Source organism: Triticum urartu, chromosome 5A, assembly GCF_056163025.1.
Source record: "Triticum urartu cultivar PI428250 chromosome 5A, HENAU_Tu73, whole genome shotgun sequence".
Lineage (NCBI taxonomy): Eukaryota > Viridiplantae > Streptophyta > Magnoliopsida > Poales > Poaceae > Triticum > Triticum urartu.
In genome coordinates this window covers 622923817-622995905 of record NC_141877.1, presented here as the reverse complement: position 1 = coordinate 622995905, position 72089 = coordinate 622923817, and the positions used below count along the sequence as shown (strand labels likewise).

Sequence of the window (72089 nt, the reverse complement as noted above, 5' to 3'; positions counted from 1 at the left end):
TGCTTCGATGATTGTTACATGATGATAGATGATGACGGCGATGTTCTTAAATTTGTCACGGTGCAGGTTCTGTGGTGTTCCATCTCGGTGGAGTGATCGTCGTAGGAGCTGTTGGACCCCGATTGTCCCTCCACTATTCAACTACTTCCTCTACAGGCGAGGGTGAGCTATGAATAATGTCACTAGATTTCATTCTCAAGTCAAGTGGCGTAACCTAGGCGTCTCCCGTCCGAAAGGGTTGCATCGATAAATATGCATTCAATTGCATATTTATCACCGCAGCTTTTTCAGATTGTCCAGCGTTTTCCATGGACAGCCCGAGGATGTGTAGATTGGGTATGTTCTCCATGTTCTACCCCGTTCTGAGACAGGATTTCGGCAGCGCCTCCCCATTGTTCTCCGGAGCACATTCTCCCGGCTATTTGCCGAGACGTGTATTTGGAGAACAGCGGGGAGGTGCTGCCGAAATTTTGTCTCAGAACGGGGTAGAATGGAGAACGTACTCAATCTACACATCCTCGGGTGGGATTAGGACCCATCTTTACCTATTAGAGATGTAGGTGGATTAAACGCGGTAGAAACTGAAATTTTGATGTGATTAATTTAAGTGAATCCTTAATTATGTTGTGTGGGTTGCAAAAAAGCATAGGATGGCAGATAATCAGTGGATGTACAGTGGTTTTATCCGTCGGAATCGAGTAACATCAGAGTGGATCGCGAAAACCGATGTGTATTTGAAGGAGATATTCCGTCGGTCAATGAGAATTATCCCACCATGCCCCTATGCGAGATGTGCCAGACGTCACCGTAGAAATCAGACGGACATGAGTGAGCACCTTCGCACGCACGGATATATGCCAAACTTTGACATGCCGCCGATAAACATAGCCGAGCAGGACCGTGGTAGAGAGGAGGTGATGCGACAACGCATCGATGGATATGAGGACGACGGGGTCAGGGACATGCTAGATGATGTCATTGTTGCAGAAACGGCAAATGCGACACCTTCAGAGAATGAACCGGAGGAGCCGGAGGCAACCGCAAAGGCCTTCTTGGAGGTCTTGGCCTTGTCGAAGAAACCTCTTTATGCAGGTGCGAAAATATCTCAGCTGGATGCCATCTCGCAACTGATTGCAGTCAAGGCTGAGTACGGCTGTAGCCAGAAATGCTTCGAAGCATTCCTGGGAGTATGAGCTAACAGCCTCCCTGAGGGTCATGAACTGCCGAAAAGCATGTACGATACAAAGAAAATCATGAAGGCACTCTCTATGGATTATGAGAAAATAGATGTTTGCCCAAAGAATTGCCTTTTGTTTAGGCACGAGTATGCGGATGACAAGTACTGTAGGAAGTGCGGTTCGTCTCGGTACATTGAGGTGGTCGGTGAGGATGGTGAGAAAAAGCAGCTAACCATCCCCCTTAAGGTTCTTCGGTATCTTGATTTTATAAAAAGACTACAGCACCTTTTCATCATGAAGGAGTCTGCCAAAATGATGAAGTGGCACAAGGAAGGTATAAGGTACAATCCAAAAAAATCATACATCCATCGGGAGGGGAAGCATGGAAGTCATTGGATGAAGAATACCCCGAGGAAGCAGCCGAGGCTGGGAATGTCAGAATAGCCATATCAGGTGATGGGTTGAATCCATATGGTGTGTCGTCCAATCCATACAGCTGCTGGCATGTGTTTGTAATTCCGCTCAATCTTCCTCCCGGTGCCCTAATGCAACGGAAGACCATGTTCTTGTCGCTCATCAATCCGGGGCCTGACTACCCGGGGAAGCAATTGGGTGTGTTTATGCAGCCGCTTGTGGATGCTTTGCACCATTCTTGGTACTTTCCGAGGTTGACATACGACCGGGATCTGCAGAGAAATTTCTTGATGAAAGTTTGGTTGCACTATTGCATGCATGACTTTCCTGGTTATGCTCTATTCTGCGGATGGTGTACAAGTGGTAAGATGCCATGCCCAGTGTGCATGCAGGCTCTGCGAATGATTTGGCTGAGTAAGGGTGGCAAGTATGTAGCCTTTGACCTACATCGACAGTTCCTCCCTCCAGACCATCCAGACAGGGAAGACAAGAAGAACTTCACGAAAGGCCGGGTTGTTCATGAAGTAATCGAGATTCCAACATTTTCGGGGGTAGATGTTCTTGCTCAGCTAAAAGCTCTCAAGCCTAAAGTCAAAGGCAAAGCCAAAGCCAAAGGCTTCGAGGGATATGGTGAGATGCACAACTGGACGCACATTACCCCCTTCTCGCAGCTTCCCTATTTCAAGGACCTCAAACTTCCTTACAATATTGATGTGATGCACACCGAAAAGAATGTGGCAGAGTCCCTTTTCCACACGATCCTCAACATTCCTGATAAGACGAAGGATAACGTAAAACCTAGAGCCGATCAACAGAGAATTTGTGATGGACCACGCCTGAACATGAAGCCTCCCACAGGCGGTCGAAAAAACTGTTTCAAGCCAGATGCTGACTTTGTCCTTAAACCGCCAGAAAAAAAAGAAGTACTTATCTGGCTGAAACAAATTTTGAAGTTCACCGATGGTTATGCATCGAATATAAGTAAGGGAGTCAATCTTTCAACGGGCAAACTGACTAGCCTGAAGAGTCATGACTACCATGTATGGATTGAGCGGATAATGCCGATGATGGTTCGAGGTTATGTCCCCGAGCATGTCTGGCGAGTGCTTGCCGAGCTTAGCCATTTCTTCCGCACGCTCTGTGCTAAAGAAGTAAGTAAAGAGGTGATTGAAAAATTGCATAAGAAGGCACCGGAGTTGATAGTCAAGCTAGAGAAGATCTTTCCGCCAGGCTTCTTTACTCCGATGACACATCTCATTCTGCACCTCGCGAACGAGGTATTGTTGGGGGGGCCTGTGCAAAATCGCTGGCAGTACGGCCCTGAGAGGCAGAACAAGCATCTCCGACGGAAATGTGGAAACAAAGCTAAGATTGAAGCTTCCATAGCTGAGGCAGTTATCCTAGAGGAGGTGTCAGACCTCAGTACATCATACTATCCAGACCATCTGCATAACAAGGTGCCTCGATACAATATAGAAGAGCCCAAGTATCAACCCAGGCTCGATCTATTCAACACGCAAGGTGGGAGGGCTGGGGCCTCGAAATCTTATAACATGCCACGACAAGAGTGGGAGGACCTCAGGTTCTATATCTTGCACAACATCAAGGAAGTTGAGGAAGTGTGGATGAGGTAATACCACTACACCATTCCTTTATGTCTTCCACATCATCATGTTTCATGTTCACTTAGTCCCGGCCTAACACCGCTTATCTTCTTTAGTGATTTCATTCAAGAGGAATGGACGGGAGTGAATCCTCCTACTGAGGCGGAGGCACTTACTCTTCTCCGTCATGGAAACCCTGGACGTAAAAATTTTGTTGCTTGGTTCATGGAGAAAGTAATTTTCCACACTCCCCTATTAAATACCTACTTCAACATTTATTAGTTAACCGAACTAATGCACGCAACAATTTCCATTATACTTGTAGGGAAAAGATCCGAACATATCTATGGATGATGAATTGAGATGGGTTTCCATGGCTTTTGACCCTGCCGTCATGACATGTAAAAAGTATGATGTGAATGGGTATCGCTTCCATACAGAGGAGCACCAAAACAGCCGCCCTGATCCCAAAACTATAAATACTGGAGTGTACACCCCCGGTCAAAATTCAGTAGACTACTACGGAAGGGTACAAAATATATACGAGGTTAAATTCCGCCAGGGGCGTGAGACCCTAAGTCTGCTTGTGTTAAAATGCCGATGGTTCGATCCGCGGGAGGGGGTAAAACATACGCCTTCCATTGGTTTGGTCGAAGTTAAACCATCAACCGTCTATGCCGGAGCCGATCTCTTCATTGCGGCTACCCAAGCTACACAAGTATATTATCTGCCTTACCCATGCCAGAAAGTGTATCTAAAGGGTTGGGAAGTTGTGTTCAAGGTGTCGCCACATGGTAAGCTACCAGACCCGAATGAAGACGATTACTACAACATTAACCCCATGACATACGAGGGAGTGTTCTATCAAGAGCAACCTGATGATGATGATGATGATGTGGTTAGAAACAATGACGCTAGACCATTGGATGATGATGATGATGTGGTTAGAAATGATGACGCTAGACCATTGGGTGATGATGATGTGGACCCAAACGTCGACGATGCACGGAATGATGGTGAGACCATTGTCAATGAAAATGACATACTTATGCTAGAAAAGTTAAACGAAGACCCTGACGACGAGGAAGAGCCTCCACCTCCGTCGGACAACGAAGATGATATGATTGATAGTGATGATGAGACGGACCGAGAAAGAGGTTACAACAGTGATGATTCATATGGGTTCTAGCAGATGTGCGTTTCAAGTATTTTTTTCTATAGTTTAGGAATATGCCTTTTTATGCATTTTTATTAATGTGTTTATTATCATGCCTTTTCCTTCATTTCATTAATTTACTAATTGCTTTTTCTCTTTTCAATGCAGGTTCATGGAACATGGGCAAGGGGAAGGCCGACGGCGTGGGTTTCCTACGCAAGGTCGTCGGCCTGCCTAGTCGGATTGGTCGAGCACGTAATCCTCCCCCTCGGCTACTTGACGATGACTCCTCATAGGGAGGTCGAGGGAGAGGTGCCCCTAGAGGAGGAGGGGGCGGGGGGAGAGCCTCTAGAGGACGAGGTGCTGGGGGGAGAGCCACTACAGGGGGTCGCGGCCAGAAAGAGCGCACCCTCACCGACTTAGGGGTGTTGTCTTCGAGGCCCTCCTCTAGTGAGGTACACTCTAGGGAGGAGGAGGAGGAGGCAGGCGAGGAGGAGGAGGAGGAGGAGGAGAAGGAGAAGGAGGAGAAGGAGGAGGTTGGGGAGGAGGTTGGGGAGGGGGAGGCAGGCGAGGAGGAGGGTGGTGGCGGGGATGATGGGGGTGATGGGAAGGGGGTTGACAAGAAGGGGTGGCTGCGTGGTAACGCAAAGCTACCAAAGCAGGTTCCGGCTACTGAGGAGCAGAAGTGGCTCATTGAGCCCACGGGAAAAGAGTAAGTGGTTCCGTCTTGCTGAAGTTATACTGGCCGGGGTTGTACTGTCCGGATCCAGTCAGGAAGCCGGCTCATCGGGTTTTGGCCATGAGCTGGGGCCACAGGGAAGCGGCCCGCCACGCGGACCATGAGACCCATGCCAAGGCCGTGATCACTACTTTCTGGGTGAGTTCTCTTCAGAAGAACAATTCCATTCTAGTTTCATGAAAATGATTTAACTCATGGCTTCTTCCATTCTTGTTTCATGCATGATTGTAGAAATTCTATCGAGTTCTTCCGGAGCACAGGGCTAGAGCGGACCAGATCGTGCTGCGCCAATGCAAGAAGAAGGCCCGCGAGATGCAGTATGAGGTGCGCTATGTGGCCATCTCCACATACTACCACGACTATCTTGGTGTGAAGATGACCAAGGAAGAAGCGCGGAGGATGGGCATTACCTTGGAGAGGCCCGAGTTCTTGGCGGTAAGTATAAAAGATTTTTCATTATGCTTTCATATATTATGCTTTCATTACCTTGTGGTACATTATGCTTTATGCTTTATGCTTCCATAACACCAATTTGGACACACCTACATGCCATTATGCTTTTATTATGTAGGTGTGTCCAAATTGGTGTTATGGAAAAGACGAGTCCTGGGCGGCATTGGTGGATCTTTGGAGTGATGAGGCTGGAGCCTGGGCGGCTATGAGAACCAAAAATAAGGCTAACCGAGGGACGGAGGGAGTACATGCTCAGGGAAACCGAAACCACTATCTCCACAAGGCAGTTAATGTATGACTAACCCCATTAAACATTCTTCTTCTTCTATTTACCATCACTTTCTTATGTATGACTAACCTCTGTTTGGTGGTGCAGGAGGAGAAACTGAAGCGGCCGCTCTCACACATGCAGGCGTGGGAGATCGCCCATACGCGGAAGGACCCCAAGCCTGGCGAGCCCAAGTATTACGGCAAGAAGACCGCGGGGAGGAAGCAGGCCTACTCCGAAGCGTATCTGAAGTTACATCCTGACACACCTGAACCCATTGCGGCGCCTCTGGACGACATGGCGGTGGTGAGGATGGGGCCCAAGGAGCACGGTCGGGAGGCGGTTCTCGATGCTGTGATCACTCCTAGTATCTCCTACACACAGCTTCGTCGGATAGACCCGAGCCTGAGCCAGCGCATGAGCCAGCCAGTGACCAGTACACAGTCCCTCTTTCAGGAGCAACAATCTGTAAGTATTTTCCCTCTTATCTTCATTGCTCACTTCATTTTCCGCATTTAGTAGTTTTATGAGTTCCATCATGTCATACCGTAGGCCTACCTGGAGTACACACGCCAGGAGACCATGGCGTGGCATCAGAGGCTTTATGAACACCAAGTGTAGAGGGATAGCCAGATGCAGCAGGCTTTTCAGGATATGGCGGCCGGCAGGTGTCCTCAGTTCCCTCCAGCACAATGCCCTCCAGCACAACCAGTGCTGATGAGCTTTGAGGAGTTTGTGGCACAGAACGTTGGCCCCTCGCCGGTTAGTTCATCCCCAATCTATTCACCCAAAGCATGTCATGCCTTTCAACACAGTCATATATCCCGTTAATATGTCTTTTCAACATCCAGGGAACAGGTGGATCTACCGTTGGCGGTGGTCTTCACAGCACTCCCGAGTCACGGAGCCCGACCACTCCGATCCACGGAGGCGGAGGCGGAGGTGGAGGCGGTCTTGGCGGTAGCGCTGCCGCGAGCAGTGACGACCTGGGCTTCAGCGGTCTCGGCGGTGACGACCTCCGTGGTGCTCGACGTCCTGGCGCTTAAGCCTTTGGGTCACATTGTGGCGGTCTTGGTGGTGATGATACTTATATGCCTGTGATGTTTCTTATTGTTGTTTGTGAGATTCTTATATGCTTGGTGGTGATGATACTTATATGTTTATGCTTTGCGATGCTTCTTATGATGTGTGATGATGAATTTGTTGTGTGATGCTGCTGGGCCAGCTGTTATGTGATGCATATATTTGTTGTGTGATGCTGTATATATTCAAATGAATTAAGCTGAAACAAAACAGAAAAAAGAAAAAAAATAGACAGAAACTATGCCGACGGCTAGGCCGTCGGCATAGAGCTGCCGTGAGCTCCCAGTGGCTGCCACGTGGCAGGTCTATGCCGACGGCCTAGCCGTCGGCATAGTTTCAAACTAAGCCGACGGCTAGGCCGTCGTCATAGGCCTGCTCCAGGAGCTCCCAGTGGCTGCCACGTGGCAGGTCTATGCCGACGGTCTAGCCGTCGGCTTAGTTTGAAACTATGCCGACAGCTAGGCCGTCGGCATAGACCCGCCCCAAGGGTGACGCCTGCTCGCCACGTGGCACGTCTATGCCGACGGCCTAGCCGTCGGCTTAGTTTGAAACTATGCCGACGGCTAGACCGTCGGGATAGACCTGCCACGTGGCGAGCACGCGTTGGTCAGCACTTGACGGCGGCCGCCGTTAAGCGATAACGTTGCCGACGGCCCCGGCCAGGGCCGTCGGCATAGATGTACGGACACCGTCGGGATAGGTCCTATGCCGACGGCCTTTCTATGCCGACAGCCTTCCTGGCTACGCCGACGGATATGTTGCCGACGGCCCTATGCCGACGGGGGCCATCGGCATAGGCCTGTCCCGACGGCCATTCAGGGCTATGCCGACGGCCCTGGCCGTCGGCATAGGGTGCGATTCCGGTAGTGCCAGGCGTTCGTCCTCGCACTCACCGTAATTCTCGACCAGATGTATAATTACGATCGTGTTTTACGTTACCGTTAGGTTTGTGATCGTTCGTGGTGTCGTTATTAGTCATGTTTTTTTACAAAGGTTAGCTATGTTACAGTCGGAGTTTGTGAGCATGTGATTATGTTATCGCCATGGTTTAGGGTTTTGTGAGTCTGAGTCTAATCGGGAGTTTGTATCGGGTCGCGTGGTGTCAGGCATGTATCTTTTATTTTATATAAATATAAAGCATAGAAAAGGAACCAAGAAAAGCAGCGAGCCAAATTGTTTCCAACGCGCTCGTATTCAATGTCTATGGGCTTTTGCAGATTAGTTCCATCACCATGCTTAAAGCTCGTAAATGTTTGCCGTTCGGTGACATCACCATGCTTCGAAAAGCTTGATTATATTACTTCGTGCTGCCCCCCTTTGAAACTACAAAATTTAAACGACTTTCAGACAAATCAAAGTAAGTAGGGAAATTTGGAAGTTAAAGGTCTAAATTTTACTGTCAGCACCAAGTTTACCATGTTACCCAGAAAAAAAAACTTACCATGTTCCATTTTTTTTACACAATACAATTATAGTTGCTCATATACATGCACATACACTCATTCTTATAAACCCACACCTTACCCCCCGCACTTTTGAGATTTTTAGCCGGCACAACATCTTGAGATTAACGAAGTTACCTCACATCGTGTAGTTGACGGAAACTTCTCCTCCAACTGAATGAACATCGCCGGAAATTTTGAAATAAATTCAAAAAAGTGCGTACTCCAACATAAGAAATCTAACCATCTGAGCTGATTGATCTCTCAACTTGGCAGTTAAATTGTATGAACTGTCGTCAAACAATGTCCTCCGCACAGGCACAGACCCAAACATACGTTTTCTATGGCACGGTGTATTCTGCACATGGCACGGTGTTTTCAGCGCCAGCGACAACGATGCTGCGGTGATCTAGAAGGTGACCAGATCGAGCGAGCACATGTTCCTGGAGAGAACGTGTACGATGTCAGCGTCAACACGGGCGTCGACCAGGCCTTCGTCCTCGCACTCACCGTGATTCTAGAGATCAGATGTATAATTATGATTCCAATTTACGTTGCTATAGCCATCAATGTCAGAAAAGAAAACCCTAGAACCACATCGTAGATATATAAGTAGCTTATAATAAGTTTAGGTTTGTGATCGTTCTTGGTGTTGTTTAGTCATTTCTTTTTTGGAAAGGTTAGCCATGTCAGAGTCGAGTTTGTGAGCATGCGATGATGTAGTCGCAGTGTTTGTATTTTTTTTGTCTGTCGAGTCTAAACCGGAGTTTTATCCGGCCGCTTGGTCTAGTTTGAAATTTCTATGAGTTTTTGCATATTAGATCCAACAAGATAATTTTTTTTGCGAGAAGATCCAACAAGACAATGCTCGTAAGAATTAGCAGTTGTGACCATCGTCGAAAAGCTTGACTATATTCGTGCTTTCATATATGTGATAAACAATATAGTTTGCTCCCCTCATTCTAAATTAAATAAATTTCAAAGTTTGTGCCAAGTCAAACTTCCCTATATTTGATGAAATCTATAGGAAAAAACATGCTAATATTTACGACAGGGAAGAAGATTTTTTTATTTGGTTGATCCTATATGGAGAAACAAATCCAGCGCCTTCCCTTTCCCTTGCCGGTGCTGGTGGTGCTGGTATGCGACCGGTGTCTCCTCCCCGCCGATCTACGGATCGGACAGTTGCTCGGCGTCCTGGTCTCTCGGTGGCAGAGGGCAGACTAAAGGGCAATTTTGGTTCTCGTGGATCCACGAGTTGTTGGCTCCTCTCGCCGGCGGGATCTCTCCTTCCTCTTCATCAACACGCCGGCGAGATCCCCATCAACGGTGGAGAGGTTGGGTCTTGTTGTGTTGCTAGGGATGGACTTCTTGTTCTTTGCTGAAGATTCGGTGGTGTGGTCTATTGATCCCGCGTGCTAGTCCTTCGTGGCCTAAGATCGAAGATTTCCCGGTGCCATGGTCATTTTGACGAGGGCGCTTTCTCCGGCAGAGGAGCAGTGGCGGCGACGGCACGCCTTCATCTCGCGTCAGTGGTTGTAGTATGTGTTGTGTGGTCCGAGGACCTAGTAATAATTTTATTACTTTTAGGGTTCTTTGTTCTGCTTTTGAATTATCAATAATATAGCAATGTGGTCTATTTCGCCAAAAAAAAAGAAATAGTCAGACCAAATTGGGAAGTTAGAGGTCTAAATATGACTGTCACAACAAAGCTTAATGACCGGCCATGCATTTTTTACTCTCATGTAAATACCGTAATGGTCATGTCCGATTGAATAGCCCTGTACTTTTCGTCACTAACCAAATTACCGCTTGACATGAGCGGTTTGCTATCTCAAAAAACAGATGCGGCAGCGCCGGCGCTCGAATTTGGGTGACTGAAACTCTGCTCCTTTATATTGTTCTTCGTTGGAATCTGCAACTTACGAGCTCGCTTCGCTCGCCGGTACTGGGGGGGGGGGGGGGGGGGGGGGGGGGGGGAGGGGGGGGGGGCACGGCCGGTGGCGGAGAGGGCTTTGTCTAATGCTCCGGCGGGTCATGCACCACGTTCAGCTCTGGCGGCGGTGATGTGCCGTCCGGACGAGCCCATGGCGCAGCGCCGCCCATCGTCTCGCGCGGCAGTCCTTACCCCACTGTGCCCAAGCATCCGCAAACACCACCATCCGAGTTGGCTGGAAGAGCAGGTATGTGGCGTCGGCAGGCCCCGGCGACACGGCGCCCGCCTTCGTCTCGCTCAGCGCCGTTCAGTCCTTCTGCCTCTCGCTCAGCGCCAGGTTTCGATCTGTCCCGGACACAAACCACTTAGTCCTGGTCCCGGAGCACCTTGGGCACAAGATGTCAAGATCAATGGCAACGGTGGTGGAGTTGCCTGGAGACGACGAGCACACGAGAAGCTCTGGGGCAGCGAGATGCACAAGCGTACTAGTAGTTGCCAGCGATCAATACTGTCCTCGGTTGCATGGTCTTTAATTACATCCATGATGTAAAGAGTTTACGACAGTGCTCCATGCAACAGTCGTCCTCTCGCCTGCGCGCATGCAGTGTTCCATGCAGCGGCGCGTCAGCTCCTGTGTCAGGTGTGGTCCTTCGAATACAGATATACACTACATATATCACTCTCCAACCCTCCTCTATACTCCAACTAGCACGGGAGGCTACTTCGAATCGCGACGCACGGCGGGCCGTCGATGCGCTGCGTGCAGCGATCACTTCTCGCCAAACATACGTCTTTTTCTTTCTATGTTGCGATGAGGCAAATAAACTGGTAGCAGTTTTCACAGCATCTCCAGCCGTTCGCCCCCAAAGCATCGAAAAAGAGCGGCCTGGGGGCGAACCGGTGCTAGATTGGTCTCTGGGGTGACCTAGCTCCCAGCCACACCCCCCGGCGCCGTCCCTCAAGTCCGGGAAAATTCAAACGTAGTCATTCCCGCTCACAAAATAACGTCACAAGTCCGGCGATCACAGCGGCCCAGTTCGGCATGAAAAAGTTCGGCGTACAAAAAAGAAAGGACGCGCGTCCAACGCATCACATGCAGGGTCGGCCTCCGGCGTTGGTGGAGTCGGCGTGCGCGGGCTTGACGGTGTCAGAGCTTCTTTTGTGCTCGGCAGCGTCGGCGCGGCTTCTGTGCTGCTAGGCGTCGTGGAGGCATCATCGCTCGGGTTTGGCGGCGTCGTCGGCGTGGGCGTGGGAGTTGGCGGCGCCGTCGACGGCAGGTGGTTCAAGATGAGGCCGCGCTCTGCCATGTACCACGCCTTGACCTGCTCGTCGTTGCTCTGGAGCATGTCTGCCCCGCCCAGCAGGAAAGCCATGTCGACGTTCCTCTTCTTCGCGGCAACGTTGGTCCGGAGTAGGTCGAGCTTGACAGCACTGCTCGCTATCAACGCCGACCACCGCGCCTCGGTCTTCTCTTCACGCAAGGCGGCCTCGGCCTGCGCGTCGGCGAGGCAATGCTCGATGGACTCCTGCATGCGCGCGGTAGCCGAGTCAGCGTGTTCCCCTTCTTGGCCCCTTTGTTGCCTACGGAGCGCCCGGCGTCGGCGCGTCCGGCTTGTAGGTCTCCTTAGCCTTGGCGAGGGTGCGCCGGACATCCGCCCACTTCTAGCACTTCTCAATTCGCTTGAAGACGTGGAGGTACTTGAATTCTTGGTTGCTGTTGTCCTGATGGTACATGGCAAACATTCGCAGCAGCTGCGCCGAGGAACAAATAGTTGGCGAGTGCGCATGGCGAAAAGGAGAGGAAGACCGGCGTGCCATACCTGATCCTCAATGCCGGCTCCACTCTCTGGGCGAGCCGCGATCTCCTCGACGATCCCATGCCATTTGTTGCATGCCGTCTGGATGAGCCCGCAATGGTTCGCCATTGCCTTCAACCCGTGCTGCATGTGGACGCCCTTGAAGTAGGGGTGCTTGCACTCGTCGAACTTGACCTTGATGCGCTCCCAATACGTATCGATGCTCTGGTTTGTGCTGGTGATCGGGTCGAGGCAGACGACTTTCCATGCTTCGGCGAGACATTCCTGCTCCTTGGACGCCCACTTGATGCGCGGCTCGCCGGTCCTGGCCTCCCCCTTCTCATTCTTGCGTCTCCTTGCCGGAACCGGCGCCGCCTCCTCCTCCTCCTCCCCGTCCTACTCCTCATGCTTGTACGGCTCCTCCTCGCCGTACTCGAGCTCGCCGTCCATGTCGTCATCGAGGTCCACCGTCTCGTCCTGGGTAGCGAACTCGGGGGACGTGGTGGCGGCCGAGCCTACCGTGATGATGTCGTCCATGTCGGCTTCGGTCGCGTCGGTGTCGCCGAGGTGCGACGTGGACGCGTGTGAGAAGGGCAGCGCGCCACGGCGGAGAGGGGGCGTCGGGGAGGATGCGTAGGCCGGCGGTGAGTAGTTGTATGGAGGGTACTGCACGTCGGCGAAGGCGGGCAAGGGTGTGTGCTGGGCTGGGTGACCATGGAGGAAGGTGATGTTGGGGTTGAACCCACCGTGCGCGTCCCCGTAGGCGTAGCCCGGCGAAGGCGTGCATCCCCAGGGTTGCAGGGACGACGAGAAGCCGGCCGGTGAGCCGACACTTTACTGGCTCCAGGGCGTGTACTGGGCGTGGCCGCCGGGTGGATTCATCATCCCCACTGGGCCGCCACGGCTTGTTCGGCCGAGCGCTCCGCTTGATCCACCGCAGCCGCAGCCGCGAGCGCCGCGCTGTCCCGGGCCTTTTTGGCGTTCGCCCTATTCCGCCGGTCGGTGGTGACAGCCTCCCGATGCTGAACTTCCGCCCTCCAGTCGGCGTTGGACATGCCCGGACGCTCGGTGGCTTGGACGGTGGCGCCCTATGCTTCCTCTGCTTCGGCTGGGCGACGGCGACGGTCGAAGCAGCAGCGGCGCGGGGGATCACGTATTTCTTCGGCGGCATGGCGGCCGGCTGAGAGGGGAGAAGGAGGAAGATTGGCGGGAGGAATGAAGCGAATGAGAGGGAAGCCGTGGGGAAAGCGGAAAGAAACAATGGAAAAAGGCTCTCAACTCGCCGACAGAACAGTGCGTCGGGTTCGGCCTGGAACTGCCGGCCGTTATTTCGATCCAACCTGGCGAAAAATGGACTCATGAGACGCGACTGAGCCGATTTTCGCCTGCCGGCATTAAAAAAACGCCTGAGATGCTTTAATAATCAGATTACCTACGCACGAATTTGACAAGAACCAAACACCTCAATTCTTGACGACAACCTCCCAAAAAGTTTCTTGTACAACAAGTATTCTTGACGACGGTGTATATACAATTATGCATACCATAGCTCATCCGGTTCTGCACCCAAACTACCATCTTCCTCGATCCGTCTAGTTACCATCTCCGTCCTGAGTGCATCGTTCCATCCTCTGTACAGTCACGAGCAGCTAGCGGGAGATGCCGTGGCCGTCGGAGACGTCGGCGATGGTGGGCGGGAAGTTCCACGCGTAGCACCCGACGTCGTTCACGGCTACCAAATCGTACACATGGAGGTGGAGACCGTCGAGCTGGGGTACCGCAACCTACGCGCCCTCGCCCTGCTCAGACGCCGACTCGCGCCGCCCCATCCTCACGGTCGAGGAGGCCTCACGGTCGAGGAGGTCGGCACAAGCCGGCGCCGGTGGCAGGCGATCAGGGGCGGGGGCGTGAGCCGGAGCAAGCGGCTCTTCGTCGCGGTCGACAAGGCGCAGGTTTGGGAGATGGGGATCCTTGTCCACGTGTTCGTCGAGGGCAACTCCTGCGTCGACCCAGACTGCGGGTCAGTTCTTTTTGCCCTATAATTCTGAAGAATTACGATTCTGGAAACTGCCCACAGAATCGTCTACCTATAGAATTATCTGTTCAGTTTTTTTCTGTAATTCTAACCTATAATTGTTGTATGAGGTCGCTCGGTCGGGCTGGCCTAGTGACATATTGGTTGTAATTTAAGTCTCCAATAAAAGTAGTAGTTCAAATCGAACAGTTTTTTTTTAGGGCCCGGCTAGAATTGCCAGGATTGCCGAGTTCCCACGATTCTCTAATACACTAGCGATTCTTATAATTCTCGGATGATTCCTAGAGAAGAAACAAGTTCTTTTGCGATTGTGATTCTTCGGGCAGTAATCCTTCAGAATTGAGCTAAAAAAAACTGGGCCTACATCGTCCACGGCAGCTACCACAAAGGAACGATGACCATCTCCCGGGGCGGCGGCCGGAAAGATGTTGCGCGGATCGGCAAGGAGGCGAGCAGCATCTCGAGCGTCATGAAAGGAGAGTACACGTACCATGTCAATATCATCCCGGACGTCGACCAGGCGTTCGTCCTCGCGCTCACCATGATTCTCGACCAGAGGCACAATTATGAGTTTGAAAGTTCAAGCTGTTCCTGTAACCATTCATCTCACCATGGAAGTAGATCGACAGAGAACCGCAGTCATCATTAGATTATAATACTCCCTCTATTTTAAAATATAGTGCGCTCGTGCTTTCCGAAGTTCAACTTTGATCATAAATTTAATCAATGAGACCAACTGCGGCGAAAGAAAAAATGAAGAGAGTATCATAGTACGTGGAGGTACATCACATCACCGATTCGTTTCCGTTTTGCAAAGCCATCAATCGTGGAGTAGCTTGATTTAAATAGTTTGTACTAGTATTTCATTTATGTTTGTGTTTTCATATATACTTCCTCCATCTCAAAATAAGTATCTTAACTTTAATACAAGTTTGTACTAAAGCTAGTACAAAGTTGAGACATTTATTTTGAGACGGAGAGAGTACAAAGCGGCAGCAAATTTTAGTTATAATCTTCCGATTGATTCTCGCGCTCGCGGCGAATGCTCATGTGACAGTGCCCCATGGGACCGCTCTTCCCCTTCGTCCTTCTCTCCGGCCGAATAGTCACTAGCTACCACATGATTTCTTCCCTAAGCACCCTTTCTTTCCTATTCGCAAAAAAAAAAAGCACCCTTCCTTTCCTACCTATCCTCTTCATGTATATCCCGCATCTTGCATGGTTGGTGGGCTCCCTCCAACTTTTGCAACACAAACCAGGGATGTGCCTTCATCTAGCGACACGCCCAACTCGGTGGCCTTCAAGCGACTCCCAAAAGAACCTGACGATGTGAAGTGTTGCCCATGGTCACATGGCCACTGTTGCGAAGTCCCAATGGCCACTGCTGCAAGTGGGGGAGTTGTGAGCATAGACGTCACCAGCAATGGCAGAGCTATCAAAAAAAATGTTGGACGGGCTGGATAGTAAAAACAGTACTACAAAACTAAAAATCGATACATTATTGTGGGAAAAACTTCATGTAAAACTTTATTTTGCTCCAGCCTTGGATGGGCCACGACCCTTTGAGTCTTGCCATAGCTCTGCCAGTGGTCACTAGGCGGCAGATGCTATGAAGACTGATGGCAATTGCTACAAGCCGGAGTGGCGAGCTATGGGTGTGGAGGTGTTGGACGATATGTGTTATGGGCTTGCAGGGACCGCTGTCAGGGCAACCACGGCTGCAAGGCCAAGGGATTGTCTATGTTTGTTGCGGAGTGGGTGTTGTAAGGTAGCGGATCCGCTACCAACGGTGACAGATTGCTGCTGCAACCGCGGATCACATCAGTGTTGCAACATGCATGATAAAACATCGATGATGTTGGGTTGCCGCATGATGTGACTGATACAAAGACCAGGGCGACTCTATAAAGGTGGTGCGAGGGTCTGCGTCAGAGGTGTAGTGGGTTTGGTGCTGGTGCTGCAAGGGGTGTCACACCAACGCTTCACCCATGTTGCAAAGGGAAGTCATTGCGTGCAATGCTGCAGCACAACATGCAGTGGTTGTTGTGTGCTATAAGAGAAGCCGTGTGTGAGAGATGATGACTAGGGATCCAACGGTCGTGTACCTCGCTGGATCAAACGGTTGTGTATCTTGCACCATACGAGCCTACGTGGAATCAGTCGGCTGACACTAACTCAACACTATTTTTTAAGGGATAACACAGCCCTATTTTGTAGTTGTCTGGGTGGCAAAAGCTTCCCATCTAAACTTTTTACTTAAACCACCACTACTGTAGGAATGCCTGCCGGTGACGGGTGGAAAAAGGTCATCGGTGTCGGGCGAGACTCTTAGGAGCGTCCGCCAGTGACCTCTTGCCACTGCTAACATAACATCAATGGCGGGCGTGTGCTTGCCACTCGTAACTAGTTAGCCAGTGGCGGGCCGAGAGTAGTGCCCGGCACTGATATAATCGTCATCGCAAGAACATATTTTTGTTCCCGTGAATTTACTGTGCCATAGTTTGTACACATGATTTATAAAAAGTAAATATAATTATAAAATTCATAGCAATAACTAAACAAGGCTTTATCCATTTAGGAATAAACGGCAAAGCTCCATATTTATTTCCACTTAACAAACTGATATCAATGCATCATGTCCATCTTAACAAACTCAATAACACATCGTCAGGTTACATAATGTTCATATCTTCGACCTTATTTCTAAATAAGATTGACGACAACCATCATCTGCCAGTTGTTGTGGCGGCCCTTCCTTAATGTGATTACCACTGGTGTGTCAACCCTTAATCTCTTTCGCTTGCAGGCTTGGCTTTGGAAATAATTTTAATATGGTCATGCTTAGGCTAAGCCTAGCCTCGAAGAAGGCATGATGTCCTTGATTGACAATGTATGAATAATTTGTTAGCTAGTATTTGTTAACCCATGTAACACCACATTATAATCTATCATTGTACATTCCCATTGCTGATTATAATCTACCCACGTAATACCCCTATTATGCACTCATATGATTAGTTTTTGTACGAGATTAATATTTTTTGCGAATTAGTATGAGATTAGTAGTGTTAGCATTGTTGGCATTATATTAATCTGAATTAAATTAATAGAAAAATTGCTAATTATATCAATGCGAGTTTGCATATAAAAATGATGTCATATTTTTAAACTACAAATCTAATGTCAGATTATAAACATTACCAAAAAATTGGTAGCCCGATCTCAGTGGTAACCCGGCAACAAAGCTAGCTTTCGGTCTGTAAAATACATGCCCCGGAGTATTATGTTTGTTGAAGTTTATGTTTCTACGTCGTCAGTCCGGATTTATTAGTCTACTCATTTTTTGAATCAAATTTTGACATTTTATTTAAGTAGCAAACTATAAGTTATATACTACTCCCTCGGTTCATAAATATAAGATGTTCTAACTTTTTTAGGAATAGGGTGTATTCACTCATTTCAGTCTCTATGTAACACATTTTGAAATATGAAAAACATCTTATATTTGTGAACGGAGGGAGTACAAAAGTAATAACATTAAACCTTTTTCCGAATACGAATTCAACACTACAGTTTTTGTAACTAAAAAATACTTGTATTTTTCTAGTAATCAAATTTGTAGTCAAAATTACATAAAGCGTAGAGTAATCTAGACGGCGGAAGTACTCCACATCGGTAAATTGTTCGAAGACGAGCATCTTTTGGTTTCACCATAAGCTAACGCTTTGGAAACCATCCACGTGACTGTACTGCAGAGAATTGGCAAGTCACGAGCCAGGACGAAGCTGACTGCCCAATGGGTATTTCATTTCTTTTCATTTCATGAAAAAAGCAGATGCTTTGGGAACCATCCACGACGATTCGACGAAGCCACCCTGACCGCCCAATGGGATATATACGGTCTCAAAAAAAGAGAAATCAATTTAATTAATTATTAAGGAGACCTAGCCCCAGTCAAGAGAAGAGAAGATTCCTCACTGCAGCAGCGGTCAGTCGCCCACTCCACTCCGCTCGGACAGAAGGAATCTTGTTCTCGGGAAAAGGAGGGAAGGTTGCGTGAGAGCAAGCAATGGCCTTCGCTGACGCAGGAGCACGGAGGCTCCTGCGCGGCGCAGGCGGCGGTGTTGCTCGAGGAATCGCCGCCGACGCCGTCGGCATGAGCTTCGGCCTCGACGGCTTGTGGCAGCTCATCGCCGGCCTGTTCGCGAGCGTGGCTCACCTGCTCGTCCTGCCGTTCGAGGTGCTCGGGCACTGGCTGCAGGCGGCCGTCGCCGCCGTGGCCCACCTGGTCGTCCTGCCGTTTGAGGCGCTATGGCACTTGCTGCAGTCCGCCGCCGCCGGCGTGAGCTTCTGCTTCGACAGCCTCGTCGCCGCGCTTGGGAGCGCGGCCCACGCTCTGGTGGTGCCGTTCGAGGCGCTCTGGCACCTGCTGCAGTCCGCCGTCGCTGGCGTGAGCTTCTGCTTCGACAACCTCGTCGCCGCGCTCGGGAGCGCGGCCGACGCTCTGGCGGTGCCGTTCGAAACGCTCTGGCAGTGGATCCAGGCCGCACCCGCGAGCATCAGTTTCGGCTTCCACGGTCTGGGGCAGCTCATACACGGCTGCTTCGACAGCCTCGTCGCGGCGCTCGGGAGCGCGGCCCACGCACTGGCGGTGCCGTTTGAAGCGGTCTGGCAGTGGCTGCAGGCCGCCGCCGCGGGCGTCAGTTCCGGCTTCGACGTCTTTTGGGAGCACATGCAGGGCATCTTCGCCGGCGTTCCCGCCGCGCTGGCCAGCGCTGCCCACAGCCTCGTCCTCCCATTAGAGTCTTTCTGGCGGTGGGTGCACAACTCCATCGCCGGCATCAGCCTCGATCTGGACGGCTTCTGGCCGCTCGTCCAGCGCTTCGTCGACACGGCCGCGAGCAAGGCCCACGAGCTCCTCCCGGCCTTGGAGGCGTTATGGCGGTGGCTCAAGGACGCCGCCGTCGTCGCGCTCCCTTACGTGCTGGCCATCGCCGCGGTCGTTTGCGTTGCGGCCGTGGCCTGGTACTGCTGGCAGATCCTGTGCACCGCCGCCGTGCAGGTGGCGAAGGCGCTCGTCCAGGTCCTCTCCTCCTGCTGGGGCTGGTTGTATGGCGTTGCCATGCTGGTCGGGCCGTGCTGCGGCCACGTTACCATGGCCGCCCCGGGCGTTGCCGGCGGGCTGATGTCACGTGTTGCGTTCGAGACGGCCCCGCGCCTGTTCTTCCAGATCTCCCGCTCCGCTGGCGGCCCCGTGGCCACTGCTGTCTTCTCCACGCCCACCATCGCCTCGGCGGTCGCTGCGCCGGTCGCCGCCCTTTTCGGCGGCTGATTAAGCCGACGTTTTCAATGTAACTTGTGCTCTACCAGCGCGCGTACTCTATCTTGCTTGGCTTCCAAAGGCAATGTATGATTTGCAAAGACAATTTGCGCGGATCATCGATCAACTCCATCGTGATGATAATCTTTTGTTATATTCCAGATTTTCTTCTCGCAATGGATCATCACAAACGACAACAACATTGGGTAAAGCTAACAATGTAGTGCGATCCACATCTGATCTAAACAAGTCATCCTTCTTTTAGAAAAGCATGAATCGTACTACTACTTTTTTGGAACTATGTACGAGACCTGCTTGGCCGAATCATATCGACGACCTATTACTATTAGCACGATGGAATAGCTTTGCTTATTTTTAGGATGATGACTTACTCACTCTGAAGGTGGTTTCTTTCATCTGCAATGAGAAATGATACCCTCAATGTATACTGTTCCTTTTTTCCATTAAAAACTGTCCGTCTTAACGAAAATATTGCTCCTTCTTCGTACGAAATGTTCTGTTTAGTTTCACTCTTTAAATAGTTCCTTTTCAAGAGGAAAACGTTTCTTCTTCATAAAAGATGTTATGTTTTCTCTGGTTATAACTTATTTTTAAAACTCTAATCTACATCTTGTTAATTACTCCCTCTATAAACCAATATAAGACGTCTTATATTAGTTTAGAGAGATGTAACCTCGACTAGCAACCGAACTAAGGGAAAGTAGTCGAGCGGCATTGTTGGGCATGATTTTCCGAATAAGTAATTTTACTAGTGCCGGTATGTACCTGTGGGCAATCCTCCATTCATCAATCTCCTCAAGATCCATGCAGATTTTATACTCTATTTTCAGATATAGATTACATATAGCAATACATGTACTAGTGTCAGATATTGTCAGCTTTTACAGAAGAGAGAGAGAGAGAGAGTTAGAGTGGAGAGCACCGTGCATGCATTCTCTCACGCCATACATATGACATGCATTTTATTTTTATCCTCACATTTTTAATGATTCATATCTTTTAAACCAAATATCCATTATTGAAACTTTTTGTATATTTGAATTCATGGTGACAACACCTTCAGAACAAGATCAATTTTGTATATGTTTGAAATATATTTTATTATATGTTTCAATTATCTTTAAAATCTCTTTCATAAAACATTACATTGTTTTACTATTTCATAAAGTTCTTTCTAGCGTTTCACTTATTTTCACAAAGTGGAATATGGAACTCACAAAGACACGGATATATTCGATATATTAGTAAAATAGAATTTAATATATTTTTATAAACAAATTACGCACAATGAACACAACCAAATTCTCATATTTCAAATAACCAAGTTAACATATTTTTGACGCCGTCGAATAAGCAAATTGACAGACATGCTAAAAAATTGAGTAAAGTACGTGGACAGCAAAGCTATAATTTAAACGTGTTTGAAATAGTCAATTTCCCGTATTTTAAACAACCTATTTCACATATTTTTCACACACCGGAATAAGCAAATTGACAAACAGACTGAAATATGTTTCATATATTTGAAAAATATCAGTTTCACATATTTCAGATAATCAATTTCAATTTTTTTGAAGTAACCATTTCACATATTTTCACAAACTGGAATAAGAAAAGTGTCAAACAGACTGAAACATGTTTCATATATTTGAAAAATACCAGTTTCATATATTAAAAAACTGTTATATTTGAAGTACTTCTAATTTTATATATTTCAGTTGTCTTTGAGATGACTTTCATAAAACATATTTTTTCGCTTTGATAAGATATTTCATATATTTGAAATAATTAGTTTCACACATGAAACAATCCATTCTATATATCCAAAATAACAAGTTTCGCATACTAAAAAAATGGACCTAAATTGTTGCATAAAACTCACTTCGCTCATTTCAGAATATAATTTTACTCATTTCAGAAAACTTATTTCAATCCATAAGAAACCGATTTAACACCTTTTGCCAAAAAAAACTTGATTTCAGTTATTTTAATTTACTGGTTTTAATTATTTGAAAGACATGTTTCAATTAGTTCCAAAACAATTTGATTCGCTTCATTAAACATGTTTCGCTCAAAAGTTTTGAAATAATCACTTTCACATATTTGAAATAACTAGTTTCAAAACTTCACAAATATAGATTTCACTTGCTTCATCAAATATAGATTTCACGCCTATCATTTTCAAACACTCAAATAACGGTTGTATTTCACAAATATAAATTTCAAACAATGAAATAAGCAGTTTCACGCAAAAATATATTGAGTGAAATAAGTTAATTGAAATGTTGAAACTAAACATATTTAAAATGTATTTAATCTTGTTCTAAAGATCTTGACACCCAGAGATCAAATATATAAAACATTTCACTTATGTAATTTTGGTTAAGAGATATGAATGGTTGAAAATGTCAAATGAAACTTAAATGCTACCTTTGTTATGGGAGCCAAGAGGGGGGGAGAGTATGTTTGTGTCATGCATGCGTCGTATGTACTTGTACTGAAAAATGTGCTGACAAGAGTTGACAAGATATTTCATATATGATATTGTCAACACAATACAAAGGAATACTAGTATGCATGTATACAAAGGAGTACTTGTACTGAAAAAAGTGATGTTGTCAGCTAGATATACAAAGGTATTAATTCATTTCTTCCATTTGATTGTTATTTATTGCCATATTTAATGTTAGCAAGCAAACTAGAACTCCCATACGACGAGCTAGCCCCTCAAAGTGACTGACGTCTTTTCTCTTTTTTGAAAAAAAAATACAAGTTAGATGCCTGCATAGGCTTCTCGACCGGCGTGACGTGTCGCCGCGCCTCTGACTGCTAAGTATGTATGTGAAATGGAGGAGGCCAGGTCAGACGTGAGGCCGATATTTATTCTATATGGAATGTCTGACTCCATGCATCCGCACCTCGCCGCGCTGCACTGACGACATCATCGTCTGGGCGTCGGAGAAGAACGGTATCTTCACTGTTCGTTCCGTCTATCGGTTTGCCATGGACAAACGTGAGCGTCCATTGACCACCGCCATGAGTAGGGCACCGAATGGTCGTCGCGCTATCTGAAAGACCGGGTGCCCTGCTCCCCCGAAGGAACGCGTGTTTACTTGGCGGATTATGACCAACTCTCTAGCTATTTGGGCAAATAAATTATCGCGTCATCTTGAGCTTTCTGACATATGCCTCATTTGTGGTGTGGAACGAGAGGATGGATTCCATGCGATGTGCAGGTGCCCCTTTGCGAAGGAACTTCGGCATGCCATGTTGCTGGATTGGGTCATCCCGAGGGTTGAATCCATTCGCAACACCGGCCCAGAATGGTTGTTCACCCTCCTTGAGCCTTTGGACGAGACGACGCGTATGATTGTAGTGATGATCATGTGGAGGACTTGGCACGTGCAGAATGAAATTACGCATGAAAAGCGACCACCTCCAACTGAGTCCTCTCGGCGGTTCCTACATGGATATATCAACTATTTGTTGTGCCTCAAGCAGTACCCCGAGATGTTGTGAAGGGGAAAATGGTGATCAATGCTGCACCACCAGCACATACAACCAGCGCCCTAGCTAAAGAGGAGCTGAGCTGGGTCGCTCCTGCTACAGGATGGGCCAAGGTGAACACGGACATAAGCTTCATACCAGCTACAGGTATGGCAGGAGGTGGGATGATGCTCCGGGACACTCAGGGAAACATCATATTTAGCGCTTGTCGTGAACTCCGTACATGTAGTAACGCCCTGGGCGCCGAGCTCGCGGCGTGTAGGGAGGGGCTAGAGCTAGCCCTCCACCGGACGATGCTAGCAATTTCGAGGGAACTAGATAGTTCCGAGGCAGTGTCGACGATCATAGCAAAATCCGATGATAGATCAGTACATCGTTTTGTGATCCAGGAGATTAAAAGCTTGGCCTCAACTGAGAATAGAGACATTTCTTTTACTCTTCTGTCGTCGTTCGCAGAATAAGGTTAGCATGAACTTGCTGTTTATGGCCGTAGTACCCCCAAACTGCAGTGTGATTGGATTTGGGGTTAGACTTCATTGTAAACTTGGTTGTGGCTGAGAGACCCCCGTGAGTAAAGAAAATCTCCTTTACCCCCACAAAAAAGAATGACTGACTCCACTAGCACTGTTCACAAACACGACGGGATGTGTCGGTGAACGTTTCGGGTGTTCATTTTAATGACAGACGTCGGAGAAGCCCTAAGGTGGTAGATCGAAACGGTAGGACAACTATGTGAAAGTGCCAGGCAGGCATGCAGTTTGGTACAATACTACCATCTCCCTCGCTGATCTGCACTGCAGTGTCGTTGTTGCAAATGCCAGAACATCCCGCGATTAAGCATTGCAGCAAAAATGTATTTGAACGTATTTGAATATATAGAAAAGAAGAGTAAATAGCATAAAACTACTAGTTTACAGGTTAGGGTTTCAAAAAACTACCACTTTTTAAATTTTCTCAGAAAGCTACCAAACGCGCGGTCCGCTGTTTCAAAAAATCCAAACCCACGGTGACTAGCGATTTAACCGTTTTCTGACCGCGTGGGCCCATCGGTCAGCCCACGTGGCCACGCGCGCTCACGGCGCGGCAGTTGACGGCCGTTAGCCAACGCGGTCCGGTCGGAACCAACGTAGGCGGTCGGGTGTCTGGTTCTCTCACTCCCCCTCCTCTCCCCCGCAGTGACCTAGGTGGGCGATGGCGGCGGCGCAGCCAAATGTCGTCGGCGGCGAGCGATTGAGCCAAGGCGGCACCGGCCAGGAGGGCGTTGGACCCTCAGAGGTGGACAAATGGCTAGGCAGCTCCAGCTTCCCGGCGCAGCGGTCGCAGCAGCCATCACCGCCCGCGGCTCATGTGGATCCGGCGAGCTCATATCCGGAAGTCCGCGCGGCCAGGGCAGTGGTGAAGCGCATCCACGCTGATCCAGCAGGCGGCCACCATTAAGCGTCGTCCTTTGGAGGAGTGAGGTAAGCACTGGTCAATGTTTCTGGGTCCTTTAGTTAAAATTTCTGGGTGCTTTAGTTCAAATTAGAACTAGGGTTAGTAATTGTTTGTTCTTGGCATGCTAATGTATTTTATTGGTTAAGTCAGTGTAGAAGAAAGTGCATTTGGTTAGTTCATTTGGTCAGTGCATTCACTGTAATTAGAAGAAAGTTCAGTAATGTTTAGTGACTTAAAAATAATTGTTTGTCAATTTAATCCTACAGCTTAGATGATGCGATTTAGGACTTGAGTCTACATTTTCAAGGAATAGATAATATGGAGAAAAAGTATTCAGTTTCCTCAGATATCAGTTATCTGGCCATATTAGCATTGGCTGAGTTGGAGGGCTATGGAATGGATGCATTTCTGACTTATGTAAAGGAAGAGGGAAAGGGGCTGGAGGGTGTGGAGGCCCTGGATAGTGAGGAGGCATTAGAGGAAATGCTTGACTTATTTGTTGATAATAAGGTACTGAACATCAGTGTCAGAAAAGCTACTCATCCAAGCCCAGCGGATGAGGAACAAATCCCCATTGATCATGTTGGTGAAACTGTTGTTTACAGAGTTTCACAAGAAGGTGTTCTGTACCCTGCCTCTAATGCTAGTTTGCCAGCTTTAACCCCTGATGAGCCCTACATGAACACACAGCAAAGCAGCAATTTTAACAAGGGGAAAACAGTTGTGGAAGAAGAAGATGTAGAAGAAGAAGCAGATGAAGAAGAAGAAGACGTACCCGAGGAAGAAGATGAAGTTGAAGATGACAAATCATCTTCAGATTTTGAGTTATTTAGGGGTGATTACAGAGGGGAGAAAATTTCTTAAAAAGCTTGGTGTAGGGGTGAAGATGAGGCTGGCACTGATACTGCAGAGCACTTTTGTGCAGCTAACTCAGAACCTTCTGAGTTTTGGGTGGAAGAACCAGTTGTTTCTGAACATGAACAAGTAGAGGATCCTGCTACTGTAACTACAAAAGCATCCAAAAAGCTTAAGCCAGTTAGAAAACCTGGCCCAACTAGCAAGTCTCACAGTGAGCCTAAGCACATCAAGTTTGAAGATTATGTCCCTGAAGCTGATGAGTACTGTTTTCCAGGTGATTTTGGCATAAGTGATGAAGATGATGCACCAAGGCTGCCATCTGGAAGGAAGAGTAGGAAGAAGCAGAAGGAGAGGAGATGGTATGATCCATCAAAGGCTGATGCACATGAGCAGTTTGCAATGCATTTGTGCTTTGAAAATGTAGTTCAGTTCAGAGAAGCACTTAGAAATTTTCATGTGAGGACTCTTAAGAATTTTGAGTATCACAGAAATGAATCAACTAGGGTTATTACTTGGTGCTCTGAGAGAAACATGGTTGTGAGTTTTACATAGTTGCCTCCAAGATAGCTCATGAGGCAGATTTCAGTATCAAGAAGATGAACCTGGATCACACTTGTGGAGAAAGTGGAGAGAACACAAAGGTGACAGTCAATTGGGTTGCTAAGGTTTGTGAGGATACAGTCAGATCCAACCCTGGAGCTGGTGTTGACACAATTATGTCATACACAAAGAAGAAGTTTGGTGTGCATGTGCCTAAAAGCTTGGCATATAGGGCAAGGAAGCAAGCAGTTGAGGTTGTGCAAGGAGATCACAAACTCCAGTATCACAGAATAAGGGACTACCTGCAGTGTGTGCTAGATACTAACCCTGGCAGTAGGTGCATAGTAACAACACATGAGGACCCACTTAACCCAACTCCTACCCCAAGGTTTCACTATATGTTTTACTGCTTGTTTGCATGCAAGGAGGGTTTTCTGAATGGATGCAGGCCATTTATATAGGTAAGTATTCAGAAATTTATATGCTTTTTAAACATTGATGTACTTAGGCACTCATGTTATCATGTTAGCAGGTCTGGATGGTTGCTTCATCAAGCTAAGCACTGGTCAGCAGATATTGGCAGCTACAGGGAGGGATGGCAACAATAACATCTTCCCAATAGCTTTTGGTGTTGTTGATAAGGAAGAGACAGACAGTTGGACATGGTTTCTCTCATAGTTGAGAACAGTCATTGGAACTGGCAATAAGTTTGGCAAATACACAATTATGTCTGACAGGCAGAAGGTATTGTTCTGAACCTAGTCTTTACATTTGCCTTAACATTTGCCATGAGTAAAATGTTATTCAGTAGATGAGTAACACTTAAGATTACCTTACATTGAACAGGGATTGTTGAATGCAATAGATGATGTATTCCCTGACTCTCCACAAAGGTTTTGTCTTAGACATATTTATGCCAATTTCCCATCTGCTGGCTTCAGAGGAGAGGAACTTAAGAAACATTTAGATCAGGCTGCCTATTCCTTTACCAAACATGGACATGATTTAGGCATGGAGAATTTGAAAAAAGAAAGTTTAGAAGCTTGGCAGTGGTTGTCACAGATACCAGAGCATACCTGGGCTGGGTATAAAATGGACACTGTGTGCAAAACAGACCTGATAGTAAACAACCTTAGTGAGGTTTTCAATAGAATGATATTGGATGTTAGGAACAAGCCAATCAGGACTATGTTAGAGGGCATAAGAACAAAGCTGATGATTAAGTTTCAGAAGATCAGAGAGAAGACAGAGACATGCAGATGGGAAATCACACCTACTTATTCAGAGATTTTAGAAGAGGGGAAGAAGTGGGCTAAATATTGTGAAGCATACATGGCAGGGCCAGGGATATGGCAGGTCACAAGTAGCTCTGTAAACACATATTGTGTTAATTTGAACAATGAGACCTGTGACTGTAGCACGTGGGACATGACAGCTATCCCCTGCAGTCATGACATTGCTGCAATGCAGAAAGTGAAGATACACTCTGAAGACTATGTTTCTGCTTTCTTCAAGAAACCCATGTATTGTGAAACATATAAGCACATAATATTCCTTGTGCCAGGTCCTGACCATTGGCCTCATACACCTGGTGATGATATTTCTCCCCCTGTTTTTAGAGAAAAAAGGTAAAAAAACAAACTGCCAGGAGGAAAAGCCTGTTTGAGGTGCCAGCTAAAAAGGATACTTCTAGGATTGGTACAATGACATGCAGCAACTGCAAGAAGCAAGGGCACAGGATCAACAATTGTGGTGTCCCTTTGAAACCTAAGTTCCAGATGAGGCTGAACAAGCACCAAGTATGTTCATTGATTCCATTGTTACATTCATTGCATTGCATTGTTACATTCATTTCATTTGTAGGAAAATAGTTCTAACTAATATTGTTGTGTAGGAAAATAGAGCAAACTACTCTAAGGTTGGTTCTTCACTAGCTACAACTGCACAAAGGCCACCAAGGGTACCTGCTGCCTCTGCACCTGCACCAAATCCTCCTCCAATAACAAATGAGTCAACACAGACAGCTTCTAGGTCAAGGAAGAGGGCAACACCAGCTACAACAACATGTGACGCCCCCAATTTGACCGTACACTAATCATACATGCAAATGTGTACGATCAAGATCAGGGACTCACGAGAAGATATCACAACACAACTCTACAAATAAAAATAAGTCATACAAGCATCATATTACAAGCCATGGGCCTCGAGGGCTCGAATACAAGAGCTCGATCATAGACGAGTCAGCGGAAGCAACAATATCTGAGTACAGACATAAGTTAAACAAGTTGCCTTAAGAAGGCTAGCACAAACTGGGGTACAGGTCGAAAGAGGCGTAGGCCTCCTGCCTGGGATCCTCCTAAACTACTCTTGGTCGTCGTCAGTGGACTGCACGTAGTAGTAGGCACCTCCCGAGTAGTAGTAGTCGCCGTCGACGGTGGCGTCTGGCTCCTGGGCTCCAACATCTGGTCGCAGCAATCGAGTATAGAAAGGGGGCAAAGAGGGAGCAAAGCAACCGTGAGTACTCATCCAAAGTACTCCCAAGCAAGGAGCTACACTACATATGTATGCATTGGTATCAAATGGAATAAGGTTATCATATGTGCACCACATTTCCCAACACGCTCGATCCCCTTTGTTCGGACACACTTTTCTGGGTCATGCCCGGCCTCGGAAGATCAACACGTCGTAGCCCTAGCTAGGCACAACAGAGAGGTCAGCACACCGGTCTAAATCCTATGGCGCAGGGGTCTGGGCCCATCGCCCATTGCACACCTGCATGTTGCGTACGCGGCCGGTGAGCAGACCTAGCCTCCCTTATACAAGAGTAGTCGTTCCAGTCCAACCCGGCGCGCGCCGCTTAGTCGCTGACGTCATGAAGGATTCGGCTGATACCACGACGTCGAGTGCCCATAACTGTCCCCACGTCAATGGTTAGTGCGTATAGGCCAGTGGCCAGACTCAGATCAAATACCAAGATCTCGTTAAGCATGTTATTTTAAGTAACCGCGAACGCCGACCAGGGCCAGGCCCACCTCTCTCCTAGGTGGTCTCAACCTGCCCTGTCGCTCCGCCTCAAAGTAACAGTCGGGGGCCGTCGGGAACCCAGGCCCACCACTACCTGGATGGAGCCACCTGCCCCTTCAGCCCCCATCTCCGAACAGTATCACAGGTAATGTAACAGTGTAAAGTGTATAGCATATGCCCGTGATCACCTCCCGAAGTGATCACGACCCAGTAGTATAGCATGGCAGACGGACAAGAGTGTAGGGCCACTAATGATAATCTAGCATCCTATACTAAGCATTTAGGATTGCAGGTAAGGTATCAACAGTTGTAGCAACAATGACATGCTATGCATCAGAATAGGATTAACGGAAAGCAGTAACATGCTACACTACTCTAATGCAAGTAGTATAGAGGGGAGTAGGCGATATCTGGTGATCAAGGAGGGTGGGCTTGCCTGGTTGCTCTGGCAAGAGAGAGGGGTCATCAACACCGTAGTCGTACTGGGTAGCAGCGGCGTCGGTCTCGGTGTCTAGCGAGAGAAGAGGGGGAAGAAACAATAAATAGTAAAGCAAACAGATGCATAGCGATGCATGACATGACAAGTATCGGTGCTAGGGGTGCCCTAACGCGGTATGAGGTGATACCGGCGAAGGGGGAAAACATCCGGGAAAGTATCCCCGGTGTTTTGCATTTTCGGGCAGAGGAGCCGGAGGGGGAAAGTTGCGAGTTCGATAGGTCAGGGATGCGTAGCGGACGAACGGGCTGCGTATCCGGGTTCGTCACGTCGTTCTGAACAACTTTCATGTTGAAAATAATTTAATCCAAGTTACGGATTAAAAGATATGATTTTCTAAAGATTTTATTAATTTCTGGAATTTAATTAATTATTTAATTTAATTTGAATTTGGATTTATGAGATCAGCATGATGTCATGCTGACGTCAGCAGTCAACAGGGGTTGACTGGTCAACCTGACAAGTGGGTCCCACTGGTCAGTGACACATTTTAATTACCCTAATTAGTATTAATTAGGGGGGTGGGCCCCACTATCATTGAGTAATTAATTAATTGACTAACAGTTTAATTAGTTTAGTTATTTGATTAGTTTAATTAATCAAAATTAATTAAGTTAATTGATTCTTTAATTAATTAATTAATTAATTATTTTTATTTTTATTATTGTTATTTTTAAAAAAACATTCTGTGGGGGTTGGGGCCCCACATGTCATAGGGCCAGGGGGCACTGGCCCAGTGGTCAGTGGCCCTGGCCACAACGGGCACAGGCGCTGGGGCGCTAGCGCCCGAGCGGGTGAACCCGAGGGGCAGGTGGAGGTCACCGGGGCGAGGCCGTGGCTTAAGCGGGACTCGCTGGCCGGCCGCGGCGGGCAAAGACGGACGCAGGGCGGCGAAGAGGACTGCAAGCGGCGGCCGCGGGAAGGCTGGGCGAGGCGTGGAGATGGGGCGCGGCCAGCGGTCAAAGGCGGGACGGATGGCGGGTGTGCAGAATGGCGCATAGAGGAGCCGGCGCGGCTGTGGCCGTGCGGGCGCGCGCGGTCCGCGGAGACCACCGGCGGGGCACAGGGCAAGGTGGCTGGAGGTGCGGATGACGATGGTGAGCGGCGCGGCGCGGGCGACTGCAGGTGCTGGGGGGCGTGCGGGGGAGGCAGCGGCGGCACAGCGGGCGTGCGCTTGCAGGGGCGCGGCTAGGGGCGCGTATGGGGCGATGTGCGCATGCGTGACGTGGACGGCGCCGGCAACAGAGGGGGAGGAGCGGGAGGTGCTCACGGCGGCCGTAGGGGATGGGCAGTGGGGCTCGGGGTGGTCGACGGGGACGTTGGCAACGCAGGGGAGGAGGCGACGAGGGCGTCCGGCGAGGAGAAGGGCGACGACACAGCTCCGGGCGGTGGTGGTCGACGCAGCGAGGGGAAGAGGCGTCGGCGCCTTCGTTCGAAGCCTACCCCGATCCAGATGGGATCGAGAGGTGGTGGGTGAAGAGGGGGAGGGGAGAGCGACGTGGGGGGCAGTGGGGAGTGGATAAGGTTTCGGGTGGGTTGTGCGAGGGGATAAGGGAGTGGGGGGGTGTGGCCGGTTGGGCCGGCCTGGTGGGTCATGGCCCAGTTGGGCTAGTGGCCTGCTGGGCCGGAGCCCACTGAGGGGGTTTGCTTTTTACTTTTCTTTGTTTTCGGTTTTGTATTTTCCTTTTTTTCATTTATTTAATTTTCTGTTTTTTATTTAGTCCCAGCTATCAAATAAATTTTGTTGAATACAAAACTTGCCACATAAATATTGGGTCAAATAATGGAGCTGCATGCAAAGTTTCAAAACATTTTAAAAGGGATAAATATTTGTTTATTTTTAAATGGTTAATTTAAATGTTGTTTGCTCCTGTTTTAAATATCGTAGAGGCCTATCAACATTCCCAATAATGTTGCTTGATGTTTGTTAATCGGTTAGTGAATACTTACAACCCTTTGAACATTTTTAATTCACTGTTTTATGAAATTATAATTTGACTTGTTATTTGAATTTGAATTTGATCTTAGTTTGAAACAAGTGAGGTTGATCAAAAGTTTAATTATGATGACCTGGCATGATTAGCAAAGGGTTACTATAGATTAATTACCCGGGCGTCACAATTCTCCTTCACTACAAGAAATCTCGTTCCGAGATTTAAGAGGTAGAGAAGGGAGGAAAGATCTAGTTACCGAATGCTAACGGATCTTCTCGGTCTTGGTTCCTCTTCTCGAAGTGGTCGATCCATTATATTGATGTCTTCCTTTTTCTGCTTCAAGTCATCAAGATGAAGTCGGCATCCTTTCTTCGGGGGTTCCATCGTACTTACGAAAGAAAAAGGGGGGTATTCTAGGAGAACGAACCTGTACAATGTTGACTATCTGGTTGATAACATCGGGGAAGGTGGGAGAAAGTAACTCTCGAATTGAAACTTAAGAAAATATCAAGAGCAAAGTAATGAGGTTTCATGGGATGTTTCGAGCGAGCAGGCAACCGTTCGATGCCTGAAACCGGGCTCGAAAAGGGGCTCAAAGCAATGGGAATAAGTATTGCGTCTGATACCAGAATAGATCACTAGGAAGGTGACTCATGAATTACATACGAGGCCATGTGTGAGGAACAACCTTGGGAATAGGGAGTGTACAGGAGAGTCAGGTTTCGATCCTGTGGAACTATGGGTTATGGGCCCACCATGTGGGTTAAAAGTAGGAAGGATGGTGACGTCTTGCACGATCATGTAAGCAAGGCATGTCAGGGGGTAGCCAGTTAGTTATGTTGGCAACAACATCGGTACCAAGGGCGAGGGACGAAGAGAACCTTTTTCCTGCTCGTTGAACGAGGTGGACCAATAGGCAAAGTTCTCGTCCATCAGTGGCTATCGGAATGTCATCAACAATAGCAACAGGGTCTCACAGACAGAGTTGTACACCGATGCGTTTACATAAGCAGTGAATTATTACTGCTTAGATCATATAGATCACAAGAAAGGTTAAACCAAACAATGGAAAGGAAAATACGATTATCAGGTTAAACAGAACAATGGAAAGGAAAATTGTGTTTAAACACATATTCCAGGGGCATATCCTTCCCAAGGACAAGCAGAGCCTAATTTCTATGACAAGATATAATGTAGAAAACCCTTTAGGTAAGGGGAGAGAAACTTCATGGCACTACCCATACAACGGTGTTTGGATAATTGAGCACGAAACATTTAGCATTGGGCTTCAAATGTTCTTGTTGAAAATCGGAGTACCACAGACATGCTTTGAGATAGCATTGACATGGTCTTTAGGAAAGGTCGGACTCTGGATACACGAAGGGATTCATCATTAAGCCAAGGAGAGGATGAGGAGGTGGCTGATGGACTCAGCGATAATACAACAAGGTATCCAAAAAGATGGATTTCCACAGTTATGTGAACAAGGAGATAACATTTGTCGGATCAAATGATATAATGATGTATGCTCAAGGAAAAATATATACAATTAAACATTAGTGGAAAAGGGTACCCAAAGTTGGGCCTTAGGTAGCATGATCAAATGTTAGAATGGTGATTCAGTGATCAATAGTCTAAGAATGAATGTTCGACCATTAACTTCAAAGCAATAGGGTTGCTAGAAGGGCAAAATCCAAACAGCACCGTTCACCTGTTGGTATTGTCATGGGGATAAGTATTACCTGTATCAAGAATTCTTAGGAGGTGGTGAAATTCTCACGACATTCTTGACCTAAAAGATGGTAATACTCCAAGGTATCGAAGAATAATTGCTGGATAGCACGGGTCTCCAGGTATAACACAAAACACGAACAAGTCTGTGTTGGAGGGAAGGCAATAATGTTGTCGGTGATAACACAAATCATCGAGGGACAAGGATGGTTACCTTCCATCATCCATTTGGTTGATATTCTGGAAGGAATCAAAATGTTGTTTGATGACCACGACAAATTTAGTCGAGAGGCTCCACGAAGATGTAATCGATCGGCGATGACATCAAGTGAAAGGAATGGTGAAGCGAAAGGTTATTGGAACCATGGGTATGACACAAACTCGAAATCAAGCTTGCTGTTCAAGGACAAACGATATGACGAGGAAGATCGATTGTAAGATCATCTCACCATCGAAATTTGTGCTCCGGGAAGAAGGACCAGGTAGCACAGTTAAGAGCAGCACGATAAGGATATAGCCGATCAAGCTAGGAATGACTTGAAGGATTATTTAAACTCATAAGCAACGAAATTTATTTAGGGTTATTGAATCGGAGTGCGGACTCGATTCACTATTCGGTGTTCTCGGTTGACGACAACCCAGAACCTAGGAATAATTGGAGCCGGTGAGTAATAATAGTTGATGAAGAACCCATAAGAAGTTATGATGTCCCCTAATATCTCGAGATACCATGGGGTAATACTCGACGACAGACCAAAGTGGAGGTTGGACTGGGGTATTGCTCTGCAGAAGACAAATGCGTAAACTTGCACGAGTAATGGTATTTAAAGGAGAACATGGTCGGAACCACATCCACAGATACAAGGTGAACTTATAATAAGGGAATAATTATTTTAAAAGAAGCTTCCATGATAAGGTATACATTGTGTCCATGGGCATGAGCACAAAGTTCAAGGTCGACTCCCACTTCTCCAATGCATAACCTTTCATTCAATGCTCTAGTTAAAAATGATTTCAGTGTCAAAACCTACCTGGTGAATTACCAGAGGAGTATGACCCGTGCCAACTTTCAGGTTCACACAGATTAAGAAAGGCATAGGTTCAACCCATCAGGGTATCATGGAATCCTATACCACAAGCTTTAATCGTAAATACCACCAGCTCGAAAACAGAGCATGGTTGAGAAAACAGAGGATACAATTCACCAAAAGCATTATGTATCCGAGGAAAGGCTCACAAGGTTATTGAATAAGGAGGAGACTGTCGAATAATAATCCAATAAAGGATCTGGTGGTCCTCAAGGGATCTGGTGTGAGCATCGGTACTCAACCAGAGGGAGAAACAATGCAAGGAGATCATACTTTAGAAACAACTGACTAATTCAAGGCTCAAATGCAAAGGAATTATCAATACCAAGACAAGGGATCAGAAGCAATGCTCTGATCAGGGATGCATAAGTTGAATAGCCTTAGGAGTACGATCGATGGTCAATTGATTGGTCGAGATCCAGCTCATGTTTAAACTGGCGTCTGAGCCGGAAGGATGAATTCTAGGATCCGACTGATGATTGCGTGCATTCGCACTCATGTTGAATCAATAGGATCAAAATGACGGTGGCAAAGAATGCCAATAAGATTACTATACTTATGGGATTAACCATAATGCAAGCAAGCAAAGAATTTCAAGAGCAATAGGATGTTGATGATTTTCAGGAGATCGAATGGTATTTCGAAGACCTTTGTGAAACACCTGAACAACTGGGGATGAGCGGATACTCGACAAGTGCGAGGAAATATCCGTATGGGTATTCATGTAACAAGGAACTGCAAGGCAGTAGGCACAAGGATTCTCGGAACAACGAGTATTTCGGGATAATAACAAGAGTAACTGGGGACTAAGGTAAGAATGGCAAGTGCATGTAGTTATCTATAGGGGTTGACGGTGGAAGGGAATTGCAAACGCAATGAGCACAAGTTCTCGAGATAACAGCGGAGAGTATTTTCAGGGTCTTCACGTGCAGCAGACAATCATCAGTAATAAGGGGCTCTCCGGGTGAAAGTGATAACGAGATCCTAATGTTAGATTTAGCAAAATTCATTTAACCCGAATAGAAGAGAGATCAGAGTCCCAGAGTATAGACAAGGAGTAAAAGATTCTATTACCACCCAATGGCGACGTGGGCCCGTAAGCCACACAGCCATGTTAGTAAAAGTTTTGTAACGACTAGACTCAACTTCGGCCAAGGAGTGTGGAAGGGGGATTCCTACAGGCAGTCGGCTCTGATACCAACTTGTTACGCCCCCAATTTGACCGTACACTAATCATACACGCAAATGTGTACGATCAAGATCAGGGACTCACGGGAAGATATCACAACACAACTCTACAAATAAAAATAAGTCATACAAGCATCATATTACAAGCCATGGGCCTCGAGGGCTCGAATACAAGAGCTCGATCATAGACGAGTCAGCGGAAGCAACAATATCTGAGTACAGACATAAGTTAAACAAGTTGCCTTAAGAAGGCTAGCACAAACTGGGGTACAGATCGAAAGAGGCGCAGGCCTCCTGCCGGGGATCCTCCTAAACTACTCCTGGTCGTCGTCAGCGGACTGCACGTAGTAGTAGGCACCTCCCGAGTAGTAGTAGTCACCGCCGACGGTGGCGTCTGGCTCCTGGGCTCCAACGTCTGGTCGCAGCAATCGAGTATAGAAAGGGGGCAAAGAGGGAGCAAAGCAACCGTGAGTACTCACCCAAAGTACTCCCAAGCAAGGAGCTACACTACATATGTATGCATTGGTATCAAATGGAATAAGGTTATCATATGTGGACTGAACTGCAGAATGCCGGAATAAGAGGGGGATAGCTAGCCCTATCGAAGACTACGCTTCTGGTAACCTCCATCTTGCAGCAGAAGAAGAGAGTAGATGGTAATTTCACCAAGTAACATCGCATAGTAATAATCCTAACCGATGATCCTCCCCTCGTCGCCCTGTGGGAGAGCGATCACCGGTTGTATCTGGCACTTGGAAGGGTGTGTTTTATTAAGTATCCGGTTCTAGTTGTCATAAGGTCAAGGTACAACTCCGGGTCGTCCTTTTACCGAGGGACACGGCTATTCGAATAGATAAACTTCCCTGCAGGGGTGCACCACATTTCCCAACACGCTCGATCCCCTTTGTCCGGACACACTTTTCTGGGTCATGCCCGGCCTCGGAAGATCAACACGTCGCGACCCTACCTAGGCACAACAGAAAGGTCAGCACGCCGGTCTAAATCCTATGGCGCAGGGGTCTGGGCCCATCGCCCATTGCACACCTGCACGTTGCGTACGCGGCCGGTGGGCAGGCCTAGCCTCCTTATACAAGAGTAGGCGTTCCAGTCCAACCCGGCGCGCGCCGCTCAGTCGCTGACGTCACGAAGGCTTCGGCTGATACCACGACGTCGAGTGTCCATAATTGTCCCCGCGTAGATGGTTAGTGCGTATAGGCCAGTGGCCAGACTCAGATCAAATACCAAGATCTCGTTAAGCGTGTTATTTTGAAGTAACCGCGAACGCCGACCAGGGCCAGGCCCACCTCTCTCCTAGGTGGTCTCAACCTGCCCTGTCGCTTCGCCTCAAAGTAACAGTTGCGGGCCGTCGGGAACCCAGGCCCACCACTACCTGGACGGAGCCACCTGCCCCTTCAGCCCCCATCTCCGAACAATATCACAGGTAATGTAACCGTGTAAAGTGTATAGCATATGCCCGTGATCACCTCCCGAAGTGATCACGGCCCAGTAGTATAGCATGGCAGACGGATAAGAGTGTAGGGCCACTAATGATAATCTAGCATCCTATACTAAGCATTTAGGATTGCAGGTAAGGTATCAACAGTTGTAGCAACAATGACAGGCTATGCATCAGAATAGGATTAACGGAAAGCAGTAACATGCTACACTACTCTAATGCATGTACTATAGAGGGGAGTAGGCGATATCTGGTGATCAAGGGGGGGGGGGCTTGCCTGGTTGCTCTGGCAAGTGAGAGGGGTCGTCAACACCGTAGTCGTACTGGGTAGCAGCGGCGTCGGTCTCGGTGTCTAGAGAGAGAAGAGGGGGAAGAAACAATAAATATTTAAGCAAACAGATGCATAGCAATGCATGACATGACAAGTATCGGTGCTAGGGGTGCCCTAACGCGGTATGAGGTGATACCGGCGAAGGGGGAAAACATCCGGGAAAGTATCCCCGGTGTTTTGCGTTTTCGGGCAAAGGAGCCGGAGGGGGAAAGTTGCGAGTTCGATAGGTCAGGGATGCGTGGCGGATGAACGGGCTACGTATCCGAGTTCGTCTCGTCGTTCTGAAAAACTTTCATGTTGAAAATAATTTAATCCGAGTTACGGATTAAAAGATATGATTTTCTAAAGATTTTATTAATTTCTGGAATTTAATTAATTACTTAATTTAATTCGAATTTGGATTTATGACATCAGCATGATGTCATGCTGACGTCAGCAGTCAACAGGGGTTGACTAGTAACCTGACCAGTGGGTCCCACTGGTCAGTGACACATTTTAATTAAACATTTTAATTACCCTAATTAGTATTAATTAGGGGGGTGGGCCCCACTATCATTGAGTAATTAATTAATTGACTAACAGTTTAATTAGTTTAGTTATTTGATTAGTTTAATTAATAAAAATTAATTAAGTTAATTAATTCTTTAATTAATTAATTAATTAACTAATTATTTTTATTTTTATTTTTATTATTGTTATTTAAAAAACGTTCTGTGGGGGTTGGGGCCCCACATGTCATAGGGCCAGGGGGCACTGGCCCAGTGATCAGTGGCCCTGGCCACAACGGGCACAGGCGCTGGGGCGCTAGCGCCCGAGCGGGTGAACCCGAGGGGCAGGTGAGGTCGCCGGGGCGAGGCCGTGGCTTAAGCGGGACTCGCCTCCGGCCGTGGCGGGCAAAGGCGGATGCGGGGCGGTGAACGGGACTGCAAGCGGCGGCCGCGGGAAGGCTGGGCGAGGCGTGGAGATGGGGCGCGGCCAGCGGTCAGAGGCGGGACGGACGGCGGGTGTGCAGAATGGCGCATAGAGGAGCCGGGCACGCGGCGAGCCGGCGCAGCTGTGGCCGTGCGGGCGCGCGCGGTCCGCGGCGACCACCGGCGGGGCACATGGCAAGGTGGCTGGAGGTGCGGACGACGATGGTGAGCGGCGCGGCGCGGGCGACTGCAGGTGCTGGGGGGCGTGCGGGGGAGGCAGCGGCGGCACAGCGGGCGTGCGATTGCAGGGGCGCGGCTCGGGGCGCGTATAGGGCGATGTGCGCGTGCGTGACGTGGATGGCGCCGGCGACAGAGGGGGGAGGAGCGGGAGGTGCTCACGGCGGCCGTAGGGGATGGGTAGTGGGGCTGGGGGTGGTCGACGGGGACGTCGGCGACGCAGGGGAGGAGGCGACGAGGGCGTCCGGCGAGGAGAAGGGCGACGACGCAGCTCAGGGCGGTGGTGGTCGACGCAGCGAGGGGAAGAGGCGTCGGCGCCCTCGTTCGAAGCCCACCCTGATCCAGATGGGATCGAGAGGTGCTGGGGGAAGAGGGGGAGGGGAGAGCGATGTGGGGGGAGTGGGGAGTGGATAAGGTTTCGGGTGGGGGGGGTGTGTGTGGCTGGTTGGGCCGGTCTGGTGGTCATGGCCCAGTTGGGCCGGTGGCCTGCTGGGCTGGAGCCCAGTGAGGGGGTTTGCTTTTTTACTTTTCTTTGTTTTTGGTTTTGTATTTTCCTTTTTTTCATTTATTTAATTTTCTATTTTTTATTTAGTCCCAGCTATCAAATAAATTTTGTTGAATACAAAACTTGCCACATAAATATTGGGTCATATAATGGAGCTGCACGCAAAGTTTCAAAACATTTTAAAAGGGATAAATATTTGTTTATCTTTAAATGGTTAATTTAAATGTTGTTTGCTCCTGTTTTAAATATGGTAGAGGCCTATCAACATTCCCAATAATGTTGCTTGATGTTTGTTAATCGGTTAGTGAATACTTATAACCCTTTGAACATTTTTAATTCACTGTTTTATGAAATTATAATTTGACTTGTTATTTGAATTTGAATTTGATCTCAGTTTGAAACAAGTGAGGTTGATCAAAAGTTTAATTATGATGACCTGGCATGATTAGCAAAGGTTACTATAGATTAATTACCCGGGCATCACACAACAGCACCACCACCTCTCAAGAAGAGCAGGACCAACACCTCTTCTGCAACAGTAGTACCACCTCCCAAGAAGAAGAACACAACTATTTCTAGCAATGGATCAAGGTCTTCTCCAGCAAAGAACACCAGGTCATCAAGGTCTTCTCCAGCAAAGAACATCAGGTCAGTTGCTACCAATAGAGCTAGCACTAGATCTTTCATTGCTCCTAGACAATCTGTGTCAGGACCCCGATCCTAAGTCACACCGATCTAGCATGTAACACTTCATATCACTTTGCGGCCTCACGCACGGTATTCCACGGGTGCCACCTTACCTGGCCCGGGACCGTTTGCGCCTTTTGGCTCACGTATATGATAATGTCGCTAGCATCCATATGACAGAGAACCCGGGCCGACATGGCTAATCGTGAACCCATAGCGGCACTAACCTATGGGGACATGCATACATGAATCACATCGAGCGTGTCGGTCAGCAGCGTGTGAATCCGGGCTGTAGCACTGGCTAACAAGACTCCGGATGTCACCGCGTGACATTTCCCCGAAGGGACAGACACAGGAACGAAGTGAAACACATGCCGGCCAGTCAAGTGTCCTGAGCAGTAGTGCTGGGCTAACAAGACTCCGGTGAACCGGGCTGTAGCGGACTACTATGGCTCATGGAAGCACTAGACTACATTTCCCCAAAAGAGAGAACACCAAGGATAAACAACTAGATTGTCGGATCCCACACATACCAAGCATTTCAATCATACACACAATATGCTCGATATGTGTAAATACAACATGGCATCACAACATAACTCTACAACTCAGGTACTTATTCATTAGGCTCCGAGGAGCGAGATATTACAAACATGGGTCTCATGACCCAACAATCATAGCATACAAGTCAAAGCACATGCGGAAGCTTAACATGTCTGAGAACAGACATCTACAAATGAAAAAGGCTAAGAAGCCTGACTATCTACCAGATCCTGCCGAGGGCACAAGATCGTAGCTGAGGTATCAAGCTAAACGTCGAAGTCCATGCGGAACTACTAGCAAGACTGAAATCTCTCTGCAAAACATAAATTAAGCAAACGTGAGTACAAAGGTACTCAGCAAGACTTACATCAGTACTAAACTACATATGCATCGGTATCAACAAGGGGGGGGGTGGTGGAGTTTAACTGCACCAAGCTAGCTCTGACTCAGTGGCTAACCTGAACTATGATTGCAAGCAACTCTTTTGAGGTGGCGCACACGAGTCCACATATTCACCATTCAATACACTACTATGGATCCGCTCTCGTCTACCTACGAGAACACCATCCATAGCACTCACGCTTATCTTGCGCATTTTAGAGTATCCACTTTCACTTGTCTATGAACTGTTATAGGCAACCCAGAAGTCCATTATCGCAGACACGGCTATTCGAATAGATGATGTTAACCCTGCAGGGGTGTACTTCTTCACACACGCTCTCACCACTTACCGCCGTTTACACGACATGTACCCGGCAACCTTCAAGCGGAAGCCCAACGAGGGTGTCGGCCACGGCCTACCTAAACACTCAAGTCTCTAGTCCAGGTTTATCGCCTATCCAGGTTCCATCCGCAGGGAGTCCAGCCGAGGTTTCCACATACGGCCCCGGACGATGTGTAGAGGGTTCCGAGACACCAAACGGGCACCCGGCATGCCCGGCCACGGTGTATCTACGGCATCATAGCCCACCCCTAGGGTCAGCGCTACGCACGGCCGCCAACACATATCCTATAAACACCAGAAACTAGTTGCAACTCCTGGACAGAGGACAAGGGTGATCAAGAAGCCGAGAGGGTCCATTGGTTTCGGGCCCAATGCGTGGTAGTAACTGTTTCATGGATCACAAACACAGAACTCAGTTCCTGAGGACGGTTTCAATGAGACAACCCACCATGTACTCCTACGTGGCCTCTCACCGCTACCTTTACCAAATCGTGTTCACACACTTAGCTCTCAACAGTAGGACATGTTTACACACCTCCGATTCATCCCCGATGAATCAGACCTGACTCAACTCTAAGCAGTAGCAGGCATGACAAACAAGCATGAATGAGTAAGCACATCAGGGCTCAAACAACTCCTACTCATGCTAGTGGGTTTCATCTATTTACTGTGGCAATGACAGGTCATGCAGAGGAAAGGGGTTCAACTACCGCAGCATGTAACAGTTGAATCGTTGTTGTCCTAAAGTAGTAAAAGAGAGTAGGAGCGAGAGAGTGGGATTGTATCGGAATGAACAAGGGGGTTTTGCTTGCCTGGCACTTCTGAAGATAGCATTGAGTCTTCATCAGTGTCAACGATCACAACGTCGAAACAACGTCTATCGAGAGGGGACAAATACTGGCAACAGAGAAAGAAACACAATCAATGCAATGCATAATATTTTGCATGATCATGACATGTCAATATGCTGTGGTTTGAGCTAATGCAACTAGCAACATGTTAAATGGAGTTGGTTTGAACCCTAGGTTCAAATTCAAACTCCACATGTGAGAGTTTAAATTCCATTTATGTGAATTGGCCTAAACATCAGCCATAAGTTGTTCTAACATGCATGAAAATGCCATAAACAGATTCCTTGAATTTTTCTGATAATTTTTCATATATAAATTATTTCATTTGGAGTTATAGATTATTTTCTATGATTTTTTAGAAGTTTTAGCTATTTTCTGAAATAAATAAATCATTTCTGATTTATTTAAAATCCTAGAAAAGCTTTACTGCGTCAGCATTGCGCAAGGGTGATGTCAGCGAGTCAACTGGTCGGCCAGGTCAAACCTGACCTGCGGGACCCATATGTCATTGACTCAGCTAATTAATATGGTTAATTAACCTTAAATTAAGCCTAAATAAAATGTCAGTGGGGTCGGGGCCCACATGTCAGCGGCTAACCTAACTAAATTAGTGTTAGTTTAACTCCTAATCTAGGTTTGACCAGGGGGCAGGGCCCACGTGGTCAAATGGGTCAACCCCACCGGCGACATGACGCCGGCGAGGCCCGAGACGGCGGCGCGGCTCGGAAACGCAGCACAGGCGACGAAACGAGCGGCGGAGGGCATCCGCGGGGAGCTGGATCTCTCCCGCATCCAGCGTAGCAAGCAGCAGCAACTAGGGTGGCCGGGGTTGTGCGCGGCGTCGACCTCGGCGGCGGCCGGAGTTCGGGCGCACTCGGGAATGGGGCTGCGGTGGCCGTGGAGTGGTGTGCTTAGCTCCTATGGCACCTACGCGGCGCGGTGAGCACGTGGGTGTGCTCAGTTGGGAGCTTCGACGACTCTGGCCACGACGGCGAGAAGCTCGGGCGGCGGAGTGGTTCGGTCTCCGGCGGAGCAACGGCTACATCGTGCAAATGGAGCGCAAAGGAGGGGGTTCGGGTCAGTGGCTCACGGCGAGTCGGACGAGCAAGTCGGCGAGCTTGGGGACGCGGAGACGGCGGCGAATCGAAGGTGAGGTTGCCGGCGGCTGAAGGTAGAAGACGAGCTCGGGAACGATGCTACAGGGCTCTCGCGGTTGAATGGGTTGGTGTAGATGACGCAGAAGGCGATGGCGGTTCCTCTGGAAGCAACAACGAGGTGCGGGGTGGACGATGGCCCCGGTGGTGCTCGTCGGCGCTCTCGGGTGCCCGTGGTCGAACGCGGGAGAGGGAGCAGAGGAGGGGGAGGGAGTCCAGAGCGAGAGAGGGGGAGTGAGAGGGGGTCAGGGGTGTCGTGGTGGCGACCAGGCAGTCGAGGGGGGGCACGCAGGCAGGGAGGAGCCAGCGCGGCTCGCCGGCCATCAGGCACGCAGCTGCTTCTCCTCCTGGCAGGAGGAAGAAGACAGTGCTGCCCCTGGTGGGCCGGGCTGGATTTGGCCAGTAGGCCACTACAGTGGTGGGCTGCACGGTAAGGTTCCTCTTTTTTTAATTCTGTTTTCTATTTTCTGTTTTTTTCTGTTTTGTTTTAATTATTTTGCCACTGATTCAAATTCAAAAGTAAATCAAAACAGGGCAAAACCTTCTGAATATCTGTATGTTGCCATTATGGACTTTTCCAAAGGCACATAAATAATTTCAGGGCCTTTTGAAATATATTCTTTATAAAATGAATATAATCCAAAAGTCAAATAATTATTGATTTAATTTCAAAGGTCCAAAATAAATATCCCTGAGACCCCAAAAATATTGGTTTGAGTTTTACTTCTTGCCAATATTTTTGTAGCTTAACAAGAACATTTTCTTGGGTTTGTTTGAAGCAATTTTTAATGTTGATCATTTTTAGAAATGATCTCTGAGGTTTTCCACTTTCCTCAATTCACATTTAAAAGGAATTTAAACATGATGCATGGATGCCAAAGCAAAGGCAGGCAAGGCCTGAACTGGGGCTGTGACAGCTCACCCCCACTAAACAAGAATCTCACCCCGAGATTCAGGTGTAGGGTAAGATGAAGGGGGAACACAAACTAACATAATCTTCACGATCCAGGTTGCACTTCATAAAGGCGTTGATTAAATCACCATCTTTGTCTCGTCGTCTTGCTCCGAGAACTCCATCCAACATGATGACGACAGAAAGAAAGGAAAACCCTACAGGAATCAATCTCCTCGAAGGTCGAGCACTCAAGATCAGCTCACGGAATGAGACGTAAGAACATCTCTTGAGTTGAGACATAGCACACACATCAGGAGCAATGGAAAGAGGTAAATGACAAAGGTTCAACTGGATAGGCAACAATTCCACGCTGGAGTAAGATGGTGCATGGTTTCAAAGTAGCGAGGAGATAATTGCCATGATACCATAACGAGACATCACAGAAATATTCCCTTAAGTGGCAAAAAGAATTACTTTTGATTCAGAGATCATTGAAACTCTTCATACCAGCTTAAGGCAATTTACAATTGATCGTTTGAGATAGCTCGAAAAGATGGCATACTTGGACTAGGATGGATGATGTGGACTACCTTGTTGAAGACAACGCAATGGATGATTTTTGCTTATCATCGGAGATGGATGGAACCCGTGGTAGGACCACTTTGAAGGTGATCCTGATCAGTAATTACTGAGAAGGGTAGTCCGTAGTAGGATGACACAATGGCGGTGCAAGCTGGGAACAAAATGCAAATGCTAGGAATGATTCTAGTAACTGGAGAGAAACCCAACAGTAGAGAGAGATTCCACTGTTTGAAAGGTTATGGCATAATCGAAGAAACTGTGAACGGATCCCAATTAATGCCGACGATAAATCCTAGTGCTTGCGCGTGCTCTCAAGAACTTGAGCATTTCCGTATTCATCAAGGTTCTGCCAATATCCGTGTCAAGGATCCTGGCAATACAACATGCTACCATGATGAATAATGGTGGAAGATGCAGATGCAAAGAAAGATAACACTTTCTCAGATTTCACCTTAGCGAGGCCAAGGGATCAGAATCTGGATGATCGACCGAGAGACAGTTAGCACTCCGCCTCTAATGTTCTCCTTGATGTGCTAGCGTAATCCATTCATAGATATGGTTTGATATCTAGAACATCAAGTAAAAGGTCGGACTTCGGAAGCTCAAGAATCCATAAGGAATAACTACAGAGGCAGATCCTACGAGATCCTTATGGGGAGGTGACTAACTTCTTCAACCAGGATACTACAATAATAGGCCTTCCGGTTAGGTGTGTTGGCCACGACATCCACATTACCGGTTACAGAGGGACCAACAATATAGTTCTTGGAGTACGTTCCAACCATCATATCTGCCCGAGATTCAGATCTGGTTGGTGTTAGGATATTCCAGACTCATCGAGTCTAGAAAGAAAATGAAAGTTTGCAACACAAATCGACGAGATGTCATTGCGAGATTCTCAGGAAATGGACTATGGTAGTAAGCTCCAAAACATGAGCCGGTTTTGCTACAAACCTGTGAACACGCCGTCCCAGACAAGCATGACCACACAGTAGTCTTATAATAAAACACTACCGAGTCCAGATGGGGAACCATCATCGAGGATATCGAAGTCCTTGCGTAAGTCTAGCTCTTAAGAAGAAACTTCTTCTCCTTGAACAAATCAATCAGTGGCTTGGTGTGCTAGGGATACGTATGGAATGAAGATGATCAGTCTATCAGACCATAGAGTACTTCGCACGTGCATGACTGACTTGGGATGATTCCAGAGGAAGCAAAACAAACTTTCCTGAATTCACGGCGGCAACTTACATCAAATGCACGTGAATCAAAGGAAGTCACTTCTTTCATCCAAACATATACTTCATGAACGGGGCATGAAGAAAATGCTTACACAAGTTTCCAACACTAGCTGGATGTTCAACACAATCATGGAGGAGACAAAATGCCGCCGATGGGCTCAACAGCAACTCATCGGAATTTCCATATCACTGGACTTCCACCACTATGGGAACAATGTGATAGTATTGGTCAGACCAAAGATATAATGGTGTATGCTCGAGGGACAACCGCAAGTAAGACAACATTACGAACATCGTTGGTTCTAATTTTATTTGACAATAGCCCACGCCCAAATCAAGGTTTTGACAAGACAATAGATTCAACAACCGATCACGAGGAACAATCGATGAAGATATCATCTCTCTTCAACACACATGCACATAAGGATATCCCATAGAACGAACTAAGTTAGGCAAGCGTTTATCTTCCAACTCTCCAAGTTGTTGTTTAGCTTAACCAACTAGCTCAGGGTATCCAACACAGATTCTTGGAGAATGGCTGGTTTAGAGGAAAACCAACTTGATCACGAGCTCAACATAACAGTCAGGGGACAACCTGGTAATACTTTCGAGAAGATATTTGGAAAATCACGAACCACCGATATGTTACTAAGCTCGAGAACAACCTTACTTTTCAGGGCAAGATGATATGATCAGAAGAGTGAGGGATTGACACAATCCTAACTCATTGATCGAAGAGTGCACCAGGAAAAGTGGACTAGGTAGCACGATCAATCTTAGGATGATGATTCAATAACCAACACGCTAAGAAAGAAATTATTGTCCATTAGCTACCTAGCAACTAGTTGCTAGGAGTATTGATTTCACACATCATGGTTCACTTGCCGGCATTCCGGTTGCGACAACACGGGACCGAGGAATGAAAAATGATGGTAATAAGTATCACCGCGTCAAGAATTCATGAGAGAGGGTGCAATTCTCATGACAATCCTGACATAAAGGGGGTAATACTCCAGGGTAGAACAGAGCAAAAGCTGGATTGGCATTTGTTCTGCAGAACACAACTACTTTGACCCAATCCTGGATATGGATGAGGTAATGGAGTTTGTTTCTCCTACTCATTCCGGAATAGAATGGCTTGACGGACCACAAGAATAAAAGGGCATTGATGAACACAAATGCACACATACTCTTGGCTATCAACTGATAGGGGATGGTCGGAATACAAATGAAGAGGAACAACTCAAGGAACATATAATTTTCTGAGTTGTGGATGCATAGATTAGTATGTCGAGCAAAGCTCAACATTTCTTCCGGACAACCCATGCAGATAAGTAGGACTGGCAGATTCACAATGTAGAATGGAGAACTCATTAAGAGCACTCTGGTTGTGATCTTTTGATACAACAAACTTCTGCCATAAGTGGTTCATAGTATTTGGAAGAAGGAAATACCACGGACCTCGAGGACTATCACAAAGGTTACTAATATCCTAAAGGAACTAGCAACACTATCAACATGAGGTAAGTAGGGTGAATCTCGGGTTCAAGAACCCATGAATAAAATACCTACTACTAAATGGCATCACGGGATGCTTTCAAGAATGGTGGCCAGAATCATCACACTAGGGACACAAAGCATTACCAGATTACTGGGTGGTTCTCTAGGACAACTAGGGTCATAATAATAGTTCCAACATATATATATCGAGGCAATGGAATACCTCAACACACTGGTTAGTGTGATTAATCTGGCCCAAAAGACATCGAACACAGGAGAAAAGGATTTGCAAATGCATTAGATTGTTTAGGAACCTGGGATGACTCGGACAGCATAACGGCTGTAAATGCTCAAAATGATTTGAGACATCCACAACAGTTTGCAATACCACTCAACAACATCATATCAAGGTTCTGATTCAACTGGCAACATACTAAAATAGTAGAAACTGGACTGGGGCTTGTAACAACAATCCTATAAGTTACTACGGATTAGTAACACGTGAACCTGATAGAAGAAGAGAGCCTAGTCCTTAACCCACAATGAATAAGAAGAGAATGACTCAGAGCAGAGGCATAAGGTAAAGGAGTAAAAAGAGCCTTACGTTCCCTACCACAATCAATTCCCCTACATAACTAAAGCATTTCTAGACACAACTTCGACCGGTTTGGCTTGGTAATCCTACACGCAGTCAGGCTCTGATACCAATGCTGTCAGGACCCCGATCCTAAGTCACACCGATCTAACATGTAACACTTCATATCACTTTGCGGCCTCACGCACGGTATTCCACGGGTGCCACTTTACCTGGCCCGGGACCATTTGCGCCTTTTGGCTCACGTATATGATAATGTCGCTAGCATCCATATGACAGAGAACCCGGGCTGACATGGCTAATCATGAACCCATAGCGGCACTAACCTATGGGGACAGGCATACATGAATCACATCGAGCGTGTCGGTCAGCAGCGTGTGAATCCGGGCTGTAGCACTGGCTAACAGGACTCCGGATGTCACCGCGTGACATTTCCCCGAAGGGACAGACACAGGAACGAAGTGAAACACATGCCGGCCAGTCAAGTGTCCTGAGCAGTAGTGCTGGGCTAACAGGACTCCGGTGAACCAGGCTGTAGTGGACTACTATGGCTCATGGAAACACTAGACTACATTTCCCCATAAGAGAGACCTCCAAGGATAAACAACTAGATTGTCGGATCCCACACATACCAAGCATTTCAATCATACACACAATATGCCCGATATGTGTAAATACAACATGGCATCAAAACATAACTCTACAACTCAAGTATTTAATCATTAGGCTCCGAGGAGCGAGATATTACAAACATGGGTCTCATGACCCAACAATCATAGCATACAAGTCAAAGCACATGCGGAAGCTTAACATGTCTGAGAACAGACATCTACAAATGAAAAAGGCTAAGAAGCCTGACTATCTACCAGATCCTGCCGAGGGCACAAGATCGTAGCTGAGGTATCAAGCTAAACGTCAAAGTCCACGCGGAACTACTAGCAAGACTGAAATCTCTCTGCAAAACATAAATTAAGCAAACGTGAGTACAAAGGTACTCAGCAAGACTTACATCAGTACTAAACTACATATGCATCGGTATCAACAAGGGGGGGGGGGGGTGGTGGAGTTTAACTGCAGCAAGCCAGCTTTGACTCAGTGGCTAACCTGAAGTATGATTGCAAGCAACTCTTTTGAGGTGGCGCACACGAGTCCACATATTCACCATTCAATACACTACTATGGATCCGCTCTCGTCTAACTACGAGAACGCCATCCATAGCACTCACGCTTATCTTGCGCATTTTAGAGTATCCACTTTCACTTGTCTATGAATTGTTATAGGCCACCCAGAAGTCCATTACCGCGGACACGGCTATTCGAATAGATGATGTTAACCCTGCAGGGGTGTAATTCTTCACACACGCTCTCACCACTTACCGCTGTTTACACGACAAGTACTCGGCAACCTTCAAGCGGAAGCCCAACGAGGGTGTCGGCCACGGCCTACCTAAACACTCAAGTCTTTAGTCCAGGTTGATCGCCTATCCAGGTTGTTGGGTTTCGTAGTAATTTCAAAAAAATTCCTACGCACACGCAAGATCATGTGATGCATAGCAACGAGAGGGGAGAGTGTTGTCTACGTACCCAACGCAGACCGACTACGGAAGCGATGACACAACGTAGAGGAAGTAGTCGTACATCTTCACGATCCAACTGATCAAGCACCGAAACTACGGCACCTCCGAGTTCGAGCACACGTTCAGCTCGATGACGATCCCCGGACTCCGATCCAGCAAAGTGTCGGGGAAGAGTTCCGTCAGCACGACGGCGTGGTGACGATCTTGATGCACTACAGCAGCAGGGCTTCGTCTAAACTCCGCTACAGTATTATCGAGGACTATGGTGGCAGGGGGCACCGCACACGGCTAAGGAATAGATCACGTGGATCAACTTGTGTGTTTCTGGGGTGCCCCTGCCTCAGTATATAAAGGACTGGAGGGGGAGGCTGGCCGGCCAAGCTTGGCACGCCAGGAGAGTCCTACTCCCTCAGGGAGTAGGATTCCCCCCCAATCCTAGTTGGAATAGGATTCGCGGATGGGGAAAAGAGAGAGAGGGGGCCGGCCACCTCTCCTAGTCCTAATAGGACTAGGGGAAGGGGGTGGCGCACAGCCCATGTAGGGCTGCCTCTTCTCTTTGCCACTAAGGCCCATCATGGCCCATTTAGCTCCCGGGGGGTTCCGGTAACCTTCCCGGTACTCCGGTAAAATCCCGATTTCACCCGGAACACTTCCGATATCCAAACATAGGCTTCCAATATATCAATCTTTATGTCTCGACCATTTTGAGACTCCTCGTCATGTCCGTAATCACATCCGGGACTCCGAACAACCTTCGGTACATCAAAATGCATAAACTCATAATATAACTGTCATCGTAACCTTAAGCGTGCGCACCCTACGGGTTCGAGAACAATGTAGACATGACCGAGACACGTCTCCGGTCAATAACCAATAGTGGGACCTGGATGCCCATGTTGGCTCCCACATATTCTACGAAGATCTTTATCGGCCAGACCGCATAACAACATACGTTGTTCCCTTTGTCATCGGTATGTTACTTGCTCGAGATTCGATCGTCGATATTCCAGTACCTAGTTCAATCTCGTTACCGGCAAGTCTCTTTACTCGTTCTGTAATACATCATCCCGCAACTAACTCATTTAGTTGCAATGCTTGCAAGGCTTAAGTGATGTGCATTACCGAGAGGGCCTAGAGATACCTCTCCGACAATCGGAGTGACAAAACCTAATCTCGAAATACGCCAACCCAACATCTACCTTTGGAGACACCTGTAATGCTCCTTTATAATCACCCAGTTACGTTGTGACATTTGGTAGCACCCAAAGTGTTCCTCCGGCAAACGGGAGTTGCATAATCTCATAGTTATAGGAACATGTATAAGTCATGAAGAAAGCAATAGCAACATACTAAACGATCGGGTGCTAAGCTAATGGAATGGGTCATGTCAATCAGATCATTCAACTAATGATGTGACCTCGTTAATCAAATAACAACTCATTGTTCATGGTTAGGAAACATAACCATCTTTTGATTAACGAGCTAGTCAAGTAGAGGCATACTAGTGACACTTTGTTCGTCTATGTATTCACACATGTATTATGTTTCCGGTTAATACAATTCTAGCATGAATAATAAACATTTATCATGATTATAAGGAAATAAATAATAACTTTATTATTGCCTCTAGGGCATATTTCCTTCAGTCTCCCACTTGCACTAGAGTCAATAATCTAGATTACACCGTAATGATTCTAACACCCATGGAGCCTTGGTGCTGATCATGTTTTGCTCGTGGAAGAGGCTTAGTCAATGGGTCTGCAACATTCAGATCCGTATGTATCTTGCAAATCTCTATGTCTCCCACCTGGACTAGATCCCGGATGGAATTGAAGCGTCTCTTGATGTGCTTGGTCCTCTTGTGAAATCTGGATTCCTTTGCCAAGGCAATTGCACCAGTATTGTCACAAAAGATTTTCATTGGACCCGATGCACTAGGTATGACACCTAGATCGGATATGAACTCCTTCATCCAGACTCCTTCGTTTGCTGCTTCCGAAGCAGCTATGTACTCCGCTTCACATGTAGATCCCGCTACGACGCTTTGTTTAGAACTGCACCAACTGACAGCTCCACCGTTTAATGTAAACACGTATCCGGTTTGCGATTTAGAATCGTCCGGATCAGTGTCAAAGCTTGCATCAACGTAACCTTTTACGATGAGCTCTTTGTCACCTCCATATACGAGAAGCATATCCTTAGTCCTTTTCAGGTATTTCAGGATGTTCTTGACCGCTGTCCAGTGATCCACTCCTGGATTACTTTGGTACCTCCCTGCTAGACTTATAGCAAGGCACACATCAGGTCTGGTACACAGCATTGCATACATGATAGATCCTATTGCTGATGCATAGGGAACATCTTTCATATTCTCTCTATCTTCTGCAGTGGTCGGGCATTGAGTCTTACTCAATTTCACACCTTGCAACACAGGCAAGAATCCTTTCTTTGCTTGATCCATTTTGAACTTCTTCAAAATTTTGTCAAGGTATGTTGTTTGTGAAAGTCCAATTAAGCGTCTTGATCTATCTCTATAGATCTTAATGCCTAATATGTAAGCAGCTTCACCGAGGTCTTTCATTGAAAAACTCTTATTCAAGTATCCCTTTATGCTATCCAGAAATTCTATATCATTTCCAATTAACAATATGTCATCCACATATAATATCAGAAATGCTACAGGGCTCCCACTCACTTTCTTGTAAATACAGGCTTCTCCAAAAGTCTGTATAAAACCAAATGCTTTGATCACACTATCAAAACGTTTATTCCAACTCCGAGAGGCTTGCACCAGTCCATAAATGGATCGCTGGAGCTTGCACACTTTGTTAGCTCCCTTTGGATCGACAAAACCTTCTGGTTGCATCATATACAATTCTTCTTCCAGAAATCCATTCAGGAATGCAGTTTTGACATCCATCTGCCAGATTTCATAATCGTAAAATGCGGCAATTGCTAACATGATTCGGACAGACTTAAGCATCACTATGGGTGAGAAGGTCTCATCGTAGTCAATCCCTTGAACTTGCCGAAAACCTTTTGCGACAAGTCGAGCTTTGTAGACAGTAATATTACCGTCAGCGTCAGTCTTCTTCTTGAAGATCCATTTATTCTCAATTGCTTGCCGATCATCGGGCAAGTCAACCAAAGTCCATACTTTGTTCTCATACATGGATCCCATCTCAGATTTCATGGCTTCAAGCCACTTTGCGGAATCTGGGCTCACCATCGCTTCTTCATAGTTCGTAGGTTCATCATGATCTAATAACATGACTTCCAAAACAGGATTACCGTACCACTCTGGTGCGGATCTTACTCTGGTTGATCTACGAGGTTCAGTAGTATCTTGTTCTGAAGTTTCATGATCATCATCATTAGCTTCCTCACTGACTGGTGTAGGTGTCGCAGAAACAGTTTTCTGTGATGTACTACTTTCCAATAAGGGAGCAGGTACAGTTACCTCGTCAAGTTCTACTTTCCTCCCACTCACTTCTTTCGAGAGAAACTCCTTCTCCAGAAAGTTTCCGAATTTAGCAACAAAAGTCTTGCCTTCGGATCTGTGATAGAAGGTGTATCCAATAGTTTCCTTTGGATATCCTATGAAGACACATTTCTCCGATTTGGGTTCGAGCTTATCAGGTTGAAGCTTTTTCACAGAAGCATCGCAGTCCCAAACTTTTAGAAACGACAACTTTGGTTTCTTGCCAAACCACAGTTCATAAGGCGTCGTCTCAACGGATTTTGATGGTGCCCTATTTAATGTGAATGCGGCCGTCTCTAGAGCGTATCCCCAAAATGATAGCGGTAAATCAGTAAGAGACATCATAGATCGCACCATATCCAGTAAAGTACGATTACGACGTTCGGACACCCCATTACGCTGAGGTGTTCCGGGTGGCGTGAGTTGCGAAACTATTCCACAATTTTTCAAATGTACACCAAACTCATAACTCAAATATTCTCCTCCACGATCAGATCGTAGAAACTTTATTTTCTTGTTACGATGATTTTCAACTTCACTCTGAAATTCTTTGAACTTTTCAAATGTTTCATACTTATGTTTCATTAAGTAGATATACCCATATCTGCTTAAATCATCTGTGAAGGTGAGAAAATAACGATATCCGCCACGAGCCTCAATATTCATCGGACCACATACATCTGTATGTATGATTTCCAGCAAATCTGTTGCTCTCTCCATAGTACCAGAGAACGGTGTTTTTGTCATCTTGCCTATAAGGCACGGTTCGCAAGTACCAAGTGATTCATAATCAAGTGGTTCCAAAAGTCCATCAGAATGGAGTTTCTTCATGCGCTTTACACCGATATGACCTAAACGGCAGTGCCACAAATAAGTCGCACTATCATTATCAACTCTGCATCTTTTGGCTTCAACATTATGAATATGTGTGTTACTACTATCGAGATCCAACAAGAATAGACCACTCTTCAAGGGTGCATGACCATAAAAGATATTACTCATATAAATAGAACAACCATTATTCTCTGATTTAAATGAATAACCGTCTCGCATCAAACAAGATCCAGATATAATGTTCATGCTTAACGCTGGCACCAAATAACAATTATTTAGGTCTAATACTAATCCCGAAGGTAGATGTAGAGGTAGCGTGCCTACTGCGATCACATCGACTTTGGAACCGTTTCCCACGCGCATCGTCACCTCGTCCTTAACCAATCTTCGCTTGATTCATAGTCCCTGTTTCGAGTTGCAAATATTAGCAACAGAACCAGTATCAAATACCCAGGTGCTACTGCGAGCATTAGTAAGGTACACATCAATAACATGTATATCACATATACCTTTGTTCACCTTGCCATCCTTCTTATCCGCCAAATACTTGGGGCAGTTCCGCTTCCAGTGTCCAGTCTGCTTGCAATAGAAGCACTCAGTTTCAGGCTTAGGTCCAGGTTTGGATTTCTTCTCTTGAGTAGCAACTTGCTTGCCGCTCTTTTTGAAGTTCCCCTTCTTCTTCCCTTTACCCTTTTTCTTGAAACTAGTGGTCTTATTGACCATCAACACTTGATGCTCCTTCTTGATTTCTACCTCCGCAGCTTTCAGCATCGCGAAGAGCTCGGGAATAGTCTTGTTCATCCCTTGCATATTATAGTTCATCACGAAGCTCTTGTAGCTTGGTGGCAGTGATTGAAGAATTCTGTCAATGACGCTGTCATCTGGAAGATTAACTCCCAATTGAATCAAGTGATTATTATACCCAGACATTTTGAGTATATGCTCACTGACAGAACTGTTCTCCTCCATCTTGCAGCTATAGAACTTATTGGAGACTTCATATCTCTCAGTCCGGGCATTTGCTTGAAATATTAACTTCAACTCCTGAAACATCTCATATGCTCCATGACGTTCAAAACGTCGTTGAAGTCCCGATTCTAACCGTAAAGCATGGCACACTGAACTATCGAGTATTCATCAGCTTTGCTCTGCCAGACGTTCATAACATCTGGCGTTGCTCCTGCAGCAGGCCTGGCACCCAGCGGTGCTTCCAGGACGTAATTCTTCTATGCAGCAATGAGGATAATCCTCAAGTTACGGACCCAGTCCGTGTAATTGCTACCATCATCTTTCAACTTTGCTTTCTCAAGGAACGCATTAAAATTCAACGGAACAACAGCACGAGCCATCTATCTACAATCAAACATAAACAAGCAAGATACTAATCAGGTACTAAGTTTCATGATAAATTTAAGTTCAGTTAATCAAGTTAATTAAGGAACTCCCACTTAGATAGACATCCCTCTAATCCTCTAAGTGATTACGTGATCCAAATCAACTAAACCATAACCGATCATCACGTGAGATGGAGTAGTTTTCAATGGTGAACATCGTTATGTTGATCATATCTACTATATGATTCACGCTCGACCTTTCGGTCTCCGTGTTCTGAGGCCATATCTGTATATGCTTGGCTCGTCAAGTATAACCTGAGTATTCCGTGTGTGCAACTGTTTTGCACCCGTTGTATTTGAACGTAGAACCTATCACACCCGATCATCACGTGGTGTCTCAGCACGAAGAACTTTCGCAACGGTGCATACTCAGGGAGAACACTTCTTGATAATTTAGTGAGAGATCATCTTATAATGCTACCGTCAATCAAAGCAAGATAAGATGCATAAAAAGGATAAACATCACATGCAATCAATATAAGTGATATGATATGGCCATCATCATCTTGTGCTTGTGATCTCCATCTCCGAAGCACCGTCGTGACCACCATCATCACCGGCGTGACACCTTGATCTCCATCGTAGCATCGTTGTCGTCTCGCCAAGCTTATGCTTCCACGACTATCACTACCGCTTAGTAATAAAGTAAAGCATTACATCGCGATTTCATTGCATACAATAAAGCGACAACCATATGGCTCCTGCCAGTTGCCGATAACTCGGTTACAAAACATGATCATCTCATACAATAAAATTCAGCATCATGTCTTGACCATATCACATCACAACATGCCCTGCAAAAACAAGTTAGACGTCCTCTACTTTGTTGTTGCAAGTTTTACGTGGCTGCTACGGGCTTAAGCAAGAACCAATCTCACCTACGCATCAAAACCACAATGATAGTTTGTCAAATAGACTCCGTTTTAACCTTCGCAAGGACCGGGCGTAGCCATACTCGGTTCAACTAAAGTTGGAGAGACAGTCGCCCGCAAGCCACCTATGTGCAAAGCACGTCGGGGGAACCGGTCTCGCGTAAGCGTACGGGTAAGGTTGGTCCGGGTTGTCTCGTCCAACAATGCCGCCGAACCAAAGTATGACATGCTGGTAGGCAGTATGACTTATATCGCCCACAACTCACTTGTGTTCTACTCGTGCATATAACATCAACATAAATAACCTAGGCTCGGATGCCACTGTTGAGTTTCGTAGTAATTTCAAAAAAAAATCCTACGCACACGCAAGATCATGTGATGCATAGAAACGAGAGGGGAGAGTGTTGTCTACGTACCCAACGCAGATCGACTGCGGAAGCGATGACACAACGTAGAGGAAGTAGTCGTACGTCTTCACGATCCAACCGATCAAGCACCGAAACTACGGCACCTCCGAGTTCGAGCACACGTTCAGCTCGATGACGATCCCCGGACTCCGATCCAGCAAAGTGTTGGGGAAGAGTTCCGTCAGCACGACGGCGTGGTGACGATCTTGATGCACTACAGCAGCAGGGCTTCGTCTAAACTCCGCTACAGTATTATCGAGGACTATGGTGGCAGGGGGCACCGCACACGGCTAAGGAATAGATCACGTGGATCAACTTGTGTATTTCTGGGGTGCCCCTGCCTCAGTATATAAAGGACTAGAGGGGGGAGGCTGGCCGGCCAAGCTTGGCGCGCCAGGAGAGTCCTACTCCCTCTGGGAGTAGGATTCCCCCCAATCCTAGTTGGAATAAGATCCGCGGAGGGGGAAAAGAGAGAGAGGGGGCCGGCCACCTCTCCTAGTCCTAATAGGACTAGGGGAAGGGGGTGGCGCCCAGCCCATGTAGGGCTGCCTCTTCTCTTTTCCACTAAGGCCCATCATGGCCCATTTAGCTCCCGGGGGGTTCCGGTAACCTTCCCGGTACTCCGGTAAAATCCCGATTTCACCCGGAACACTTCCGATATCCAAACATAGGCTTCCAATATATCAATCTTTATGTCTCGACCATTTCGAGACTCCTTGTCATGTCCGTGATCACATCCGGGACTCCGAACAACCTTCGGTACATCAAAATGCATAAACTCATAATATAACTGTCATCGTAACCTTAAGCGTGCGGACCCTACGGGTTCGAGAACAATGTAGACATGGCCGAGACACGTCTCCGGTCAATAACCAATAGCGGGACCTGGATGCCCATATTGGCTCCCACATATTGTACGAAGATCTTTATCGGTCAGACCGCATAACAACATACGTTGTTCCCTTTGTCATCGGTATGTTACTTGCCCGAGATTCGATCGTCGATATTCCAGTACCTAGTTCAATCTCGTTACCGGCAAGTCTCTTTACTCGTTCTGTAATACATCATCCCGCAACTAACTCATTTAGTTGCAATGCTTGCAAGGCTTAAGTGATGTGCATTACCGAGAGGGCCCAGAGATACCTCTCCGACAATCGGAGTGACAAAACCTAATCTCGAAATACGCCAACCCAACATCTACCTTTGGAGACACTTGTAATGCTCCTTTATAATCACCCAGTTACGTTGTGACGTTTGGTAGCACCCAAAGTGTTCCTCCGGCAAACGGGAGTTGCATAATCTCATAGTTATAGGAACATGTATAAGTCATGAAGAAAGCAATAGCAACATACTAAACGATCGGGTGCTAAGCTAATGGAATGGGTCATGTCAATCAGATCATTCAACTAATGATGTGACCTCGTTAATCAAATAACAACTCATTGTTCATGGTTAGGAAACATAACCATCTTTTGATTAACGAGCTAGTCAAGTAGAGGCATACTAGTGACACTTTGTTCGTCTATGTATTCACACATGTATTATGTTTCCGGTTAATACAATTCTAGCATGAATAATAAACATTTATCATGATTATAAGGAAATAAATAATAACTTTATTATTGCCTCTAGGGCATATTTCCTTCAGTCTCCCACTTGCACTAGAGTCAATAATCTAGATTACACCGTAATGATTCTAACACCCATGGAGCCTTGGTGCTGATCATGTTTTGCTCGTGGAAGAGGCTTAGTCAATGGGTCTGCAACATTCAGATCCGTATGTATCTTGCAAATCTCTATGTCTCCCACCTGGACTAGATCCCGGATGGAATTGAAGCGTCTCTTGATGTGCTTGGTCCTCTTGTGAAATCTGGATTCCTTTGCCAAGTCAATTGCACCAGTATTGTCACAAAAGATTTTCATTGGACCCGATGCACTAGGTATGACACCTAGATCGGATATGAACTCCTTCATCCAGACTCCTTCGTTTGCTGCTTCCGAAGCAGCTATGTACTCCGCTTCACATGTAGATCCCGCTACGACGCTTTGTTTAGAACTGCACCAACTGACAGCTCCACCGTTTAATGTAAACACGTATCCGGTTTGCGATTTAGAATCGTCCGGATCAGTGTCAAAGCTTGCATCAACGTAACCTTTTACGATGAGCTCTTTGTCACCTCCATATACGGAAGCATATCCTTAGTCCTTTTCAGGTATTTCAGGATGTTCTTGACCGCTGTCCAGTGATCCACTCCTGGATTACTTTGGTACCTCCCTGCTAGACTTATAGCAAGGCACACATCAGGTCTGGTACACAGCATTGCATACATGATAGATCCTATTGCTGATGCATAGGGAACATCTTTCATATTCTCTCTATCTTCTGCAGTGGTCGGGCATTGAGTCTTACTCAATTTCACACCTTGCAACACAGGCAAGAATCCTTTCTTTGCTTGATCCATTTTGAACTTCTTCAAAATTTTGTCAAGGTATGTTGTTTGTGAAAGTCCAATTAAGCGTCTTGATCTATCTCTATAGATCTTAATGCCTAATATGTAAGCAGCTTCACCGAGGTCTTTCATTGAAAAACTCTTATTCAAGTATCCCTTTATGCTATCCAGAAATTCTATATCATTTCCAATTAACAATATGTCATCCACATATAATATCAGAAATGCTACAGGGCTCCCACTCACTTTCTTGTAAATACAGGCTTCTCCAAAAGTCTGTATAAAACCAAATGCTTTGATCACACTATCAAAACGTTTATTCCAACTCCGAGAGGCTTGCACCAGTCCATAAATGGATCGCTGGAGCTTGCACACTTTGTTAGCTCCCTTTGGATCGACAAAACCTTCTGGTTGCATCATATACAATTCTTCTTCCAGAAATCCATTCAGGAATGCAGTTTTGACATCCATCTGCCAGATTTCATAATCGTAAAATGCGGCAATTGCTAACATGATTCGGACAGACTTAAGCATCACTATGGGTGAGAAGGTCTCATCGTAGTCAATCCCTTGAACTTGCCGAAAACCTTTTGCGACAAGTCGAGCTTTGTAGACAGTAATATTACCGTCAGCGTCAGTCTTCTTCTTGAAGATCCATTTATTCTCAATTGCTTGCCGATCATCGGGCAAGTCAACCAAAGTCCATACTTTGTTCTCATACATGGATCCCATCTCAGATTTCATGGCTTCAAGCCACTTTGCGGAATCTGGGCTCACCATCGCTTCTTCATAGTTCGTAGGTTCATCATGATCTAATAACATGACTTACAAAACAGGATTACCGTACCACTCTGGTGCGGATCTTACTCTGGTTGATCTACGAGGTTCAGTAGTATCTTGTTCTGAAGTTTCATGATCATCATCATTAGCTTCCTCACTGACTGGTGTAGGTGTCGCAGAAACAGTTTTCTGTGATGTACTACTTTCCAATAAGGGAGCAGGTACAGTTACCTCGTCAAGTTCTACTTTCCTCCCACTCACTTCTTTCGAGAGAAACTCCTTCTCCAGAAAGTTTCCGAATTTAGCAACAAAAGTCTTGCCTTCGGATCTGTGATAGAAGGTGTATCCAATAGTTTCCTTTGGATATCCTATGAAGACACATTTCTCCGATTTGGGTTCGAGCTTATCAGGTTGAAGCTTTTTCACATAAGTATCGCAGCCCCAAACTTTTAGAAACGACAACTTTGGTTTCTTGCCAAACCACAGTTCATAAGGCGTCGTCTCAACGGATTTTGATGGTGCCCTATTTAATGTGAATGCGGCCGTCTCTAGAGCGTATCCCCAAAACGATAGCGGTAAATCAGTAAGAGACATCATAGATCGCACCATATCCAGTAAAGTACGATTACGACGTTCGGACACCCCATTACGCTGAGGTGTTCCGGGTGGCGTGAGTTGCGAAACTATTCCACAATTTTTCAAATGTACACCAAACTCATAACTCAAATATTCTCCTCCACGATCAGATCGTAGAAACTTTATTTTCTTGTTACGATGATTTTCAACTTCACTCTGAAATTCTTTGAACTTTTCAAATGTTTCAGACTTATGTTTCATTAAGTAGATATACCCATATCTGCTTAAATCATCTGTGAAGGTGAGAAAATAACGATATCCGCCACGAGCCTCAATATTCATCGGACCACATACATCTGTATGTATGATTTCCAGCAAATCTGTTGCTCTCTCCATAGTACCAGAGAACGGTGTTTTTGTCATCTTGCCTATAAGGCACGGTTCGCAAGTACCAAGTGATTCATAATCAAGTGGTTCCAAAAGTCCATCAGAATGGAGTTTCTTCATGCGCTTTACACCGATATGACCTAAACGGCAGTGCCACAAATAAGTCGCACTATCATTATCAACTCTGCATCTTTTGGCTTCAACATTATGAATATGTGTGTTACTACTATCGAGATCCAACAAGAATAGACCACTCTTCAAGGGTGCATGACCATAAAAGATATTACTCATATAAATAGAACAACCATTATTCTCTGATTTAAATGAATAACCGTCTCGCATCAAACAAGATCCAGATATAATGTTCATGCTTAACGCTGGCACCAAATAACAATTATTTAGGTCTAATACTAATCCCGAAGGTAGATGTAGAGGTAGCGTGCCTACTGCGATCACATCGACTTTGGAACCGTTTCCCACGCGCATCGTCACCTCGTCCTTAACCAATCTTCGCTTGATTCATAGTCCCTGTTTCGAGTTGCAAATATTAGCAACAGAACCAGTATCAAATACCCAGGTGCTACTGCGAGCATTAGTAAGGTACACATCAATAACATGTATATCACATATACCTTTGTTCACCTTGCCATCCTTCTTATCCGCCAAATACTTGGGGCAGTTCCGCTTCCAGTGTCCAGTCTGCTTGCAATAGAAGCACTCAGTTTCAGGCTTAGGTCCAGGTTTGGATTTCTTCTCTTGAGTAGCAACTTGCTTGCCGCTCTTTTTGAAGTTCCCCTTCTTCTTCCCTTTACCCTTTTTCTTGAAACTAGTGGTCTTATTGACCATCAACACTTGATGCTCCTTCTTGATTTCTACCTCCGCAGCTTTCAGCATCGCGAAGAGCTCGGGAATAGTCTTGTTCATCCCTTGCATATTATAGTTCATCACGAAGCTCTTGTAGCTTGGTGGCAGTGATTGAAGAATTCTGTCAATGACGCTGTCATCTGGAAGATTAACTCCCAATTGAATCAAGTGATTATTATACCCAGACATTTTGAGTATATGCTCACTGACAGAACTGTTCTCCTCCATCTTGCAGCTATAGAACTTATTGGAGACTTCATATCTCTCAGTCCGGGCATTTGCTTGAAATATTAACTTCAACTCCTGAAACATCTCATATGCTCCATGACGTTCAAAACGTCGTTGAAGTCCCGATTCTAACCGTAAAGCATGGCACACTGAACTATCGAGTATTCATCAGCTTTGCTCTGCCAGACGTTCATAACATCTGGCGTTGCTCCTGCAGCAGGCCTGGCACCCAGCGGTGCTTCCAGGACGTAATTCTTCTATGCAGCAATGAGGATAATCCTCAAGTTACGGACCCAGTCCGTGTAATTGCTACCATCATCTTTCAACTTTGCTTTCTCAAGGAACGCATTAAAATTCAACGGAACAACAGCACGAGCCATCTATCTACAATCAAACATAAACAAGCAAGATACTAATCAGGTACTAAGTTTCATGATAAATTTAAGTTCAGTTAATCAAGTTAATTAAGGAACTCCCACTTAGATAGACATCCCTCTAATCCTCTAAGTGATTACGTGATCCAAATCAACTAAACCATAACCGATCATCACGTGAGATGGAGTAGTTTTCAATGGTGAACATCGTTATGTTGATCATATCTACTATATGATTCACGCTCGACCTTTCGGTCTCCGTGTTCCGAGGCCATATCTGTATATGCTTGGCTCGTCAAGTATAACCTGAGTATTCCGCGTGTGCAACTGTTTTGCACCCGTTGTATTTGAACGTAGAACCTATCACACCCGATCATCACGTGGTGTCTCAGCACGAAGAACTTTCGCAACGGTGCATACTCAGGGAGAACACTTCTTGATAATTTAGTGAGAGATCATCTTATAATGCTACCGTCAATCAAAGCAAGATAAGATGCATAAAAAGGATAAACATCACATGCAATCAATATAAGTGATATGATATGGCCATCATCATCTTGTGCTTGTGATCTCCATCTCCGAAGCACCGTCGTGACCACCATCATCACCAGCGTGACACCTTGATCTCCATCGTAGCATCGTTGTCGTCTCGCCAAGCTTATGCTTCCACGACTATCACTACCGCTTAGTAATAAAGTAAATCATTACATCGCGATTTCATTGCATACAATAAAGCGACAACCATATGGCTCCTGCCAGTTGCCGATAACTCGGTTACAAAACATGATCATCTCATACAATAAAATTCAGCATCATGTCTTGACCATATCACATCACAACATGCCCTGCAGAAACAAGTTAGACGTCCTCTACTTTGTTGTTGCAAGTTTTACGTGGCTGCTACGGGCTTAAGCAAGAACCAATCTCACCTACGCATCAAAACCACAATGATAGTTTGTCAAATAGACTCCGTTTTAACCTTCGCAAGGACCGGGCGTAGCCATACTCGGTTCAACTAAAGTTGGAGAGACAGTCGCCCGCAAGCCACCTATGTGCAAAGCACGTCGGGGGAACCGGTCTCGCGTAAGCGTACGGGTAAGGTTGGTCCGGGTCGTCTCGTCCAACAATGCCGCCGAACCAAAGTATGACATGCTGGTAGGCAGTATGACTTATATCGCCCACAACTCACTTGTGTTCTACTCGTGCATATAACATCAACATAAATAACCTAGGCTCGGATGCCACTGTTGGGTTTCGTAGTAATTTCAAAAAAAATCCTACGCACACGCAAGATCATGTGATGCATAGAAACGAGAGGGGAGAGTGTTGTCTACGTACCCAACGCAGACCGACTGCGGAAGCGATGACACAACGTAGAGGAAGTAGTCGTACGTCTTCACGATCCAACCGATCAAGCACCGAAACTACGGCACCTCCGAGTTCGAGCACACGTTCAGCTCGATGACGATCCCCGGACTCCGATCCAGCAAAGTGTTGGGGAAGAGTTCCGTCAGCACGACGGCGTGGTGACGATCTTGATGCACTACAGCAGCAGGGCTTCGTCTAAACTCCGCTACAGTATTATCGAGGACTATGGTGGCAGGGGGCACCGCACACGGCTAAGGAATAGATCACGTGGATCAACTTATGTATTTCTGGGGTGCCCCTGCCTCAGTATATAAAGGACTAGAGGGGGGAGGCTGGCCGGCCAAGCTTGGCGCGCCAGGAGAGTCCTACTCCCTCTGGGAGTAGGATTCCCCCCAATCCTAGTTGGAATAGGATTCGCGGAGGGTGAAAAGAGAGAGAGGGGGCTGGCCACCTCTCCTAGTCCTAATAGGACTAGGGGAAGGGGGTGGCGCCCAGCCCATGTAGGGCTGCCTCTTCTCTTTTCCACTAAGGCCCATCATGGCCCATTTAGCTCCCGGGGGGTTCCGGTAACCTTCCCGGTACTCCGGTAAAATCCCGATTTCACCCGGAACACTTCCGATATCCAAACATAGGCTTCCAATATATCAATCTTTATGTCTCGACCATTTCGAGACTCCTCGTCATGTCCGTGATCACATCCAGGACTCCGAACATCCTTCGGTACATCAAAATGCATAAACTCATAATGTAACTGTCATCGTAACCTTAAGCGTGCGGACCCTACGGGTTCGAGAACAATGTAGACATGGCCGAGACACGTCTCCGGTCAATAACCAATAGCGGGACCTGGATGCCCATATTGGCTCCCACATATTGTACGAAGATCTTTATCGGTCAGACCGAACATACGTTGTTCCCTTTGTCATCGGTATGTTACTTGCCCGAGATTCGATCGTCGATATTCCAGTACCTAGTTCAATCTCGTTACCGGCAAGTCTCTTTACTCGTTCTGTAATACATCATCCCGCAACTAACTCATTTAGTTGCAATGCTTGCAAGGCTTAAGTGATGTGCATTACCGAGAGGGCCCAGAGATACCTCTCCGACAATCGGAGTGACAAAACCTAATCTCGAAATACGCCAACCCAACATCTACCTTTGGAGACACCTGTAATGCTCCTTTATAATCACCCAGTTACGTTGTGACGTTTGGTAGCACCCAAAGTGTTCCTCCGGCAAACGGGAGTTGCATAATCTCATAGTTATAGGAACATGTATAAGTCATGAAGAAAGCAATAGCAGCATACTAAACGATCGGGTGCTAAGCTAATGGAATGGGTCATGTCAATCAGATCATTCAACTAATGATGTGACCTCGTTAATCAAATAACAACTCATTGTTCATGGTTAGGAAACATAACCATCTTTTGATTAACGAGCTAGTCAAGTAGAGGCATACTAGTGACACTTTGTTCGTCTATGTATTCACACATGTATTATGTTTCCGATTAATACAATTCTAGCATGAATAATAGACATTTATCATGATTATAAGGAAATAAATAATAACTTTATTATTGCCTCTAGGGCATATTTCCTTCACAGGTTTCATCCGCAGGGAGTCTGGCCGAGGTTTCCACATACGGCCCCGGACGATGTGTAGAGGGTTCCGAGACACCAAACGGGCGCCGGCATGCCCGGCCACGGTGTATCTACCGCATCATAGCCCACCCCTAGGGTCAGCGCTACGCACGGCCGCCAACACATATCCTATAAACACCAAAAACTAGTTGCAACTCCTGGACAGAGGACAAGGGTGATCAAGAAGCCGAGAGGGTCCATTGGTTTCGGGCCCAATGCGTGGTAGTAACTGTTTCATGGATCACAAACACAGAACTCAGTTCCTAAGGACGGTTTCAATGAGACAACCCACCATGTACTCCTACATGGCCTCTCACCGCTACCTTTACCAAATCGTGTTAACACACTTAGCTCTCAACAGTAGGACATGTTTACACACCTCCGATTCATCCCCGATGAATCAGACTTGACTCAACTCTAAGCAGTAGCAGGCATGACAAACAAGCATGAATGAGTAAGCACATCAGGGCTCAAACAACTCCTACTCATGCTAGTGGGTTTCATCTATTTACTGTGGCAATGACAGGTCATGCAGAGGAAAGGGGTTCAACTACCGCAGCATGTAACAGTTGAATCGTTGTTGTCCTAAAGCAGTAAAAGAGAGCAGGAGCGAGAGGGTGGGATTGTATCGGAATGAACAAGGGGGTTTTGCTTGCCTGGCACTTCTGAAGATAGCATTGAGTCTTCATCAGTGTCAACGATCACAACGTCGAAACAACGTCTATCGAGAGGGGACAAATACTGGCAACAGAGAAAGAAACACAACCAATGCAATGCACAATGTGATGCATGATCATGACATGTCAATATGCTGTGGTTTGAGCTAATGCAACTAGCAACATGTTAAATGGAGTTGGTTTGAACCCTAGGTTCAAATTCAAACTCCATATGTGAGAGTTTAAATTCCATTTATGTGAATTGGCCTAAACAGCAGCCATAAGTTGTTCTAACATGCATGAAAATGCCATAAACAGATTCCTTGAATTTTTCTGATAATTTTTCATATATAAATTATTTCATTTGGAGTTATAGATTATTTTCTAAGATTTTTAGAAGTTTTAGCTATTTTCTTAAATAAATAAATCATTTCTGATTTATTTAAAATCCCAGAAAAGCTTTACTGCGTCAGCATTGCGCAAGGGTGATGTCAGCGGGTCAACTGGTCGGCCAGGTCAAACTTGACCTGCGGGACCCATATGTCATTGACTCAGCTAATTAATATGGTTAATTAACCTTAAATTAAGCCTAACTAAAATGTCAGTGGGGTCGGGGCCCACATGTCAGCGGCTAACCTAACTAAATTAGTGTTAGTTTAACTCCTAATCTAGGTTTGACCAGGGGGCGGGGCCCATGTGGTCAAATGGGTCAAACCCACCGGCAACATGACGCCGGCGAGGCCCGAGACGGCGGCGCGGCTCGGAAACGCAGCACAGGCGACGAAACGAGCGGCGGAGGGCATCCGTGGGGAGCTGGATCTCTCCCGCATCCAGCGCAGCAAGCAGCAGCAGCTAGGGTGGCCGGGGTTGTGCGCGGCGTCGACCTCGGCGGCGGCCGGAGTTCGGGCGCACTCGGGAACGGGGCTGCGGTGGCCGTGGAGTGGTGTGCTTAGCTCCTACGGCACCTATGCGGCGCGGTGAGCACGTGGGTGTGCTCAGTTGGGAGCTTCGACGACTCTGGCCACGACGGCGAGAAGCTCGGGTGGCGGAGCGGTTCGGTCTCCGGTGGAGCAACGGCTATAGCGTGCAAATGGAGCGCAAAGCAGGGGGGGTTCGGGTCAGTGGCTCACGGTGAGTCGGACAAGCAAGTCGGCGAGCTCGGGGACGCGGAGACGGCGGCGAATCGAAGGTGAGGTTGCCGGCGGCTGAAGGTAGAAGACGAGCTCGGGGACGACGCTACAGGGCTCCCGCGGTCGAATGGGTTGGTGTAGATGACGCAGAAGGCGATGGCGGTTCCTCTGGAAGCAACAGCGAGGTGCGGGGTGGACGATGGCCCCGGTGGTGCTCGTCGGCGCTCTCGGGTGCCCGTGGTCGAACGCGGGAGAGGGAGCAGAGGAGGGGGAGGGAGTCCAGAGCGAGAGAGGGGGAGTGAGAGGGGGTTAGGGGTGTCGTGGTGGCGACCAGGCAGTCGAGGGGGGCACGCAGGCAGGGAGGAGCCAGCGCGGCTCGCCGGCCATCGGGCACGCACCTGCTTCTCCTCCTGGAAGGAGGAAGAAGACAGTGCTGCCCCTGGTGGGCCGGGCTGGCTTTGGCCAGTAGGCCACTACAATGGTGGGCTGCACGGTAAGGTTCCTCCTTTTTTAATTCTGTTTTCTATTTTCTGTTTTTTCTTTTTTCTTTTAATTATTTTGCCACTGATTCAAATTCAAAAGTAAATCAAAACAGGGCAAAACCTTCTGAATATCTGTATGTTGCCATTATGGACTTTTCCAAAGGCACATAAATAATTTCAGGGCCTTTTGAAATATATTCTTTATAAAATGAATATAATCCAAAAGTCAAATACTTATTGCTTTAATTTCAAAGGCCCAAAATAAATATCCCTGAGACTCCAAAAATATTGGTTTGAGTTTTACTTCTTGCCAATATTTTTATAGCTTAACAGGAACATTTTCTTGGGTTTGTTTGAAGCAATTTTTAATGTTGATCATTTTTAGAAATGATCTCTGAGGTTTTCCACTTTCCCCAATTCACATTTAAAAGGAATTTAAACATGATGCATGGATGCCAAAGCAAAGGCAGGCAAGGCCTGAACTGGGGCTGTGACAATCTGGTACAAGTGCTATGCAGGATGGGTCAAAGAGGGTCAGGAAGCCATCTAATAGGCTGAAAGATTACTTTTATGCAAGTGGTAACTAGCTGAAGTGGTTGAAATCCAAGTGCTTGATACTGTTTGATTTGGTTTGTAATAACATTGCCTCACTAAGTACTTGATACTGCACTGTTTGATTTGGTTTGTAATATGGTACTGTATGTGGATTCTGCACTTGTTTGTAATATGGTACTGTATGTGGATTCTGCACCTGTTTGCAACTTCAATTCATCTGCAGCTTTTATCTATATGTGGATTCAACACTTGATATACACCTTACAGATGGAAACATCCAAATGTTACATAGATAGAAGATAGTCTCATAGATAGAAAGATATCTATCTGACCAAGTGCATTATATGGTACTGAGATATACATCACTGACCAAATGCATACATTTATTCAGAAACATCCAAATGTTACATAGATAGAAAGATAGTCTCATAGATTACATCCAAATCTCACAAAAACTACCAAAACTCTCTCTCAAATTGACTTACAGATAGAAAGATAGATAGCAAGATAGATAGCTAGATTGACATATCAGTCATAGCGCTCAAAGAAACGGACCCACTTGGCCCTAGTTGCTGGATGAGGAGCCATGACTGCCCTAATCCTTGCCCACGTAATGATCTCCATGAATGACTTTCCCCTGCCGCCAGTGAAAACCAGCTCTAGTTCTCCATCATTGCACTTCTCCAGTACCTTGTTGGAGAGTCGGCGGTTGAACTCCTCTTGCTGCTCATCCTGGGCCGCCTCTAGTGCCCTCTGCCTGCGCCTCCTCCTCCTCCTCTGTGCTGCTGCTGCTGTCCTAACCTCCACAGCCTCCCCCTCTTCCTCTGTGACATCTCCCATGTCAGGATCCATCTGTAGGGTTTATTTTGGGTGGCGGCTGGTGGAGTCACTGGGAAAGGGTGGGGGTCGGGAGGGATTTATATTGAGAGATGGATGGGGGTTGGGTTTAGTAGGCCTAGGGTTGCATTTGGTCAGAGAGTAGTGGGCCACTAAGCCCAATTACCCATAGAAATAATATATGCAGGCTAACAAATAACATATAAAGGCCATTTCCACTACTTAATAGCATATGAGATCCATTACAACACTTAATACCATAGGTGATCCATTACAACTTAACAACATAGGAAATAAGGTTCTTACACTAGGTTAAACTTCACATTCCCCCAAAATATACACCCATAATCACTTGAAGTCATGCCAGGCCACATCCTTATATAAAGGCCTTTGGATGAACTTACTTCACCAACATATCACAGCAAGTTCAAGACTCAAGGATGGCCTTAATTTGCTCTAACTTCTCCTGGCTGCCATACCCTTCTTTCAGCAGCTCAGCAACAACAAGCTCAAGCTTTGCCTTCTCCTTCTTAAGAACATCTCTGTCAACTTCAACATCCTTCATAGCCTTCCTGGTGTTCTTGATGATATCAGCTTGGCTCTGCAAAATGCACCTCTGCTCTTTTGCAAGTTTGAGCTTTTCCATCTGCACCTCCAACATGGCTTTCTCCTCTAGCTCCTTCTTCTTCTTCTCAAGTTCTTCCTCCTCCACTTGTTTCTGGTACACCTGCTTGTCCACCCTACCATCCTGCCAATCAAACATCTTGGATACATCATCAACAAGCTTGGTGTACTCAATGCAATGCTTGTCATTTTCAGTCCTAAGCTTGGCCAACTCCCTTTCATGTTCACTCTTAAGCCTGGCCAACTCCTTCTCAAACTTCTCCTTGTCATGTACCCTTCCAAGGTTCTGCTCATGGAACATCTCCCATAGCTTGCACAAATATCTCTGAAGAACAGTTGGCCAAGGCCCATCAACCCACTCTACAACACCACAATTCACACCATTTTCCTGCATTTATAAATGTGATAAGTTATTACAAATGGACTAGGAGCTTATTTCAGTTCCATGATTAACTTGTATAGACTTGATAATTTCTAACAATGAATAACATAAATGAGATATGATAAGTTATTACAATGCCATGATTAAGTTTCCAAGGTAACAAAAATACATAGCAGAAAAGTTTATTGGCATCATATCAAACAAAGTGTTGCATCATATCAAACGTCAGTGAACATACATAGTAGAAAAGTTTATTGGCATCTAACCTGGACTGGGCAGCCATAGAAACGCCTTCCTGTTAAAGGCCCTTCAAAAGCAACACGCTTAATAGGCCTCATTTGATGCAGAATGCACTTGGGATGAGCAAGCTCAAGTTGGCCGCAGAAAAGTGGCTCCACAGTGATGTCTGGTTCCTCCTGCAACCAAAATAACCAGCAAACACTAGTTTCAATCTGCACTCAACACCAGAATCAACTTGCACGGTTCATTAAACATGAACACTAAAAAAATCCCCAACTCAGCATGAACCCTAACACTGTACAGAGATGAACCCTAGCTTACATCAATCCTACAATCAAACCCCAGCCTCACTATTGAACAAGAATCCTACAACAGCAACACTACACTTAGCAGATCCATGGCGGTAGCCTAGGCCTACTAGCACCTAACCCTAACCCTAGGTGGCAAATAACTTACCATAAGTCCCATGTCCATGCTGACGACCTGGCAGTCCTCCTCCGAGCTCGTTTCCTCGTCGTTCCAGGAAGGCATGGCGGCAAGGAGGTCGACGGTGACCGACCTCAAAGACGGCGAGCGGCGGCGAGCTCGTACTGGAGCAGGGGAGTGAGAGCAGGGGAGTGAGCGAGCAGGGAGAGAGTGAGCGAGCAGGTGCGCCCGACCAACCGAGGGGGTTTATTTACCCCAGTTCCGACCGGGCCGGTCGGCTAACGGCCGTCAACTGCCGCGCCGTGAGCGTGCGTGGCCAGGTGGCCTGACATGTGGGTCCAGGCGGTCAGAAAAACGGTTAAATCGCTAGTCACCGCGGGTTTGGGTTTTTTGAAACAGCGGACCGCGCGTTTGGTAGCTTTCTGAGAAAATTTAAAAAGTGGTAGTTATTTGAAACCCTAACCTGTAAACTAGTAGTTTTATGCTATTTACTCGGAAAAGAACGATGTATTGAACCACGTGAAAATAATTGATTTATGCGTGATGTGTGCAGATGCGTGCTTGATTCGGGTGCGTGGTTGAGTATTGTGTGTTCTTTTCCATGTGTTCATGGTTTGGGTGTGCGATGCGTACTTATGTGGGTGCGTGATGTATGTTGTTTGTATTTTTTTTTAGAGATCAATTCCTAGCCTGTAGTTGTTTTTGGTTCCCCTTGCTAGGAGGTGCATGTCACCCACATTGATGTATCCCCTTACTCCTCAATGTCATGCCTCCACAGGATGAACCCGACAGATCGGTAAATCACATAGTGATTAACAAAGAGGCAGAAAACGGAGAAGAACTTTGGCGCTTGCCTTGACACACATGAAACGACCCCTTGCCTTTTTCCCATATCAATGCACGGGTCTGTTTTCTCCGATGTTGAGTGGCCTTTTCAACATTATGTACTGGCGACCGGTGTGGCGATCGCAATGGTCCCAAGGCAAAGGGCATGGTCACTTGATGGGCCGAGAAGACCTGATTTTAGGAGAGTGCCTCCAAAAAGATGAAGACATGCATGAGTTGTGGGCGTGGGCAGCACACACGCAGAGCTCCTGACTATTATTGGTCTTTTATTGTAGCGGAAATGGAGATAGGGATGGGCACCATTTTGGCCTTTTGGGGAAATGATGGGAGGCTGCGCGTCATCCAATTTGATGCGAGCATGGATCAAACCATGACCCGAAAGCAAGTAAGTTGTGTCTCCGTTGCATCGTTTGCTCCCATTGTAAGGCATGGACATGTTTGTTAGTCTATTGATATTGAAAAAATATGCTACATGTTATTTTTCTTGGGTTGGTTGATCATGTACGGTATATTTCCCTTTGTAGGCCCAGTTCTCTCTTCCTCTCCCTTTTTCTTGTACGTTTTATTTTTTTGCCCCCCTTTCAAACTACAAAAATTTAACTTTCAGATAAATGAAACATCCTGAGGTTCAAACTTTCAGAAAAATCAACCTTTGATAAATCTAACTTCCAGAAAACCTTTTTTTTTTTGAGAAATCAAACTTTCAGAAATTTAAACTTTGAACACTTCCAAGAAAAAGCTGATAGAAAACTAAAAATTCAAGTTTTGGACTCCATATATGAACGGTATAGGCAGGTAGGGCAATTTGGAAGTTAAAGGTCTAAATTTTACTATCACAACAAGCTTACTAGGTTACATGTTTCCAATTGAATAGCCATGTACGCTGTTGTCACTAACCAGATCGATCTCTCAGCTACCACTTGACATAAGTGGTAGGCTATATAAAAAACAATGAATTACAATAGATTGATCTCTCAGCTTGGGTTTTAAATTGTACTAACTGTTGTCAAACAATGTCCATCAGTAACACTAAAAATGCCATCCCACCTGTTCGCAAATGCCATGCGTTGCAGCGAACGTTCACTGGGGATTAACGCCCAACATATGTATGAAAACACAAACAAATTAAAAAGGAAAGAAAATAAACAAATTAGATCAAGCTACTCCACGATTGATGGCTTTGCAAAACGGCAAATGATTGTCAAACATTATTAATAT

The 72089-nt window shown here is 46.6% G+C and overlaps 3 protein-coding genes across 3 annotated transcripts; 2 read left to right on the top strand and 1 right to left on the bottom strand.

The window, feature by feature from the left end:
* Positions 1-18067: 18067 nt before the first annotated feature.
* On the top strand, positions 18068-19578 carry LOC147973468 (uncharacterized). Its single transcript, XM_087522083.1, has one exon. The coding sequence runs from the start codon at positions 18174-18176 to the stop codon at positions 19434-19436; it is 1263 nt and encodes a 420-aa protein (XP_087378209.1). The 5' UTR covers positions 18068-18173; the 3' UTR covers positions 19437-19578.
* Positions 19579-27562: 7984 nt separating this feature from the next.
* Positions 27563-67548, top strand: LOC147973467 (uncharacterized). Its single transcript, XM_087525014.1, has 5 exons — positions 27563-27583; positions 27679-27850; positions 39180-39391; positions 45293-45300; positions 67470-67548. Exons 1-5 carry the CDS (start codon positions 27563-27565, stop codon positions 67546-67548), a joined length of 492 nt encoding a protein of 163 aa, XP_087381140.1.
* A 1232-nt stretch (positions 67549-68780) lies between these two features.
* On the bottom strand, positions 68781-70130 carry LOC147973466 (uncharacterized). Its single transcript, XM_087525013.1, has 3 exons — positions 70056-70130; positions 69626-69775; positions 68781-69365 (listed from the first exon to the last, which is right to left on the bottom strand). Exons 1-3 carry the CDS (start codon positions 70128-70130, stop codon positions 68781-68783), a joined length of 810 nt encoding a protein of 269 aa, XP_087381139.1.
* Positions 70131-72089: the final 1959 nt, after the last annotated feature.

Coding starts and splice junctions, on each gene's coding strand:
- LOC147973468 (XM_087522083.1), top strand. CDS start 18,174: ATGGCCTTCGCTGACGCAGGAGCACGGAGGCTCCTGCGCGGCGCAGGC.
- LOC147973467 (XM_087525014.1), top strand. CDS start 27,563: ATGAGGCTGAACAAGCACCAA. Junction 27,584..27,678: donor TGAGGCTGAACAAGCACCAA/GTATGTTCATTG, acceptor ATTGTTGTGTAG/GAAAATAGAGCAAACTACTC. Junction 27,851..39,179: donor AACACCAGCTACAACAACAT/GTGACGCCCCCA, acceptor ATCACACAACAG/CACCACCACCTCTCAAGAAG.
- LOC147973466 (XM_087525013.1), bottom strand. CDS start 70,130: ATGCCTTCCTGGAACGACGAGGAAACGAGCTCGGAGGAGGACTGCCAG. Junction 69,776..70,055: donor GCATGGACATGGGACTTATG/GTAAGTTATTTG, acceptor TTTTGGTTGCAG/GAGGAACCAGACATCACTGT. Junction 69,366..69,625: donor TCTATGGCTGCCCAGTCCAG/GTTAGATGCCAA, acceptor TTATAAATGCAG/GAAAATGGTGTGAATTGTGG.